Source organism: Bactrocera oleae, chromosome 4 (genome assembly GCF_042242935.1).
Source record: "Bactrocera oleae isolate idBacOlea1 chromosome 4, idBacOlea1, whole genome shotgun sequence".
Lineage (NCBI taxonomy): Eukaryota > Metazoa > Arthropoda > Insecta > Diptera > Tephritidae > Bactrocera > Bactrocera oleae.
Genome location: NC_091538.1, coordinates 39477779 through 39549867, shown reverse-complemented (window position 1 = coordinate 39549867; position 72089 = coordinate 39477779). Strand labels below are relative to the sequence as shown.

At 35.1% G+C, this 72089-nt stretch overlaps 3 protein-coding genes across 6 annotated transcripts in view; 1 reads left to right on the top strand and 2 right to left on the bottom strand.

The window, feature by feature from the left end:
- The window catches only part of Sdb (SAXO downstream of blistered), an 18499-nt gene extending 17869 nt beyond the window's left edge, over positions 1 to 630 (top strand). Inside the window, exon 5 of the mRNA XM_070108183.1 lies at positions 1 to 630. This exon is cut by the window's left edge and continues 10070 nt beyond it. Coding sequence (XP_069964284.1) covers positions 1 to 459 — 459 coding nt within the window. The 3' untranslated portion in view covers positions 460 to 630.
- Positions 631 to 13329: 12699 nt separating this feature from the next.
- Positions 13330 to 30827, bottom strand: VGAT (vesicular GABA transporter). 3 transcript variants are annotated; one of them, XM_036357170.2, is made up of 5 exons: positions 30681 to 30827; positions 29942 to 30491; positions 28417 to 28573; positions 26692 to 26989; positions 13330 to 16199 (listed from the first exon to the last, which is right to left on the bottom strand). In XM_036357170.2, the coding sequence occupies exons 2-5, from the start codon at positions 30153 to 30155 to the stop codon at positions 16122 to 16124; spliced, it is 747 nt and encodes a 248-aa protein (XP_036213063.1). In that variant the 5' UTR covers positions 30156 to 30491; positions 30681 to 30827; the 3' UTR covers positions 13330 to 16121. The 3 variants fall into 3 exon arrangements, with proteins under 3 accessions (XP_036213063.1, XP_036213056.1, XP_036213062.1); XM_036357163.2 differs by lacking the exon at positions 13330 to 16199 and having other exon boundaries at positions 25154 to 26989; XM_036357169.2 differs by lacking the exon at positions 13330 to 16199 and having other exon boundaries at positions 25154 to 26989; positions 29942 to 30079.
- A 2331-nt stretch (positions 30828 to 33158) lies between these two features.
- Sox15 (Sox box protein 15) lies at positions 33159 to 70668 on the bottom strand. Of its 2 annotated transcripts, none has more exons than XM_014235265.3 (3): positions 69835 to 70668; positions 37849 to 38474; positions 33159 to 35841 (listed from the first exon to the last, which is right to left on the bottom strand). In XM_014235265.3, the coding sequence occupies exons 1-3, from the start codon at positions 69885 to 69887 to the stop codon at positions 34202 to 34204; spliced, it is 2319 nt and encodes a 772-aa protein (XP_014090740.2). In that variant the 5' UTR covers positions 69888 to 70668; the 3' UTR covers positions 33159 to 34201. The 2 variants fall into 2 exon arrangements, with proteins under 2 accessions (XP_014090740.2, XP_069964285.1); XM_070108184.1 differs by lacking the exon at positions 69835 to 70668 and adding an exon at positions 47746 to 48331.
- Positions 70669 to 72089: the final 1421 nt, after the last annotated feature.

Below are 72089 nucleotides of genomic sequence, written 5' to 3'. Positions count from 1 at the left end.
ATTCATCGCAAGAGTATTTTGAACTTGAAAGAGGAGCCATCGAGTTCGGTTTTCCCTAGTGAACGTCAAAGTTACAGCAGTATACATAGACAAAGTAGAGAACAACAAGATAATAATAATTCATTTTTGGTGAGTGAACGACGACACTTTAACACGCTTAGCAAATCACAAAATAGGGATCAGATTTTGAAGTCATGCAGTGTTCATAAAACATCGTCTTCCAGTGGTATAGAATTTCCATCATACAGTAAACATTCCGAAAGAACTGTATCCCGTAGAAATGTCAACCAATCATCCATTTCTCTAGGTATGGATGGAGCTTCGTCTACAACCCTATACCGTAGTGAATATAAAACGGTTCCATCTACAACTTGTGCTATACACAAAATCAAAGAAGGTGCATTCCAACACACTAGAAACACGAACGAACATAAATTTTTTAAAACTGTTAAGAATTAATTAACTAATTAACCCATATACAATTTTAAAACGCATGTGTCGACATTTAATCCTTTAGCTCTAATATTATAGTATATGTAAATATTAAGCATGCAGAATTGCCACATACAAGTATACATATGTATTTAATAATAAATTTATACACATATATAAAAAATTAACATCCACATATATTTGGAGTTTAATATAAAACTGTAGAACTGTGAACGTACAGAAAGGTAACAGACTCTATTCTTGAAATGCCTATAATTATTCCTAATTGCGGCTGAGTATAAAACTGGATGGCTTAATATATCTTTTCTATTATCCAAGATACGTTTCAAAATCGGGGCATCTTTCTATGCTATAGCTAACTTGCCTATAAAGTCAATTCTTCCATTAATATTAAGGTTTAGGCTTGTATTTAGCTAAAGTAAGCATATAGTGTAAACCACTTTGGCATACAACAGCAATTTTAAGTGTTTTCTTAAATATCAGTACTAGGTTTTGGAAGGACTTCTCAGTCCCTAAGATTATACATATGTCTATTATCCGACATTGACATTGTATGATGAAAAGCTAGCAAGAAACATGTTTACTAAAATTGGCTTTAAATGTTCCATATACATATGTCTAGCCGTATATCTATCTCAATTAATTTTTGCAGTTGGAAACAACCAGCTGGCAGCATTTTCGTTCGTGCAGATTCGATTGACTATATTAATATCATTGTAATCCTGAAAGAAGTAAAAATTTCCTTTTTTCTCTATGGACAAATTCTTTTTTAATATACATAAGTACATATGTATGTACATAAATTTCACCTGAATCCTGAGCAAGCATTACTATTTTTATTATAATTTAAAATTTACATTAAGGTTCGACGTGTTTTTTTGAGCTTGACGATTTTCGTCTGTACTGTGACTATGCCCCATACTCGCCAGACATGGCTCCGTGTGATTTTTCCTATTTCCAAAAATAAAGATAACCTCAAAGGACTGTCTTTTTACAATCATAGATGACAATAAAAGCGCATCGTTGAAAGAGCTAAATGCTTTTCCAAAAATCGAGTTTGAGAATTGTTTCGACTATTGGAAGCACCGCTGGCATAAGTGCATAATTTCGATGACGACTATTTTGAAGGCGACACATTGATGTAAACAAATAAATTCGTTTTTTTTTCAAAAAACGAGACTTCCCATTTATTTTTGAGCACACCTCGTAAATCACTTGAAATAAACACACAATTCTTGTTATAACGAGGTTGCAGTGCTTTTGAAAGGAAATAGGTTACATGCATTTTTGACAGATAGTTAGTTAACCAAGCTTGATTGAAACCTCGAAGAATACTTAAACACCGAATAAAACTTACTTTATATTCGTTTATGTTAAGCATTGCCCTTTATATTCTTAAATGTTTGGTACCTGATATTTAATGAAAAAGTGGAATACACTCTACGCCTAAATTTTAAGATTCTCCTTATGTTCTTGCGTTTTCAATTAAAATCGCATTATAAATGGGCATGGATAACAGAGGGACTGACAAACATCGCGAAATCAATTATTTCATGGTTGTGGCATATATAATATGTACATCCGTTGATTGACTGAGGTAAGTTAGACGAAACCGTGAATATATTCCAATCATATTTGGCATGTTATTAACTTATATTACACCGGTCAACAGCTTTTGCGCGCGGATTATACATCCAAAATAAGAATAAGAGTAAAAAAAGTTCTGTATTTGTATTTATGTATACAAAATGGAAAAATTCAACTCAATAAAAATACACAAAAATTTTACATGTGTATAAATAATTTATTAAGAGATACCTATCATCCATTTAGGACCTTTTAAATAGACTCCAAATCTTTAAAAATGGACAGCTTTACTTTTCATATCATGTTCGGTAGAAGTTTCTCATATTAACCCCCAAATTTAGTCTCCAATACTGTATACTGGCCTTGGTAGCGTCTCTCAAATTTTATTATATTTTGATAAAAGTGTTCTCCTTGTTATTCCGGATAATCATCGTTTATTTCATCCTGTTTTCTCCTCATTGCTAACTTCAGGAAAATATGGCAATCCATATTTTTTTATTTGAGAGTTAATATCGTTTACGCGATATGAGTTATTAAAAATTCCTTTGAGCTGCAGTGAAATGTGTACTCTATATTGATATTCTTAAGACTGACTAGTTTACATAAATCTTAGTGCTATTTATACTATTGAGCTGTATCGATAGTTATCTGTTTACTAACAGATAAAACTATTAGTTTCTATTGTTATCTTTGGGTTGTTATTCATAGTGCATTTCTATTGTTATGTGTTCTTATCTTTAGTATTTATATTTAACAATGTGTGTTAGCTGATAGATATGTTTACATATGCTTATTTCGATTTTGTGTATTTATGCTAGTGATATGCTATATCACTTATATGTATGTACATATGTATATGTACGATGTGTATGTGAAGTGTAGAGATCACATATTGTATGCAGATATGTATGCGGTGTGCGGCTATGTCGTTAACTCCCCTCCCTCTTAAAACGGAGCGTCCTCGCTTGCTGTTGAAGACGGTTCATTTCGATTTCGTATAACTCGTCAATTTGCCTTTGTCTGTTAAGTACTTTTCTATTTTCGTGGTATCGGCAGAGATTTACAATACTATAAGTAATGACTACTAAAGTAAGGAATCCCATTATGATAAAGAACGTCAGCTGTACTGGGTTTTCTTCAATAGGTATCAAAAATGTTGAGAGTTTTTGGATATTACTGAATTTGTAGATTGAATTTGAGGAAAGGATACGGAGTACTTCAAAATTTTCGCTGTGTTGATTGTGTATGATTTCTCTGAGTTGTCCTTGATGATTGCAGTACGTGATATTATCGATGTTTGTGGATTCATTAAAATGTATCAATTTAGGGCCTGATATATGTATGTTGTTCCAAGTATGCTGGTAATCTGTAAGATGTGGAGTGGAGCATTGTTTTCATGGATTGTATCGCATTGGGCTGATTTGTCTTCTAATATTTTTATAGTACAATTGTCAGAGGGTTCTGATTTACAAATAAAGGTACTCATATAATTTTTACATTTAGATACTCTTTGATAATTGTTACATTTTGCGATCTTAAGGTCTAAATTAATTTTACCATGCTTATGTGCTAAAGGGTATACATTAAATAGGCTGCATTTAGTTTCGAGGATAGGATATTTGTATATGGTTATAATTGCTTCTTGTAGGTAACAGATATGAATGTCTGCATACTCTAATATATTAATTAATGGAAGATCCAACTTTTCATGCTTTATTAAATCATATACATCTTTTAAATTTAGTGTGCCAAAGTAAAAATTATTAGTTTTTGCAAAATTTATAGTGTTCGTTATTGATTGGAGTTCATTATAAACTTCTGATATAATAATTTTTTTTGAGTATTTGTCGGTTGAACTAATGTATATATTATTGTTCATAAAAAATAAATCTAAGTGTATGTATTCGCCTACTTTGTTCGGTATTGGTGCTGAACCTATTGGTTGTTTATTTGGTCGGCGTTCATACTTGTTTGTGAGACAAATTTCGCAGTCCTGTACTTCTTTTTTACAAGCGTCACGTATGTTTGGCCAGTAGTATCTGAGCGAAATTTCCTGTGCGTTATTTTTGTAGTTTCTGTGAGCACGTCTGTGTGTGTCTTGTATGATTCGTTGTTGTTGTTCGGTTTCGGTGATGTGTTCTACCAATTTTTGCGCTAGTACAATTGATACAGTCGGAAATGTGTTGATAATCTCGTTTTCTACGTAAAATAATATTTGTTCGTCTATAAGAAGTTCGTTAGTGACCTTTGGTCTACTTATAGTTTTTAGTCTGTGTAGTAATTCAGTTTTTGTGTTAAAAAAAAGCGTGTGTCGGCTGTTAGAAAATATGTTTTGTGACAATATTTCGGCGGAGTTTTGATCTGACTGATTCACAATAATTTGATTTCTAAAGGAGTTTATTGGCTTCTTTACTCGTTTGAGTTTTTGTGTTGGGGAGCTTTGTGCTGAATGTTGGGAGTCATCAGAATTTACAGTATTGTTTATTTGCTGGCGAGAAAGTGCATCAGCGATAACGTTCTGATGTCCGGGTTTGTTAACGAGTTTTGCACCATATTCTTCAATGAAATTTTTTCATCTTTTTAATTTTGTATTGGGGTTTTTTTCTGATATGGAGAAGATTAATGATTGATGGTCAGTGTAAATTGTTAAATCTGCTATACCATACAAGTAATTACGTAGCTTCTGTAGTGACCACACAATTGCTATGGTATGATATGGGTTTTTGGTTTTGAGATAATACGGCTCCTATAGCGTAATTGCTAGCATCTGTGGTTAATTCGAAGGGTTTGGTAAAATTTGGTTGGAAGAGTTCAACCTGGGCTTGTAATTCTTCTTTTATTTTGTTTAATGCTTCTAGTGCACGTTCGTCTAAGCTGATTTTTATTTTTGCACTTTGATTCTTGGATATGCCACCGTTCTCTCCTCTGAGGAACGTGGTAAGTGGCTTGACTATTCCAATGAAATGGATAATGAAATTCTGTATGAATTTTCGATAATAACTCGCAAGGCCTAGAAAGGATCTGAGTTCCTTAAGCGTTATGGGAATAGGAAAATCTTTAATGGTTTGTATTTTTGAAGGATCAACTGTAATCCTGTTATATTTAATTATATGACCTAAATATTCTACAGAGTCCTGGAAAAAAGTGAGATTTCTCGTTGGAGATCTTCATGTTGGCCTGGTGAAGCGCGTTTATTATTATGCGGATGTGCTCGATATGTTCTTCGGGAGAGGAAGAATAAATGAGAACGTCGTCTATATAAACGTATGCGAACTTGCCGATATATGGTCTCAAAATATCATCTACACATATTTGAAAAATTTATGGAGAATTTTTCAGGCCGAACGGCATACGAAGGAATTCATATTTAGCTCCATTTACGCTAAAGGCGGTTTTTTCCCTGTCAGATTCTTTAATAAGGATCTGATGGAAGCCAGACTCTAAATCTAAAGTTGTAAATACTTTTGCATTACCTAAACTCTGTATGGTCATAGCCACATCAGGTATGGGGTATCTATCTGTAATAGTTTGAGCGTTTAGCTTTTGAAAGTCTACAACCATTCTGCGCTTAGGTTTCCCTTGTTCATCGGTACCTTTTTTAGCGACTGTCCAAATGGGAGAGTTGTAGGGACTTTTACTGGGTTGAATTATTTCATTTTCTAAAAGTTTGTTAATTTCTTTGTTAATGAAATCGCTATCTGACATAGGGTACGGATATTGCTTGGTCCAAATAGGATCTTCGGAGTTCGTCCTAATGGTAGCTTGTATCGCGGTAGTATAAGGTAGCACTTCGTTTGTGATTTCATTTTTTTGCATAATTTCTTCGATTTCTGCCCTATAATTTTCACTATTAACCGTATAATTAATTTTTTGCAAAGATTCACTTTCTTTCTTGGCCCTATATTTATAACTGAGCTTGTACTCGAAAAGGTTGATCTCTGCTTTAATTTTTCTAAGTCCCTGTTCACCCAGAAGCATATCAAATTCTTCTAATGCATCTGTTTCAAAAAATGTAAGATTATGCTCTAATAATGTAATATTTTTTTTTGATTTGGTTATAGAGTAACCATGAAGGGTTTTCACTTTTACTGGCTTAATTTTAATTGGCTTACCTATATTGCACTTTGTGCTAATATAATTTTTCGTTGCTCCGGTTTGCCTGTATCCCTGCCTTGGCGTTGCAGACACGGCAAATCGTTCATGCGCCTAAAAAAGTACTGCCTGTTTCGTATTCCTCATTTTCATATTCTGGTACAAGTGATGTTAATTCTTCGTCGCGTGTTTGGTTGACACGTTGCACCTTCTGTGGTACGTTTCGAGAAGAAGAATTTTTATTGAATTTGGTGTCGTGGTTTATTAAAATATCGGCCGCTTCTCCTTGAATTTTTGAATGTACAATTGAGAGTGCCGTGTAATATGTGGGTGTAGTAACGTGATCCTTCCATCCTTGATGTTCTCCATGTGTGAGCAATAAAATTTCTCCATGACCTATAGTGGTTCGCGTCACCTGTAAATATTGGTAACGTTTTGAACACTTTTAGGTTGATTTGTGATGCGTCGGTAATGTTTGGTGTACAGCCCTGGTATTGGTTGGTGACTGTGACGTTAGGTGTTGGGTGAGTTGCGAAGGAATTCACTCTTTGTTGGGTTTCGGTGAGCGTTGTGGTTAGAGCAGCGATTTGTGCTCTCAGGATTGCGATCTCCTGTGTTGTCATATCGGAGTTTATGTCCAACGATACACGTGATGAATTGAATGCTTTTCGTTTGATTCGCGATTCCAGTACGATGTTATTCCGATTTTTCAGGAATTTTTTTGTTGAATTTTAAGCACTTTTTTCAAAAATCTAGTGCTGGAATTCCTACTTCCCGTGATATTTTAATTTTATCCTTCTTTAGGATCGCGGAGTTCCTGTCTTTTCAAGGATGTTTCCTGGCTTTTTTGATAGCAAGTAAAAATTTGCTATCCCGGTTGAGCCCCCAGTTAATATCGTTTACGCGATATGAGTTATTAAAAATACCTTTGAGCTGCAGTGAAATGTGTACTCTTTACTGATATTCTTAAGACTAACTAGTTAAATAAATCTTAGTGCTATTTATACTATTGAGCTGTATCGCTAGTTATCTGTTTACTAACAGATAAAACTATTACTTTCTATTGTTATCTTTGGGTTGTTATTCATAGTGCATTTCTATTGTTATGTGTTCTTATCTTTAGTATTTATATTTAACAATGTGTGTTAGCTGATAGATATGTTTACATATGCTTATTTCGATTTTGTGTATTTATGCTAGTGATATGCTATATCACTTATATGTATGTACATATGTACATATATGTACGATGTGTATGTGAAAAGTAGAGATCACATATTGTATGCAGATATGTATGCGGTGTGCGGCTATGTCGTTAACTCGTGCACATATTCCAGCTTTTATTTTCGCCTCTAAAAGCTTTGAAAAAAATGTTTTCAAATATTTGAAGAATTGGGCAATTCTCGGCACTGCAAATTTTATTGCTTACCTCAGTACCAGCCTACAATAAAACGTAACATATTATAACCTAATTATGTTATCAAAATAGTTAATAATTATCATAAATAAATATAGTTTAAAACAAGTAAGGAAGGGCTAAGTCGGATGTACATTTTATACTCTCGCAAAGTTAAATAGTATACTCGTTTGTGATTTCTTTATATATTAGAAATATGAACTGTTGCCTCAGTTATTTACATTCACAGTGAAATTAATTAGAGCAATTTGTAAACTAAATTTACTCAAATTATGCGAAATCGTTCTTTTGTTTTTTGTATACGCTTATAATTGAGTTTATATGGAATGCATTACAACTGTATTGAGGAATATGAAAAGTAATCGTTTTTGGACAATGAATAACATTTTTTATTTTGTATATATCGATATTATTGTACATGTTTAGTTTAAAAATAATAAATATTAATTTTAAAATTTTTAAAATTTTTATAGACATTCTTATTCATATATCCAAATTATATTTCTTTTCTCCTTATACTACAAGTATTTGTTTTACATCATATATTTACACAATAATGTCTTATATACATATAATTTAAATTTTCTTAATTAGATTATTTACATATTTTTCTTAAAATTGTCTTAAAAACTACGGTCAAAATTGCTATACCATTCTAATTCGAATATATTTAAAAAGAATTTAGAACTATTGCACTAAGTCTGAAAACTAAGAGTCTGTCTCAAAAGTAATTGCATTAACATGGGATCCATGTTTAAAAATGCCCAATCAATTTGTGTACCGGCAGGTGTAGTTGAATATTCTACACCAAGCAGGGAACTAAGTTTTTTCTTGGAGCAACAAATGTTAAAATCTCCAACAATTGATTGCATAACCCAGAAGTAAGGACTTCCTGAAGTTCTACAATTAAATGTCTGACAGAGAAAGCTGAATTTCTGTATAGAACCAGAATATTAATATTGAAACATTTAAACAAAACCGCTTCTAAAACTTTGCGGCCTAAACAAATTTTCTTTACAGCTTTTGGTACTATAGAGCTAGTAATACTTTGCTTTGCATATATTACAAGTATAATGTCCCGTTTATTTCTGTTGCTTGTTTCCGTGCTATCTATCATCAGCTCATTAATTGGAGTAAGTCCTGGTATATCAAAACTTTCGCAAGGATAACTCCAAGTTTCTACAAAAGATAAAATATCTAAAGATAGCATCAAACAGTCGCTTTTTATATCATTAATGTGAGCGTGAAGAATCTGACCATTATGGAATAAAATTGGATTTCCTGATGTTTAGGAAATCATAAAATTGAAACTTGCTGTCAAAGCTTTATTTGTGTTCAATTCCCTCAGTTCCCTAATACAGGATCCCATTCAGAAAATTTGTTAGGAGAAATAAAATTTCCTATGACGAATAGACCTTCTGCAGAAGTAGCTCAACTACAAGCGACGTATATTGAAGCTCTAGGCATTATGGGTCGTGTATGAACTACAACTTTATTATATGTGGCGCCCTATTATGAATAGTTATTCATTCAGCCGGAACAACTGGATACTGATTTCTTTCAATTGAAATTTGTTCATTTTTTTTATATTGAAAAGATTTTAGAACTTTTTCAATTGGTGTCTAAGAACTTTCTAGAGGATGAGGCTTTTTTGATCGTGTTATCAAATCAACAGAAAGTTCCAAAAATTTAATCCACAGAATTGTTGGTAAAGAATAATGGAAATCAATTTGCATAAGTTGCCCAGCTGCCCCATTAACCAAGCCATCACACGTGTTTATATTCACTGTATTCATATATTTGGCGGAGGTTTTTAGTGTTAATACATAGGGCAATCCCTGCGCTTCAGAAGTTTTCAAAAGTTTAACCATTTCGGAAATATTCTCATTTTCACTTATACCAATTCCTTTAACCCTTTTAGTCTAGTCTTTTGCAGTTGAAAGGATAGCTTCAGCTAGGATTCGACTGTGCTTAAGGGCATTGAAATTATTTGTCTTTTCATTGGACCAAAATAAATGTATTGCATCATCGGAAACTTTCTCGAAATTAACTACTCGAGTTTCAATGAGTGATATGTCCTCATTTGTCATAGTATCACATGCCATATGGTTTAATGCAATTGCAAAGGCCTGATCTTCTCGTTGCCTCATTGTTTCTGTCAATTCAAAGTATTTAAATAACTCCAGCAAAGGGGAACCAACTAAGGTGATGTATTCATCAGTGGGATTAGGAGAGAATATCCACCTATCTCCAACAGGTGAGAGTTGCAAAAAATCACCAAACACTATGATCGGTATACCACCGAAGTTTCTGTTTTGAAAATTTGTTTTAATCTCGCATCAACAGAGCTAAACATACGAGCACCTACCATCGATATCTCATCAATTATGATTAATTTTAAATCGATAAGTCTGGATTACAATTAATTAACTGTGTCATTGCCAAATGGCCTCAACTCTCTATTCAACTGATTAACAGGTAAAGAGAATATTGAATGAAGGGTCATTCCACCTATTCCGATTGCTGCTTTACCGGTAGGTGCGCAAAGAAGAACTTTTAATGAACTTGGATTGGATCCAGGTGTAGAATTGTAACGATGGTTAAGAGCTTGATATACTGCTGATATCAAACGACTCTTCCCTACACCTGCACTGCCGCCAATGAACTCATAAAATCGGCGATTTGTTTTTAGCTGGTGCATCAAATGTGTCAAATAGGTTCTTTGCTTAGTATTTAAACTTTGATCTACAGAAAATAATTCCTCAACTGGAATTAAAGGGGGTAGTTTAATACGTCTAATATTGCAATCAGATTCAGTGCCATTATCTGTTGAATCTTCACCACGCAAGTCCAGCAAATTTATATTTGGGTTTTTTTCTGGAAGTGCCAACACTCTAAACTCATTTTCCACGATAGATAGTTTATTTTAAGCACCTTCCTTTAAGTTTATTTCATTATAAAGACTTTATGGAACATTTTCAAGTTCTCTTTGCTCAAAAACATCTGATTAGATTTTTCTCAATTAGAATACGATGTGTTATGCAAGTCTGCTCATTATCGTTTTCAATGAGATCTTGTTGTTCATTCCGCCATTGATAGTAAATTATTACCATTTCGCGGAAATACTCAACTCTGGTCAATTCTGGGTTAAACATTCTATACCGAATTATACTAGGTTTGTCTTAAAAAGGCATGACAACCCCGCTTTCTTGTAAATTATCGTCTTCCCTCTCTTCTTCTTCATGATCACTGTCTTGTGCTCTTCTACAAGATTTAAAATATTTATACCTATATGCAAAATCGGCTAAACAAAGAGTTTCTAACTGATCGGATCTTTGAACATAACGGTCTAAAATACCGGCTACGAATATTTCAGTCGAGCCTGAAGGAAAGTTCTGAAGTTCCGCTCTAGGTTTTACCATTCCTCAGGTCGAGAGGTATTTATAAATATTTCTGCATTACTTGCTTCCGAAAGATGGAGCCCAATGCAGCAATATACTGCTTCTTGTGCACATATTTCTGTGTCTAATATAAATTTGTGACCTATATGGAAGGTTATAAGCGTTTATAAAACGATCCTGTAATTTTCTTTCTTGGGTTTTTTTAAACTTGATCTGAGGGCTAACAAATAGTCATAAAAAGACATATTTATTCTACTATAAGACAGGAAATGTTCAAAATTGTTTAAATTATAAATGTCTTCTTTAGTCATATTTGAATTTAAAATGTTTTGAATTTTGAAAAAGTTTTCCTTGTGTCTTTCTGAATTTTGACTTGTTTCTGTAAGAGGTAACAGTATTTGCGTTAAAGGCATTGGTGGATATGGTATACCAAAACGACAAAACTGTTGTCTTCTTATTTCCCATTATTCACCATCTGTAGAAATATAATTGTCAATAAAAATTTGTCAGGAAATGTCTGAGGAACTTGAAGGTTGATCCAGGGAGCATTATTAAGCCAATACATGCCATGTACATGCGGGGAACCTCTCTGTTGAAACTCCACTCTCCAGTAAGAATTGTCGATAGCGGTAGTTCAAATATCTAGCACAAGTAACCGCGTCTGACCGAATTAGGCGATATCTATCATGGGTTGTTAAACTGTTGGCTTCCTCTTTCGAAATATCTTTAGAATCAATGGTTTATAAGAGGACGACCAAAAGCTCAACCAACTGAAATTCCTCAGCCGATTAAGTGATAAAGAAGGTTGGAAGCCCAAATTGTAGAATCATAGCGATTGCTTTTTTCTTCTCAGCTACTCAGTGTGCAGGAGAAGATCTAACGCCTTTCAAAACCTTGTAATCATCATCGTGTTGAATCAAGTTTTGAACAAAGCTTTCGTTTAATAGATTTTGGGCCCTAAATCGGTTGCGACCTGAAAACTTCCTAAGGCAAATGGATGTACTATTCTTAATTTGTAGCAGTTCTAATTTATGTAATCATAGAACAACTTTGGAATGGTACAAAACAAACGGCGAATTTTAGAACGTATTATCTTGTTATACGTTTTAGAGCATGTACGCTTCTGCCCAACAAATGACAACTCTTCTGAATTATTATCTTGAATTATGTTTCATGTATATTCCAAGTTTTCTACAGGAATATTGTCCAAAAGAGTTTCTTGACCGCCCGGATTTAGCTCTGAAGGTAAAAGAGCCATAGCAATATTATTACCTGAGGGATTATCATGAGAAGTTTGTGCCGCATGAAAAGATTGAACTAATTGTGTATCCTCTGCAGTTGCTTCTTGGTTATTAAATTCTGAAATCCAGTTCCAATTAATATGTATTTTGTGCTCACGATACAGAAGGGTATTCACTAAGAATTGCAAAGCTTCCATAATATTTGCGGAGCGTATGGTATCGATCATGTAATCATAATTGTATTCCGAACGCCTTCTTAAGTGAATTTGTATCACATGAGCCTTATCAAAGGACCTTGGTAGAGATTTCACAATATTGTTAACAGAAATTGGTATATTAACAACAGCACCTTTGAGCAAACTCAGACCTTTTTAACAATCTAGGCATTATGAAACGTTCTTCAATTTGGGTTAAATCTTTCAAACAATCCGGTATTTCTGGAAAGTCTAGACCGTTAGCTAAACATATTTTTGGAACGTTCTTTTTAACAATCGAATTTTTGTAAGTAGCACAAAAATTGTAATATCCATCTTCTGAAGGAAATTTTTGCATTAAAAAGAAGGTGAACGCAGCATTCGGGTGACCTTGCGCAATAGTTTCGAAATTTAATTTGCGAACTTGGTGTGAAATCCATAATCAGCCACAGTAAATACATATTTAAGTTGGGCCCTTATTTATATTTTGGAAATAAATGTTTTTGAAATCTGTTAAATGGCCACTATTATCAGTTTCTATAACATTATTTTCTGGGACGTCTTGCCCTATGTTGAACAGTATTTAAATGGCTTAATATATGAAATATTTATATAATTCCTTCCGGGTGTGAAAAGTTGGATCCTAGGTGCTGCTCTTTTTCACTGTAATTGAGTCCTTGCTATGACTCCTTTCCTGTTAGGTGTATAGGTACTCTGGTATACTGGTGCACATATGTATATGTGTTTGCTCGCCACTGTATATAACAATAGTTTAAACACTATATAACTAATACACTGAAATTAGTTTGAATAGTGCCGTTTCACACAGGGATTCAAAAGAGTCTCATACCAGTTTATTGTGGGCGAGGGGACGACGAGGAAAGACGAAGGGACCGTGCCACTCGTGTTCGGGTGGCACGCTTTGTGTTCTTGTTCGTAACAGCTCGCTGCTACCCTTTTCAGCATTCCTTTTCACTTTCAAATCCTTTGAATAGTTGCAAGAGCGCTCGGTTTCAAATGAATTCGATCGCAAATTTGAGTTCTGTTATCTATTTTTGTATGTAATATGCAAATACGTATGCATAGAATAATAGAAATATTATGACAAATTGTAAATAAGGAGAAAATTAAGATATAGATTATGGAGTAAAGAAATTATGAATTTTTAATACGGAGTAAAGAAATTATGAGTTTTTAATACTTAAAGATTAGGAAATTCCTATTATAAATTTGGGCTTGAAAATATTAGTAGCGGATATTCAATACATTCTTGTGGATTAGGGAATTCCCGTCTTTATTATTTTTTTGAAACTATTTAGCGGGTAGGTACTTGTATTATGCATATTGTTCTACCATATTCATGGTAATTCATTGCAAGCAAAATGTGTGACCATCATCTCAACATACAAACGAAATACGCAGCACGCAGTGTTGCGCGGTGTTGCGCAGTCGAACCGCACAAATATTTACGAACATTTTGTGAAAAGGAATGCAGAAAAACTAGACTCGAGTTGCTGGACTCTTTTTGACCGTGTGAATGCCCAGAGCGACACCAAAAGAAAATTTGAAAAACATCAGACTCTTTTGCATCCCAATGTGAAACGGCACATACAGCACTTTGCTGGTCAAGAAATCTAGTGTAACTAAAACTACAAACACAGTGTATTGTGACTGATATTTATTATACTCTTGCAACATGTTGCTACAGGGTACAATATTTTTGTAATGGTATATTTTTGTACACACAGCTTACGTGCTTTTGTATACCTATATATATATTTTATTGTATTGAAATGAAGTGCTCGGAAAACCCCTCCGTAAATTGCTTTTGTCTAACGCTTTTTAAAACAGGGGGATCTATGGTACTTATTTTGAAAGGTCTGCCCATGAAGGCTAAAGTAACAATAACTTACATATATGTACATGTAATTAAGTATGGTATACACATATGTAGAGAAGATATGTAGATTTTCTTCCTTCTGCCTTAATATCTAAACCTTTCATAAGCTGCCAACGGCGCTGGGTAAAAATGTAATTTTCTTGAGTTTACAGTTCACCTCATGACCTTCATATTAAAATGTGTCGCAAAATTGAAATAATAGACATTAGCATTTCAACCGATGGGGTCGCAGTTTATCTATTACTACATGAAAATGGTCTTTAGCCCTTTTGATACTACACTACTAATATTTATTTCATGCGATTTTTTCTAGGAAGATACTTTTGCTCTATACAAAGTCCAGCACTCTAAGAAACTTTTTTACATTGTTGTTGGTATATTTTGTTATAAGTTCAACATGATGGCTGAGAAAATATACCTATCCATTGATTATCACCAAATATTAGAAGAAATATATGTATATAGTATTTCTATATCTATCTCGATTAGTTTTAGATGATGCAAACAACTGTTTGGTGAACAAAACTATACTCTGTTGAAACATGTTGCGAAAGTATAAAAATGTAGCGAAAAAATTTAACATTCATTATTCGATTATTATTTGGTATCTTATTAACTTATGTTATTGATCATAGATTTATTTTGTGTCAATACTATTTTTTTCTCCGAAATGTTAACTTTAATAAAAAGAAGCTATTTAACTCAAACATGGTATATGTGATATAAACTGAACCAAAGGGGTTAGATTTAATATGTGGGGTATATGAGGTTGCTGTTGTACCAGAGGAGCGGAAATCAGTATATTAGGGTTATAAGGTTTAAACAAAGGTCTAGACCAATTTCATTCATATGCAGCGATATACATTATTTTTAAGAAAAACTGTTCATTTAATTTCATTAAATTATCAAATTAACGAAAATAATTATACCATAAGTAGTATATGTGAGCTGGGGAAATTCGTGGACCGATTTCACACATTTTTGGCATTAAACTATCGTATATTTAATATTTTACGTTTATATAAAGCCAAACGGAAGTTTTAATTTTTTTCATTAAATATGTTGGAACTAGGGTCAATATATACCCGATAATGGGTACGAGGGCTGAACCGAGAATTTTATACTTCTTGACTTATAAATATTAAAGGCCATGAACTTAGTCTCAGTTTTATTGCTTGAAGTGGGATATACATAAGTATGAATGTGATATTAACTCTACCAAAGTGGCTTATAATATAGGTTATGTGGCAAACGTCAACTAGAGAATCGCAATTCATTATATGAAGGTGTGAGGTTTAGACCAAGGTATATACTAATTTTATTCTAATTCAGCGCCAAACCACATAATTTTTAAGAAATTTTATCCACCTAATTTCGTTAAAATATCACATTTTGATTAACCGGAACGGTTTAAAGTCAGTTGGAAAGTCGGAAATCATATATATATTGGGGTAAGAGAAAGATATTAATTTTGACATTGCTCAGCTATACTCGAGAACATATTTTGAAGCAATTTTATTATACACACTGACCGACATATTCGGCATAAAACTGGTTAGAATAACGAAAAGCATTATAAGTAGTATATGGAAGTTGAGGGTAGTATTAATCCGATTTAATAAATTTTTTCCAATACCACATACTACTAACACGCCACAGACTAATAAAATCCTCCGACTGTTTCATTAAGGGGTTAGGGGTAGTCAGAGGCACGAAAAAATAAGAATTTTCAGTAATTTTTTTTGCTATTAAATCATGTTATTTTACAAAAGTAGTAATATGGCATTATTATACAATGTTTTAACTTGAAATCACGAAAATTTCAAAAAAAAAAAATTAATTTCCAAAGTTATAGCTGTCTGTGTTGACCCAATTCCAAAATAGGGCCCTTGCGGTGACATCTTGGAGATTCATCTAAAATCAATCGGATAAAAAAAAATTAGTTTTATAAATAGATAATCCTGGGCCTGATCGAATCTTTTTGTTAAAAAATTAACAAAATGTCGGCCTCAGGAAATTTTTTTTAGATTTTTTGAAAAAAATAGTTATCTGGTCTTAAAAACTCGAAATTTAAAAGAAAAATCCTTCGATCAGGCCCGAGTTTGTTGTGTATTCTAAAATCTGTATAAATTGCATTAAAGTCTACTGAGCGGTTTTTGAGTTTCAGTTGTCACCAGTTCAAAAAACATAGTTTTGAGAAAAACGCATTTACAGTTTCTCACTAGAGCTCCCGAGCGCTCTTTGTTATTTGTCGAATAACTCAAAAAGTAATTATCGGATCAACCTGAAATTTTATTGATATTTGCCGAAATGTGCAGTATAAAGTCACGCAGAAGTTCAAAATTCTTTATATTAGGTATATGAGGTCTATAAGAACTATTGATCCGATTCAACCAATTTTTGACACAAAATCATACTAATATCGAGAGTTTCATTTATTTATTTTATTATATGAATTACAATTATATATCTTACACATTGACCGATATTTTTTGGAAAAAGTCAACTATAGGTACTGGGGTCCTTATATTCAGTACCTAGGGGCTTAAACAGTTTTGGTTCGACTTAGACAATTTTTGGTCATAAGGTGGCATACTTTAAACGCGTTTGTCCCGCAAAGTTTTGCCCCGTTACAATCATTGTTACTTGATTTGTATAGTGGAAAGTTAAAGAATCCGACGGAATTTAAAATTGTGTTATATGGGAAATAGGCGTGGTTGTAATCGTTTTCGCACTATAACTTACAAATATAAGAGGAATATTATGTACCGAATTTGGTTGGAATCAGTTACGTAGATGGGTTTTCACCTAAAAGTCGGCGGTGCTACGCCCACTGTCTAATTTTAAACGCGGTTCCTATAAAGTCATCTCATACCATCCCAGAGATAAAAATTAATGTCTCTGGCGTGTTTAGTGCTGATTTATCGCTAATTTTTAGTAGTTTTTAACAGTACCGTCATATGGGGAGTGGCCGGAGTTGTCACCCGATTTAACCAATTTTCACACTGTCAATAGAGATGTGTCGCAATCACAAATTTGGCATGTTTGAATTCTCTTTCATGTTCTGGAAAGATTCATGGATCACGTTTTTCGCGAATACGATTTCGCCTGGCCATATCTCGATGACATTTTGATATCGTCGAAGGATATGAACCAACATCGTCAACATCTGCAATTAGTGTTCGAAAAACTGCGCGAGTACGGTTTGGTCATCAACCATTCGAAGTGTATACTAGGCCAGCCGCAAGTGAATTTCTTAGGTTTCAAGATAAACAGCAGCGGAATCTCACCACCAGAAGAACGAGTGCATGCCATTGAAAATTTTAAACTACCTACTAGAGCATGCGACTTGCGACGTTTGCTCGGCATGGTTAACTTTTTCCGCAGATTTTTTCCTTGAGCCGCCGAAAGGAAAATGATGTTATTCAAACTCGTGAAAGGTAACAAGAAAAACGACACATCAACAGTAGAATGGACGGACGAAGCAAAAGAGGCATTCCAGCAGTGTAAAAAAGATTTATGTAAAGCAACTTTACTCGCCTATCCTAAATCCGGGGCCCAACTCAGTTTGACAGTGGATGCTTCCTTAACTGCTGTAGGTGCGGTATTATAACAACAAGACAACGACCAGTGGCAACCACTAGTTTTTTGTTCCGAATGCCTTACCGAAACACAAACGAGATACAGCACTAACGATCGTGAACTGCTAGCGGCGTACAAAGCAGTCAAATATTTTCAACATATTCTGGAAGGCAGAGAATTTATCAACCTCACTGACCACAAGCCATTGCTATACGTAGTCCAGCAAAAGCTAGCTAAAGCATCACCGCGTCAAATGCGCCATTCTGAATTTATCGCACAATTTACAACAGACATTCGATACATCTCCGGAAAAGACAACATAATAGCAGATACAATGTCACGCATTGACGCCATACGTACTCCAAACACCATCGACTTCGCCAAACTTGCAAATACTCAAAAATCTGACTCAGAGTTTAAATAATTCTAACTTCGAATTCCAGCTTACAAATTAAGCCTTTCACGGTTTCAGGCACAGACATAGAAATCTTTTGTGATGTTAGCACCAGCAAAGCCTGACCATAACAGCTTTCGACTCCATACACAACATGGCACACACCAGCTAAAATACAACGCCACAACAGAGCTACCTTGCCAGAATTTTAGGCATAAAACACTTACGTACCACCGCGTACCACCCAGCGAAATGGTTCACGGCAACACTCTTCGACTACCTGGTCAGCTATTTCCCGAAGATCACACGCACAACGACACCGAGGGTGAATTTGTCGGAAATTTACGTATATGCATGCTGGCACTGAGACCGTCACCAGCAACAAATAACTCAGCTCATGCACCATTCGTGGAAAAGAATCTGCACATAACACCATCAGTTTTCGTGCGCAATGACGCAATTCGACAGTCGCTTCAACCACTGTACGAGGGACCTTTTCCAGTAGTCGAACGAATCGAGGATAGCAAAAATCCGTCGAATCAAACAACTCAGCCAAAAAAGTACCAGACAAAATCGGGACGACGAGTACGTTTTCGCTTTCCAGCATAGGGGGGAGTGATGTGGCAATACCAAATGCAACTCTGCAAGAGTTATTTATAAAGCAGATATGGCAACATTCAACCTATACTATCTGTCATGCCGATGTACCACTTTATATAATTTTTTGAAAAGTAAATAAATCGAACATTTTTGTGGATATCCCGCAGATGCTAAAAACATTTGTTCTCAGTGAATTTTGTTATTATAACTTTAGCGGCTTAGGAGATATGCACATTAATCCTATTAGGGGGCGGGACCACGCCCACTTAAAAAAAAATTTTAACTGCAGATGCCCCCCCTAATGTGATCCTGTATACTAAATAACAGTCTTGTATCTTATTGCGGAGCTTAGTTATGGCAATTTATTTGTTTTGTTGTTAAAGGCGTTCCGTGGGCGTGGCAGTGATCCGATTATGCCCATCTGCAATACCAATCGTCTTACGGTACAAAGTTTCATAAAGCCATCTCAATTTTTACTCAAGTTACAGCTTGCACAGACGGACGGACGAACAGTCACCCGGATTTAGACTCGTCTCTTCATCCTGATAATTTATATATGTATAACCCTATATCTAACTCGATTAGGTTTAGGTAATACAAACAACCGTTAGGTGAACAAAACTTGTATACTCTGTAGCAACAGGTTGCGAGAGTATAAAAACTAAAAAACACGCTTTAAAGCACTTCAAACTAAAAAGTGAAAAATAATTCTTTATATAAACTGACAGTAATATTGACTGAAAAATACTAAAATTATTATGAGAAAAGTGTGGTATGCTCGATATACGAAAAGTATGAAGTAAACCATTCCACGTTATATTTATTTTTCAATTTTTAGTTTATTGTGCTTTAAAAGCAGGTTTTTTAAAAGCATGTACTTTAAACCATACTTATTATTTAGCTACGCGGGTGTTTCCTTTCTTTAAGTATGTGTTTCCGTAAATTTTTTAATCAAATGACATCATGGAAGTTGGTGCTTTTAGCTGCATAGTTTTAGACGATTTTTTTTGCAGGATGGATAGTTCATGCATGTCGTTGTACGATTTCGCCAATTTTCTCAGTGTATAATAGAAATGGCTGGATAGCCTCACATATCAAATTTGGTCGGAAAGTTCCTGAGATATAGAATTCCACCTAATGGTTGGTGGTGCTTCACTGATTGTTAAATTTTTACATCTTCCCCTATAAAGCCTGGTAGGGAATACCATCTTGTTTGTGAAATTTAATGCTTATGGCGTATTTATTCAGTGAGTTATCGCATTTTTAGTAGTTTTCAACATAACCGTTATATAAGGAGTGGGCGTGGTTATTATCTGATTTTACTCATCTTCACAGCGTATAGAAATGTGATAAAAATACTTCCTCCCAGCGTATTTGGTTGAGTTAGCTTGGGCGGTTTGGAAGATGTGTATATTTAACCTTTTAAGGGCGGGGATACGCCCATTTTTAAAAAATGTTGGTCAATAGGTGTCCCTTGTTAGTGCAATCCCCTGTACAAAATCACAAGTGCTTAGTTTGGCCCCTTATAGGTTTCTATTTACCTCAGGGCGGTGGTGCGGAGCTACCTCAGTAAGAGAAAATTGTCGTACCAAACTAGAGAGGGACCACGACAGATAGCGGTTACGTCAGGAGCAGCACAAGGATCCATTTTAGGCCCAGACTTATGGAACATCAGATACGACGCCATACTAAAACTCGACATGCCAGACGAATCCTACCTAATTGGGTACGCGGACGACATCGTAGCAGTAATTACAGCCCGAGACACAGAAGATGCGCGAAGGAAGCTAAACCAAGTCATGATACGGACCCAAGCATGGCTCGACTTACACGACCTACAGCTCGATACCGAAAAAACAGAGCTACTACCGTTGACAAACAAGCACATACCTCTCGAAATAAGTATGCAAACGACCACGGATATTCTAAAGACACAAAAAGTAGTAAACTACCTAGGCGTCAGACTGGACCCCAGATTAACTTTTTGGGTAAAAATCCAGCACGCCGCAAGAAAGGCAGCGAAAATCACCTCCCAACTCAGCAGACTAATGGCCAACATAGGGGAGCCCAGCCAAGAAAAGAGAAAGCTTCTAATGTCCACGACCATCAGCGTTCTATTATACGGAGCAGAGATTTGGGCAGATGTGCTAAAAAAGGAAAACCAGCGTAAGGTATTGGCCAAAGTACTCCGCACCGCAACCCTCAGAGTTGCATCAGCGTACCGAACAGTATCGGACGATGCGGTATTAGTTATCAGCGGTAATGTCCCAATTGACCTCCTGGCATACGAAAGAAAAAACCTGTGGTAGCTAAAGGAAACATCTGAGAATAATAAAAGGGCAATCGAACAAATAAATAAGGACACGATGTCAGCATGGCAACGAAGATGGGAGAATGAGAGCCGCGGCAGATGGACGGCCAGACTTATAAAAGATGTAAACCAATGGACAATCCGAAAATTTGGAGAAGTCGACGTCTACATGAGTTCAAAAAGTACCTTCACAGAATGGGAAAAGTCGTCATGCCCACACAACGACGCGAGAGAAGACGACGCTGAACACACATTCTTTAAATGTGCGCGATGGCAACGGGAACGCAGCGCCGTAGAAGACCGGGTTGGTCCAATAAACACGGACAACTTAATTAGCGTGATGCTGGAAAGCGAAATCAACCAGAATTTTCATCCAGAAATTCGCAGCAATTTTACTACGCAGCAAAAAGCGGGACCTGGACGCAGGGCCGCAGATGTAAATCTCTCAATGAGAAAAATGGAACGCCACCCTGAAGTAATGCAAACGCGGTCCCAGGGTGGGCGACGGTTCCTTAGAGGGGGGTTTTTAGTGACCTGCCAGCGGCACATACAGCTGCTGTGACAACAGGTATTTTCCACTCCCTCCCCCGCAAAAAAAAAATTGGTTTCCGTTTAATGGCGTTTTATGGACGTGGTAGTGGTCCGATTACGTTTACGTTAACGGTTGTTTGTATCACCTAAAATGAATAATAATAAAAAATCCGTGTGCAAGCTGTTACTTAGGTAAAAATTGAGATATCTTGATGAAACTTGGTACACATGTTTCTTGGTACCGTAAGACGGTTGGTATTGCAGGTAGGCGTAATCGGACCACTGCCACGCCCACAAAACGCCATTAATCAAAAACAAATAAATTGCCATAACCAAGCTCCACAATAAGATGCAAGACTGTTATTTGGTATACAGGATCACATTAAGGAGAGGCATCTGCGGTAAACTTTTTTTTTAAAGTGGGCGTGGTCCCGCCCCGTAATAGGTTTAATGTGCTAATCTCCTAAGCCGCTAAAGCTATAATAATTTACTGAGAATAAGCCTTTTTAGCACCTCTATTGATAGTGCGAAGATGGGTGAAATCGGGTGACAACCCCGCCCACTCCCCATATAACGGTACTGTTGAAAACTACTAAAAGCGCGATAAATCAAGCACTAAACAGCCAGAGACATTAAATTTTATCTCTGGGATGATATGAGATGATTTTATAGAAACCGCGATCAAAATTAGACAGAGGGCGTGGCACCGCCGACTTTTAGGTGAAAACCCATATCTTGGGAACTGCTTAACCGATTTCAACTAAATTTGCTACATAACATTTTTCTCATTTTTTTTATGTTATAGTGCGGAAATGGGCGAAATCGAAATACAACCACGCCTATTTGCCATATAACACCATTTTAAATTCCATCGGATTCTTTGACTTTCCACAATGCAAATCAAGCAACAATGATTGTATCGGGATAAAACTTTGCGTGAATAATGCGTTTAAAGTATGCCACCTTGTGACCAAAAATTGTCTAAATCGAACCAAAACTGTTCATGCCCCTGAGTACTGAATATGTGAACCCCACGGCCTATAGTTGACTCAATGTGTAAGATATATACAATAATTAAAATTCATGAATATGAATAAATAAAACTCTCGATAGTAGTATGTCTTTGTGTCAAAAATTGGTTGAATCGGATCAATACTTCCTTTAATATAACATTTTGCCAACACCTGAAGTAATTTCCCGGGTTTTGATCCTTGCAAGTTGCGAGAATATAAAACGTTCGGTTACACCCGAACTTAGAACTTCCTTACTTGTTCTCTCTCATTTTAATAAATTCGCCGCAAATATAGCAAGACAGTTTTTACTGGTTGTTACATCAGAGAAAGTAAATGGACGAGGAGGTGCAAATTGAATTTTGTATGATGCTTGATTGGACGGCTAACAGAGCTGGGAAATTCCGAGCAGGGAGTTCACCATTTTCTGTAGTACTTGCTGGTATTCAACAGAAATGAGAATTTAAAACAACGTCTTCTGGCAGAAATACATGTACATATGATATGAAAATACTGACGGCAAAGCGCAGTTCTGTACTTTTGTGACTCCATAATGGTGTCAAGTACATGAACTATTTTAAGAAATATATCAAAATAATTTTATTGTAATAACTCATAATAAAGTAAAAATTAATTAACAATAAATAATTTAAAAAAGGGAATATATTTCAAATGGCATATCAATATTCCCTGTTTGGCATACTTATCAAATTCTCTTCATATTCGCCGGTTGGGCATGGCACACCTGCTTGTGAGGTGAAATCCCCGACTAAAATTTTACAAATTCTCGCTGTCGTACCTGCACGTTCTTGTTCATTTACGTTCTCTGGTTTCATCGCCCGATAACGACTTATTGCAATTACTAAATAAAAGCGTTGAGCGGTTAACGCCGACGTGGTATCCCTAAGTAAAGCGGCAACTTTACGTAAAATTCCTACTTAAATTCTAAAATTAGTACATCATTAGCACATTAGAAATCAAATGTTAAACGAAACAATTTATTAATAATACTAACATCCATTTGTATAAGCATTAAACATCGCGCGTCAATAAATTTTTTAGAAAAGTTACAAGTTCTTCGTTTTCTGTAGCCAACTTTACTTTTTAACTAGCTGTCAAAATTGAATTTCTCCGTTTACGAATTTTTCAACGCTCAGCGTTGCCGCCGCGTTTATTTAGGTATGCGCCATACCAAATCTCTGGGCATGGGGAATATTTGACAGTTACCGTACTAAAACCTTTCACTTCAATAAATTTAAATGTTTTCTTCAAAGTGAAAATTTTTGTGCAAAAAATAAGTAAATTGGTTGCTTCATTGTTTTAAATTATCAATTCTTATTACAAATGATATAATTTTACAATTTACATATCAGTAGCAACACTGCGGCTGCCATGAAGTCGTGCAGTTGTCTAAATAAATGTGCCCATAAGAACGTGTGTATTTTAATATTTGATAGATGCTGCTTGTCGCTTGTCGTCGACTATGTATTCAGCGTTTAAACGATAGAGCGTAAGTGTAGGTGGGAAATTAGCTTGCACAATTGTGCTATGAAATGCCGACTACTGTTATAGACTGACTGTCATTACTACATTTTGTTTCGTGATATAAACTCAATGAAAAGGATAAAATTTAATAGGAATTTAATATTTATTTATGATGAAAACATCAACCAGAATAAGGTCTAAAATAATTAACTATTGACATTATTCCAGAATTCTGAAGGATACGTTTTAATGTTATTTTATGAAGATAACTCACACACTGAAGTTATATTACATATTGCTAAGATATCTTGATATATGGGGGCTACGGGTAATATAGATTTTACCCATTTTTGGCATTACCAAATCATTGCAAAAAAAGATGCTCTATGAGTTTTATTAAGTTACCTCACATTTTGACCATTATTTAGTGTATAGAGTTGATAAGATGTAGAAAATTATTGTATTAGGTATAAGGGGACTAGGAGAAGTCTTCACATGATTTTATCCAATTCAAACACAATGGTATGCTGTTATTGTAAAAATGTTATCCGAATTTCAATACTACATCTCACAGATTGACTAATATTTTCGGTAAAGAGTCAGTCATAGGAACTGGAGTTCACATATTCGGTATCTGTCGTTTAGACGTGAGATAGAATGTCTTAAAAACACTATTTGTGCTGAGTTTAACTTTGATTTGATTTGATTTTGTATTCTCTCTTTATGGCCTTCTTTATATGTATATGCATGTATATACCCTATAGTTATCTCTATTAGGTTTTAGATGATACAAACAACCGTTGGGTAAACAAAACTATTACACACTGCAACAACATTTAGCGAGAGTATAAAAATATGGAGTAGTTAAAAAAATGGAATGAAAGGAATAAAATAAAAACTTATATTATTAGGATCTTTTCCGAGGACATCATATCCCCACAAGAAAACAACGTAATTAAGGCTATATTTTTAATGTGTTTGAACATTTAAAAATTATCCATATAATTTAATACATGTACATGTATATAAGATCTATCTATAATATGTGATATAATTATCTTGGAAGACATGTTTCAACTTTAATTTTAAATTATGCACACATATATCTGCGTGCATTTAGATTATGCCTATGTAAATAAGTATTATATTATATATATTATATATTATAGTTAAATCGTTTTGGAAGACATTTTTCACTTTTCATTTTGTATGTTATCATACATTGTATAATTATATATAAGTATTTATGTTTATATATTATATTGGAAGACATCGTTTTCGTTTCATTTTGTTTAAATTGTCCACTTTGACCTATCGTTTAAGTATATACTAAGCAAATTTAATTAAATACATATATGTAATAGTATTTTTTATGTGGAATGCAGTAACAAATTTCATGTGTTCGTTCGCCATGGTAATGTACGATCTCTACTTTCTAATATTAATTATTCACTGACACATAGCGTGTATTTGTGCCCAGTTAGAATAAGATTTTTAAAATGGTAGCCCCAGTTCAAAGGCGTTAATTAATGCATTGCCAGAATCGTAAATACCTATTACGCCAAACAAGACTCCCAGAGAGATGATGAAGTAGTCCTTTGCAACTTCTTTTTGATCCAATAGATGTCCTTTGATTTTCAAATGGAAATAACAAGGCCAGATAAAGCTCAACATAGTTCCGGTGAAGCTACCAATGAAACCCATTAGAATTGAAAAATGTGGTATGAAAATAGCCATCATAATTGTTGCAACTATCACACCGACTCGAAATCCGAGACCCCAAACTTTTAGTTCCCCATCTAAATGCCATATTGTAGGAAATTTCGTTTTTGGTGGCCCTCTGAAGAAATTACGTTCCAGCAGTTCGCAGGCAGCGTAATAGGGCAAAGGATAGCTAAGTAATGCCTTTATAACTAAAAAGAAATTCACTAATCCTTTAAAACCCTGTGAGTGCAGATTGTTTGTAATTACTTGTTGAGTATCATCTTGGAAAGTAAGAAAGCAAATGTAGCCAAAACCGGCTTTGAAAATCGCTGCTGCTATATGCGACCAATCCAACATCCAGTTGAATTTAGAGCGATCGATCATACTGCCTTCTAGTGATGGCAAAAATATTTGCGATGTATATGAGAAAACAATCACGCCCAATGATATTGGAAAGTTCTCCATATCAATGCTCCACCGTACTTTGGACCAACCCCATTCCCCAATCTGTAATATGCAATAGCCCAAAATAATGGCATTAATAACAATGTGAGACATAGTGCACCAGAATGAGAGGGTCGATACCATTTTCAGAGATTTCAAAAAACCCATTGGTAACAAGAATATTCCCACGAACATCATCCAAGATCGTGAGTCAAAAGAACCTTGAGGGTAGGTGCCTGCCAATAAATCCCCACACACCACAACATATAAAATACACGTCATTAACAACTCAATCAATTGGGCAATGCTAACGGCGCGAGCACCCAATTTTGGTCCAAAACAAACCTTTGCAATCGCAACATAGCTGTCACGAACTCGTATCATTTGGCCGGTGTTAGGGTCGGGTTCATACAAGCATTGCACTAACACTTTTCCCGTATAGCAGCAAATGTATGCTATGCCGACCATTGCTATGATAGCCCAATAACCGCCGTGCAGCACAGCAAATGGCAGCGAGACGATGAACATTCCTTGAATCGCATTGGTGACATTCCAACCGGCTTGAAATTCGTCGATATTTGTGCCACCGCCACCTTCACCTTCGCACACAAATGAGCTTCCCTCAGAAGCTACACTTCCTTGTCTGAAATAAAAACAAAATAATTTTTTCTTTATATTTCAGGTTAGATAGAAATTGATTAGTCTTAGTCTATAAAATATAAAAAAAAACTAAACAATGAGTAACGGCACGAGATGTAAATCACACAATTTAGGGACATCACAAGAGAGTTAAAAATTAATGTAATTAATTTGTTTACATTGGCGTAATAGAAATTAAAAAGTTTTTGTAAGAAACGTAATACTATCTTTAAAGAAGACTAAATAGCAGCAAAATTTTTTAGAATGCAATGTGCAGTCCCAACCGACTTTTTTTCAATCAGAACTTGGAAGACTAAATTCATGTTTTTCAGTGGCATCTTGTTTCCTTTTAACACACTTACATCACAACAGGAATAGGGTATATTAAGTTTACCACGAAGTTTAAAATATCCAGAAGGAAACGTCGGAAACCCTATATAATATTTATATAAGCGATTCGCATAACGAGCTGAGCCGATGCATGTCCGTCTGTCTGTTTGTCTGTCTGTCCGTCCGTCTGAATGTTTATACGTGAACTATTCCCTCAATTTTTGAGATAATAATCTGAACTTTTGCACACGTCCTTTTATCTCCAAGAAGCTGTTCATTTGTCGGAACCGCCGATATCGAACGACGAAATCTTCACGAAATTTGGAATGAATTATTGTCTAAAGCAGCGCTACAATCTCCGAAGGAATTGTTTAGATCGGACCACTATAGCATATATCTGTCATACAAACTTAACGGTCAGAATCCAGTCCTTGTATGAGGTTTGGACAACAAGTTCTTGTGTAGGATCTTTTGTATTTGTGAATTGTATTATAGCTTCGGTGCAATCGAAGTTATTAGTTTTTTCTTGTTTTTGATTTCCTTTCGAACATAGTATAATAGTATAATTGTATTTCATATTACCTATTAAACATTAACATTATTTTAAATGTGCCAAATTGCTTGAAAATTGCGGCGGTTTATCGGCCTTTTTTCGGAAGTGGTTTGCTACATTCTGTAGAAGTACAAGCCACATGTTCACCGAAGGCAATGGATTCAGTGGACCTCCTAAAGTAACTATTATGAATAAAAACTCAAATATATATACTCAAAAGAACGTTGATAATATCGTTCATTCATATTTGAGTATGTGAAAGCTTTACGTGAAGAGGGTGCACATATTCGATCGATTGACATATCAATGAAAACTACGAAATATTATATGAATTATTCTTACAGATCTGGCTTCAGATGTCTTTTTCCAATGCTCAGACCTTAAGAAAATTGTTATTAAGAAGAAATCGAAGAGTCTGAGATCTATTTCAAAGCAAATTTTGGTTTTGTCCTTCAAAATGACATCAAAGAGTTTAACGTCCTCGTTGACTTATGACATGTCATTTCAACACTATATGACAGTAAATTTTCCTCTATTTTTATATTTACCTGAATCCACCCGTTTGTTGATATCGTCCGTCATATTCATTAGCAGTAAATGAAGTGTTCTGATATTCCTCATTCTTGTATTCTCCATTCTCGGTATCTGTCCATCCATTTGGATTGCGAAATGGATTCAACTCGGTTGGCCTTTCAGCGATTTGCGCTAGAATTCGATAACTATTATTACTATCAAAGAAGAGGAAGATGCTATTAAATAATTTTGAACTTTTTTTTGTGGTTTCAGTCCATTTATGTGCCTATTCAATAGTTTTATTGGATACTGCTACAGCATTTTTATATCCTGAATGGGGTATTAAATTTGTCACGATATTTGTAACACCCAGAAGGAAAGGTTGGAGACCCTATAGAATATATATGTGAATGATCAGCATGACGAGCTGAGTTGAGTTAGCCATGTTCATCTGTCTGTTTGTATATACAAAGTTTTAACCCTTCAAAATTCTATCACGCTCCTCCTCATTCTCTTTCCGACCTCAAATCGCCCGTAAATTATTATACCCTGAACAAGGTATATTAAGTTTGCCACGAAGTTTGTAACACCTACAAGGAAACGTCGGAGATCATATAAAATTTATATATAAATGATCAGCATGACGAGATGACTCGATTTGTACCAATGCGAACTGGTCCCTCAGTTTATTAGATATCGGTATGAAACTTTGCATACTTGGTTTTCTCCCTAAGAAGCTGTTCATTTGTCAGACCCGCCAATATCGGACCGAAAAACTTTTTTATTTGATGAGATCTCTACATGAAATTCGGCACATATTATTTTTTAAGACAACGGTAGCATCTCCGAAGATATTTTTTAGATTGGACCACTATAATACAAGTATATAACTGACATACAAACTTACCGATCGAAATTAAGTTGTTGTATGGAATATTGTGTAACCGAACTTAATGTTTTTTCTTATTTTTTCTTTAATTATTGTTACTTTATCATTTTTTTTCAATGGGTTTCAATCTACTACGAGTATGATATTTTTACAATTTTTGCCACATTCAAAGGCTTCTGCACTGGGCTATTAAAACAAATAACCTTTAGATGAGTACAATAACAAATTTTCGAATAATATTTAAATATACTATGGCCTAAATATCAGAAAACCATTGTAATGATAAATAAGTATCATTATGATTATACTAAAAGTCCGAAATAGATTAAATAGATAAAATACGATATCAGGCCATGGAAAGTAGCAGTACTTAATCCTTACTTCGAGCTCACGATTGAGTTTCTGGTTCCAAAACAAAAGGTTCTTTCTTGAGGCGTCTGAATTTGTGCGTTAATTAAACTATATGCATCAATGTATAATAACATGAGTAAAGTATTTGTTCAAAATAATCGTTCTTTACTCGCAGTCACATATACCTAAGTATTTATAAGTATGTATGCATATCGCCTTAGTAAACGTATACTATATCTTTATATATATTATATATGCATGCAGCAGGGTATACGACATAATTTACCATTTTATATTCATGCATTTAGATTTCCATTTACCTTGATATTGGCCCTCGCCAGCCCCTCCATTAAACATTCCTTGTGGATGTGAATTGAAGTTTTGTTGCGTCGTTGCCGCTCCTGTTGTGTTACTGCCTGGCTGTTCGTAGTCCTTCTTCTCGGGAATGTGCTGACGAGCTGTTTGCACGGCAACATTTATAATATTTTTAATTGGCGGCAATGGAGTGGACTTTAATTTATTAATGAATGACATTTTGGCAAATTGATGTTGTGACAATGAGTTGACGATGTCCGCTGTTGAAGATGTAGGTGACGGTGGCGATGGCGATTATGGATATGTCAAAACACAATTAGGCTATGCGAATTAATGTGCTCGACCTTATCGATTTTACGTGGCTGACAGTTAATTTTGATTTTTTTTCTTTCTGATCACTGACTTAAAAATAATTCATTTAGACTTCCGGAGGCTACTTTTTCAACAAACACCTTGGGCGTAGTGTCTCCAAGTTACCAATAGTTTTATATTATCAACTCCAATGCTCATCTCGAATCTGGACACATGGATGCACAAATGCGTTCTTTATTTCATCTTCACGTAAAAAAAAAACGAAACGATATGCGATAATTAAAGCAAATGCATATTTATGTATATGTGTGTAAGTTTCCCATGAAATAAGTAACTATGAAAACTCTATAAGCTCTAAGCTCTATGTATGTTGTGCTGTGGTATGTTGTTTTACTTGTTGTATTATAACTTGATAAATATCAGCGTATTTACTTGCAGTGTTTTATCACGTTTATGAAATTAACAGCCTTTATTGTTGAATAAAATTAAAATAAAACCACTACGAATTTATATAACAGAAATCTTATTACGGTAACTAACTGTAGTAGGACCCAAAACGAATTGATGGCTTATGCTGTGCACGGGTAGAAAAATGGGATTTGCGCATGAGTCAAAAATTGTATCTATTTGCTAGAATATGACTGCAACTCATGTGGATGCTGTCGGCTTCGTAGTAATTTGCTGTTATAAATAATTTGCTGAAGAAATTTGATGATTTTGCAAAACTTGAGTGGGACTTGAAAATCTTAAGAAATTTGAAATTGACAAGGAAAATCGGTATCCCCTACAAAAGTGAAAGGCTGTGGTATGGTGCTTACATCCACAAAAATTGCTCGAAATTGTGCTGTATGGAACAGCGTTCCTGTAGGTGGCATCATTGGCAGTATTTTAAGACCATAAAATAATTTAGATGGAATAGGATATAGATAGTTATGTATCACTCCCTCATGTTTCCTTAAAGGATGTACCAATGTGTAGTCTCTACTTACAAAAGAATATTTTCCATTTCATATGGAAGCAGGCAGTCCTTTTGCAAAGCAACGATTAAGGTCATGTAATGAAAATTATACCATTTGAAGCAATTACCATAAGCTAATTAATTTTTTTGTATATCATTTTAAAGGCCCAAAGTATAAAGTATGTTTAATAATAAGAATATAACGAGAATTATAAAATTAAAAATTTCGTGGGTTTGGAGAGTCCAATTGTCAAAATTTATTTTATTATGAACTACGATACAATATAGTGCTGTATTCATTGCGTTAACGTTAGATATGCTTTTATGAGCTTGGCGATTTTCGTTTGTTAAAAACTTACACTTCGTTGCTTGTTCGTGAGATCTTGGCCGAAAACAATACTTTAATGATGCCCCAGCCTTCATATCAAAATGAAATGAGAAATATGAAAATCGCTGAAAGAACTAAAGGTTAGCCCAAAAGTCAAGTTTGAGAAGTGTTTCGACAATTAGAAGAAGCGCTGGCATAAGTTTATAATATCGAATATAATGAAGGCGACAACATTAATGTAAACGAATTAATAAATATTTGTTTCAAAAAACGAAAATCCTGTTAAATTTTGAACACACTTCGTATTATTCCGCTCATACTTTGCCCTTTTATGTTTTAAGTGACAAAGTAAACCTTATCCTTTAAAAAAATTTTATTTTGCTTCTCAATCAAGATTTCTTCTTTGGCTATATATTTATCTTAATAATGAAATCACTACGTGATGTTTAAGGATACTTTATCTTATTCAAACAAAGTAGCTATCTTGATTATGCACTGAATCATAAAATCTATACAACTTTTTCCTTTCGCAACAAAAACTAAACCCTTAAACATTTTAATATTCCTTATATTTTTTTATTCCTGCCTGGAACATGATTTCACATTTCATTACTCAAACTAAGTTTGTAGTGGTAAATATATATATACATATATACTACAATAGCATCTTTTTTAATGCAGAGTCAAGATAAAATGGAAGCCTCATTTGCCGATATTGTTTTCTGTAGATCAACACTTTCAGAGTTTTATAAAAAAAATTTTACTTAAACTACCAAACAGATGGCAATGTTCCTCACCATATTTTCTGTTGAGAGTTAATACCACACAAAAAACAAAGTTACTTTTAAAAAATTTTAAACATCTCTTAAAACGAATAAAATAATGTTAAAAATGTTCTAATATAGTTTTCACTTAAGATAATTATTAACAGTTACGTGTATCTAATGTTATGGATGTAATAACATCAAACTGCTACATTTTATTGAAAAGCAATATTAGAGATTATAAAAAATTTCCACATTTTCTTTCAACATCGTTATAGAAGAAGGATGATTCCGGTGCACTTTGGCATCTGGCTGACGTAGCTTTTACCACGGAGGATACAAAAGTCCATCGTCTTGTATTGGCAGACCGCTGATTGAAGGTGCGCGAGGAGGATGAGAAGGTATGCATCGCAAAAGATCATGTGGGTCATATTTTGCAGGAAATATTGGGCATGAGGAAATGGTCGGCGTGGTGGGTGCCACCTGTGCTCACTCTGGACAACAATCGCAACCACTGCACAACAATATGTAACGCTGTTGAAGCGCAATCCGAAAGAGTTTCTGCCTTGCCGAAACATGGATCCACTGGTTCACACCAGAATCCAAGGTTGGAAATGGCTACCTTTTTTTTTGACCTGTCCCATATCACAATGCGAGATTTCAAATTTCTATAATTGCAGCCTGAGCAAGATCAACAAAAGCACATGACAAAGCAGTCTTCTGAAATAAGTTATTATCTCGTTAGGTTTCCCATCAATTTAGTTTGTATTACTGTTATGATAACTATATATTATATATACTTATTTCTTCAATAAAACCGCGAATTTTAAGAGATAACATATGTATATACATAAGCCATATGTACAAATATTTATTATCTTCTTACAAAGTTAACATTTTTAGACTGATTTATTACTTCCTAAGAAATTTGAATACAAGTTGTACAAGAGTGCTACGTGTTATGGAATAATAAAGTAAATGTGTAAAATTTATTCTAAAGCTTTTATAACCATTTATGAATTATTAAGCTAATAAATATTGTACGAAAGTTCTTCACTTAGAATTGATTATTGATCTCATATTTTTAAGTTTGTTACATATTATAAAGGTATAAATTTGTAATAAGATGTATTTCGATATCTTATTATGTAGGAGACCATCGACGGAAATTTCTAATATTGTGACCACAAAACCTCTGGTCAAAATTTCGTTCGAATGTTTGTTTTCACATTTTTTCTACTTATAAGATTAGTTTTAATAACTTTTTCTACTTTTAAATAATACAGTTAGTTCAAGAATATGGTTTCTACATACTTCTCAATGTCAAACCGGTATAATTTGCAAATAAAACCAAAATTAAAAGCGGAACTCTCCTTACAAAATGGGTTACATTGACTTCCTGTCCTCTATTAGCAAGAAATTTATTTACGAGTATTTACATTATGATATTTCTGCACTGCACTAAGAGATAAGAGGTGCGTACTGAAATGAGGGACAAATATATAACATAGAAAGACACACAAACAAATTAGAATATACGCCTTTTGACCATTATCCGCCATTTAACCCATATTAACTCATATTTTGGAGTATTTGGACAAAAAAATCATGCAATTATGGAAGATATAAAGTTAATATTCCGCTCTTACTTTGTCTTTTTTATGTTGGGTTAATGACAAATTCAGGTGTCGGGAGATATCTTAATAATGAAGTACCATCGTTATGAAATACGGCTAATATATCATATAATACAATATTTCAAAGGAAAATGTTAAAACTTGTGGATATGGCATAACCGCAAGGTAGGTGTCTCAACAATATTTATTCAAAATATGCATAGTTTCAACAAAGTTCTCCCACATAAAAAATATTAAAAATGCTTCGTCAGGTGTTTTGGATGCTGTCAATTACTGTAGCAAGTTTTCCTCACTCCAGCCAGTATGTTACTAATCTCGTCGTCTTTGCGTGCGTCGAATATCCTGTCGGCATTTACAATGGTCGCAGCGCTTCCACCGGAATTTCGAGTATATGGTGAAATGGGCGACTGTGTCATAGGTGTAACCATTGCGCCAATTACACTATTCTGTGCACTGATGGACATCAATGGTGTGCTCGTTGGTAGAACGGTTCCTGTACTGTTTGTGGTGGAAATAAAGTGGCTATAAGAAGGGTAGCCATTTTGTAGTTGTTGACTGTGCACTTGCTGTGGGTGGTGCGGATAATGAGAGTGGTGATGGTGGTGTTGTGGAGAATAAACAGAAGTGGTTGGCTGCTGTAGGGGTAATGTCAATTGGAGGGGGAATGGTAATGATGTCGGAGGGGTGCATGCACTTGATGCGGCCAGCGTGTAAGGCAGCTGAGTATAGTAATTGGAGGCGGCAGCAGGGATAACCAATGAATTATTGTAAGCTTCGAAATCGTCATAATTGTGATTCGTATCTGGATATTTAGTGAATTTCATTTCGCCATCAGTTTTGCCGTGATCCATTCCATTGTCACAGATTACATGAGTAAAATCATTTTCGACACCGCCGGAGTACCTAGCGAATTCATCGAGGTGCATACTGGGCGCATAGGTACTCGACAGCGTTGCAAAGCTGTCCGCTGTGTTGGCAATCGTTTGATGAAGCGTACCAGCTGTGGAGCTTGTATCATGTGAATAAATGGACTGATAGCTCGGACCACAATTGGTGCTAAGTGTACTTTCTGTGGAAGTAGTAAATGCAGTGGCAACATCACAATTGGATAATGATTGACCCGAGTTGGTATTGCGAATCGAAGGGTTGTCGGATCCGGAAACTGGTGGATAAAAGGTACCCTTTACTGAGTAACCATGATCGAGTAATCCTCGACTGTTGCACGTTACGTACATGCCACGGCTAGTAATGACGGCCTTAGGTGTGGAAGTCAGAGGGTATGAAACGAAAGAACTCTGTTGCGGCTTAGACTCCATTTTGCCATACCTGGGCACTTTCACTACATCTTTTTCGGAGTTTTGCGCAATTGTCGATTGATTTCGATTTGGTTTGGTTGATTTGTTGCCGGCCAAGTGATTGCCACTCTTGGTGTTTGATTTTTGCTGATTTGTTGCTATGGATTCGTTATTACATAAGGGCGATTGACAATTAAATGTGTCCATATGCTCAATTGTGTCGGAGTTGCTGCAGCAATCCGCTGTAGTAGATGGGGAGTAGTTGGACCGCAATTTTTGCTCGTAAATAGTTTGATTCGAGCAATTTGTCGGAAGTGCCTGGAAACGCGTGGTGGAATTCTCTTCAGAAAGTTGATTATAAGGCTGACTCATTGCTGGTGAGTTGGTTATTTTCCGAGCGCCAGCGTTGAGCTTATTGGTAGTGGCGACTTGGTTGGACGAACTATTCTGTTCTTTTGCGGATGGTTGTATAGCACGTACTTTCGATTGCTTCTTCCGCCGTGGTCGATATTTGTAGTTGGGATATTCGGTCATGTGTATCACTCGCAGACGTTCTGCTTCTTCTACGTAAGGCCGACGGTCCTGAGGAGTGAGGGAACGCCATTTTTTACCTAGAAATAAATTAGTTCCTTCGTTATAACAAATAACATATTGTTAAAAATAATAAAATAATATATGTGTATGTATATGTATATGCAATGAAGAGTAAATAAGATTGACATGACATACATAGATATATCATAGGATACTTTTCCTACTTATTTTCGACCGTGTTTGAAAAATTAAATTGAAGACTTGGATTTTCTGTTTAGCGAAGCACCTTCAGGTTTCATTGAACCGTCTTATCAACATTAAGATTAGAACTAAGGCCTGGGCCCTTTGTAAGTCCCGAATTAGCAAAATTAAGTAACGGGTGTTTTGTTTTGATGTATGGTTTTCAATGAGGCAATACTTTTTTCGGTGTTGGTATTTTTGATAACTTTTACTTGATTAATACTCAGTTTGGTTTGCCATTTGATAAAGAACAGACTTACTCCGGAACACGTTTGCAAACCGTGCAAATTTAATATCAAAATTTTGGTTCGGTTCCATTCAACATTCGGTTGACATAATCGCTCAGCAGAGTTGGTAATTCCAGCAATCATGGATCGGTTTTGCATCACGTTTTTTTTAGTGGATAATGCGCATCCTAAAAGATGCCGTACAGTGCGCACAATGCTGCTGTGGAGCAAAGTATCGATGAAGACCCAATTGAGTCCATCAGCCAACGCGCGCAGCATCCATTTTATGGGAGATTTTGCGGAGTGATCTTGGCTTGCTGGCTTACAAATCCAACTCGTGGAAGAATTGAAGCCAAACGATCCCAATTTTCACAAGAAAATTTCGTTTTGCGCTCACTTTTAGTTTAATGAGTATCTTAATGTCGCATTTGGTGTGATGATAATCCACAAGCTATTGTTGAGACGCCGCTAATATCCTCAACATGTCACTGTTTGACGTGCAGAAAAAATCATTGGTCCATATTTCTTCAAAAATGAAGCCGGCGATAATGTTACAGTCAATAAGGAAAGCTACAGAGCCATGATTAATAACTTTTTCGTGCCTGAACTGATGTGGGCGACCTTTGGTTCCAACAATTTGGCGCTATATGCTATACAGCCAACGAAACAATCAATTTATTAAAGGAAACTTTTGTTGAGCGCATTATCTCGCGTCGTAGGCTTGTGGCATGGCCTCCAAGATCGTGCTACTTAACACCGCGAGACTATTTTGGTGGTGTTATGTGAATTCGCTTGTCTACGCAGGTAAGCCCGAAACGATTGAAGGCTTGGAAAAGAATATTGATACAAAAAGTGGTTGAAAAATAGGCCTCTCGGCTGAAATTTATTCGAGTCAGCCATGGCAGCCATTTACTTGAAATCGTTTTTAAAACTTAACTCTTGTCTTTATAATAAATCTAAACTCTTGGACGTAACTATATTTTATTATTACATAGGGCAAAATTTGCCAGATGGGAAAAAGAACCCCTGTAAACTATACCTCAGTGCCTAATTGAACGACGGCTGAAAAATTTACGTATGTTTTCAAGGTTTAGTCAAGTTCATCTTATATATTTTATATAAGAATGACCAAACTCTAAATTGCAGTACTTAGTAGCTAATGATTGGGCACATTTTATACAAACTATATTTATAAAATTGACTTGAGATTTCGTACTGACAACGTGCTTTTGAATAAAATCTTAAGCCGTCTTTTGTATTTAGAAATTAATGTTTTGATCTGGCCGAGCCTGATTCTAGATCTTAGTTACAGAGATAACTTTTGGTATATTGTAAATTCCAATTATTTTGCTTAATAATGGAAAAAGTTGCACGAAATGTTTACGCAAAAAATTAAGTGAAATGTCTTTAATTTGACATAATTTTTGTAGCGAAAAAATAGAAGTTTGTAAAACATATCTTGTCAAAGTGAACGATTTTATGATATGTACAAAAATTTATTAATAAATCATGTTATTTATTTTGAAGTTTTAGAGTTTTGCTTTTGAGTTTATGTATTTAACTTAACTATACAAGTATACACACATATTTACATACAATCACAATTAAATTAGTTACCCAGCATTTTACTAAGGTCTGCATTGTGAAGGTCCGGATTTTCATCGGCTAATTTTTTTCGCTCGATTTTCGCCCACACCATAAAGGCGTTCATTGGTCGACGTATTCGGGTCTCTTTGGCACATTTTGCGGCATTGACGCCAGGGCGAAATTTCGCATCGTTCACTTTCTGTTGTCTTTCCAAGTACGAGCAATTTAAACTGCAAATATCGTCCTTGTAATCGGCATAGTTCCATACTGGGGTTTCCGCTCCCGTTGTACAGTCTTCGGTTTCGTGCACTGGTGCGTTTACGGTTACCATATTGGGATGACTAAGAAATTTGTTTAACATGACTTGATTATTTGTGAGTAGCGGTAAATTCGAATTCAACAGAGGCGATGTGTTGGCAAGAAAGGGCGAAGGATACACCGTACTCGCTTCACTTTGTGGTAAATTTCGATCAATTATTTCTGTTTCATATGTGGACTGATGTATGGCCGGTGAATGAAGACTTGGTGAAGAATGTTCGCTATCATGCCGGACACTGTACGAATCACTACTAGCAATTACCATGCTTTGTTCCTGCAGATCGTGTGCTAGACTGTATTCGGGTAAACGTGACATGAATGGCTGATACTTTTTATGGCTGAAAAGGGAAAAGGGATGATTAAAGATGTGTTTGGCATTTTGTATATAATAACTACGAAATTAGATGACATAGTTAATATATTTTATTACAGCCTATTTAGCTTTCAATTATATTCTCTTATTCTCATAACTAGCATAGTTGATATGGGTGTAAATATTTATGTATATACAAAATTATTACTAGTATATATCTTTAAAAATACTTGTACATACCTAAATTTTAAATTAATATGTTTATACTCTCGCAACATGTTGCTACATAGTTTTGTTCACCTAACGGTTGCTTGTATCACTTAAAACTAATCAGGAGTTATATATATAAATAATCAGGCTGACGAGACGAGTAGAAATCCGGGTGACTATCTGTCCGTGCAAGCTGTAACTTGAGTAAAAATTGAGATACCTTGATAAAACTGGGTCACGTATTCTTTGATACCCAAAACTGTAATTTAGTACAGGGGATCGCAGTGGGGAGGGGCACTTGAGGGCTAAATATTTTTTTAAAGGGGCGTGACCCCGCCCTCTAAATGGTTAAATGTACATATCCTCAAAACTATTGAAGCTATCTCAACCAAAGTTGCTGAGAAAAAGTCGATTTAGCATTTCTTTATACATTGTGAGAGAGTGCAGAAAATCAGATAATAACCACGACCACCACGATATAACGGTTATGTTGAAAATTACTAAAAGGGCTTTATGGAAGCCGGTGTAAAAATTGGACAATGGGTGTGGCACCGCCCGCTTAAGAACTACTTAACACCAAATTTGATTTGGAGGTTATCCTATTATTACTATTGCACACTACTTCCATCAACCGCGTCTACTTCCCATATTACAAATTTTTAAATTTCATCTGACTCTTTCACTTTACAGTATACAAATTAAAAATCAATGAAGTTATTACGTCAAAACTTTGTTTAACCTCCACAAATTGTCGTAATCGGATTATAACTTTCCAAGGACCCAGACACCAAATATGTAGACACATATTTTTGTGATAATAACATGCCCTTGTGCCAAAAATATGTAAAATTGGGTCAATACTTTCCTTACTCTCCAAATATCCATTGTAAGTATACAATACTTCCAACTTTTAATTAAAACATATACGAATATCCCGTATATCACTTTACCTTGTGAGAGTATAAAATGTTCGGTTACACCCCAACTTAACCCTTCCTTACTTGATTGCGTTTGGAGTTGTCGTAATTCTTCACCACTCACTATCCAATACAAAAAGTACATTTAAGCAGCATATTTAACATGCAAATTCAACGTCTCTTGCTTTTTCGAAGCCCATCAATTGGCTGGCAAAAGAACATGAAACTGTCTGTTCTCCAGGTTTTAATAAATACACAATAAGATGCAAGACTGTTATTTGGTAGAGAGAGCATCTGCAGTTTATACATTTTTAAAAACTGGGCATGGCCCCGCCCTTTAATAGGTTTAATGTGCATATCTCTTAAGCCGTAACAGCTATAAAAATGGTCAATCGGATGATAACCCCACCAACTTCCGATATAACGGTTCTGTTAAAAACTACTAAGAGCGCGATAAATCAATAAATAATACAGCAGAGATATTATAAATATTTTACACCCGAGATGGTACGATAGGGCTTTATAGGAACCGGGGTCAAAATTTGACGATCAGAGTGGCATCGCCCACATTTAGGTGATAACCCATTTAGGTGATAACCTATTTCTCGGGACCTACTTGACCGATTTGAACCAAACTTGCAAGGTAGCATTGTTATGACATTCCTATGATGCAATATGAAAATACCGAATATGTGGACGCCTATATATCCTATTGCGAACTTTTCATCGAAAAGATTGGTCAATCTGTGAGATATATTAAAGAAATTCGGAGAGAATCCCTTTCTGATAATATTATGTATGAGTATAGTCCCCATATACCCAATAGAGAAATTTTCGAGCTTCCGGCTGACTTTATATCGCAAATATCGGTCAATGTGTGGGTTATCTTAATGAAATTGAAATACCGTGTTTTTCTAATTACAATGTATCTTTGTACATAAAATGAATAAAATCGGGTAAAAACTTGCCCTAACTAATAGCAGGCATTTAAAACATCTCGTTGACTTTATACCGCAAATGTTGGTGATGGTATGTGAGATACCTTAATGAAACTCAGAGATCATCTTTTGCTATTAATAATGGCAAAAATAGATATAAGCGGTTCAATACTACCTCTCTCTCTCTCTCTCATATATCTAATATAAGATTTTCAAACTTCCGGTTGACCTTAAGATATGTTATCTTAGCAAAATTACTGTTAGTATAATATTGGATAAACTATGGCCTAATGCCGAAAATATGTGAATTTATTATATGAATTACCCCACTCCCATATACTACATACAATGATTTTCGTTATTCTAACAAGCCTAGTGACGAATATGGCGGTCAATGTGTAGCTATTTTTTATAAAATTGTTGGAAAATATGTTCTCGAGTATACCTGAGCAATGCCAAAGGTCTAACATACTTTATATAGTGATTTCTGCTTTCCAGCTGACTTTAAACCGTTTAGGTTGGTAAAAATGTGTGATATTTTAAGGTAATTAAACGGAAGAGTTTTCTTAAAAATTATATTAATAGTTTATAGCTGAATATAAATTGAGTTAATCTAGACCTTGGTCCAAGCCTCATATCCCTAATATAATCAATCGCAATCCTCTTGACGTTTCCCACATCAACGTAGTTATATATATTAGGTAAAGTAAAAAGTTCGTTCGGTTTTTATTGATTTTTCAAAAGATGATAACTTTGTGTACATTTGTCCGATTAAAGTCAAATATGCGCCGTTTTGTTCGAAAACTTGTTGCCAACGAGATGCCAACTTCATTATACCCCTCTCGTAGAAGACTGCGTCCCTATTGCAAAAACTCGGAAAACCAATTTTCACAGGCCTCTCTTGAGGCCAACTTCTCACCATTAAGCACGTTTGCCATGGACAGGAAAAGATGGTAATCACTTGGTGCCAGGTCCGGACTATAAGGAGCCTCCCATTCGAGCTCCAGGAGCTTCAGGCGAGTCACCAAAGACGTGTGTGGCCTGGCGTTGTCCTGATGGAACACAATTCGGCCTCTGTTGATCAAAGATGGCCTCTTCTGGATGAGTGCTGCCTTCAAGCGGTCCAGTTGTTGGCAGTAGAGGGCCGAATTGAGCGTTTGGCCATAGGGGAGCATCTCGCAGTAGATGATTCCTTACCCATCCCACCAAACACACAGCAAAACCTTCCTGGCCGTCAATCAGGTCTTGGCCACCATCTGGGCCGCTTCCCCGAGCTTTGACCACGACCGTTTGCGCTCGATGTTGTCATAAGTGACCCATTTTTCATCGCCAGTCACAATCCGCTTCAGAAACGGGTCGATTTTGTTGCGATTCTGCAGCGTTTTCCAGATGGAAATTCGGTCCATCATGTTTTTGCGTTAGTTCGTGTGACACCCAAACATCGAGCTCCTTTTTGAATCCAAGGTTATGCAAATGGTTCCAAACGGTTTTCTGGCTTATCTTTAGTTCCTCAGCAATTTAATAAGTGCTCACGTGACGGTCTGTTTCCACTATTTCCATGATTTTATCGCAATTTTCGACGACAGGCCTCCCGACGAGTGGTGCATCTTTGACACCGCTATTACCGGAACGGAACCTAGCAAATCACTTTTGTGCTACACGTCCGTTTACAGTATCGGGCCCATAAACTAAATTAATGTTTTCAGCTTTGGATGCTTTTTCGCTTTGATCGAAGAAAAATTGTAAAATATAGCGAATTTTCTCTTTGCTGGTGTACATCTTTGAAGAGCGCTCACAACGTACTGAGTCAATCAATCGAAAAACTGTCAAGGACAAACTTTTAGCGCGAATAAACACGTTTTCAGCGCCGTATAGTATGATGCGACACGTAACACTGGTACTATGGACAATAACACCATCTCTTAGATAAAAACCGAACGAACTTTTTACTTGACCTAATATTAGCCTTTTTAGCCTTTCCGGTTGTGTTTATGTCAGACTAGAAGAACTCGGCCACGCCTTGCTGTGGCTAAGGTATAATTAAATTATATTGAGTAAGTTGTTTAACTTAGTAAAATGTTATTATCAAAATTAATTGCTTCATTTTTTACTGTCTATATAGCTCGATTACCCAGCCAGTTGTGATTTAAGTAATTATTTTGTGCGTCAGGGAAAATACGGCCAATTAATTAATTTTGTCCGTGTACAATAGTGCTGAAATTGTCTGACAGTTAAGGACAGTTAGTTTAGTTTGGTTGCAGTTAGTAAATGTACAAAATTGTCATAAACATTAAAGAAAAAAATTTTAATTCTTTTTTTTGGAATACTCCTGTATATTATTAAATATTTTATTAAATCATCATTACTGTATATAGGAAGAGTTCCTCTTATCAAGTTTCAGGTGGCGAGTTACGTCAATAAGGATAGCATAAAAGCCTTCTCCGTGAAAAAATACATATACCTACATACCAATTTTCATAATAATCGGTCAATTAGTTTCTGGGTCTATCGATTTCATAATATACACATCCTTCTTATCGATATAGATATGTCTTATTATACTCTTGCAACATTTTGCTACAGAGTATAATAGTTTTATTCACCTAACACTTGTTTGATAACTTAAAATTAATCGAGATAAATATAGAGTTATTGCATATATACAGATATAACGGATTAGGAAGACGAGACGTGTTGAAATCCGGATGTCTGTCTGTAAGTCCGTCTGTCGGTGCAAACTGTAACTTGAGTAAAAATTGAGATATCCTAATGAAACTTCGTACACGTATTCCTTGGCAAAAAAGTGAAGACAAGTTCGTAGATGGGCGTAATGCGACCACTGCCTCTCCCACAAAACGCAATTAAACGAAAAGCTATAAAGTGCTTTCTAAATTAAGATATACGACTGTAATTGGGCACAAGGGATCACAGTAACAAGAGGCACTTGTGGGCTAAAAATTAAATGAAAACTGGGCGTGGTCTTGTTTTATTAGAGGTTTAATGTTTAACTTAGTCCTGAGGTATAAAGTCAGCCTAACATTCGAAAATCTTTCTATTAGGTATGTGGGGACTAAGGAAAATATTGACCAGATTCGCTCATTTTTTACAAACACCTAAATGTGGGCGGTGCCCACATCCATCATCCAATTTTGAACCCGGCTCCTATAAAGCCCTCTTCTATCATTCTGGGTACAAAATTTAAAGTCTCTGGCGCATTTTGTTATTGATTTATCGTGCTTTTACTAGTTTTTTCACAAAATCATTATATGGGAAGAGGGCGGTATTTTAATTTAATTCATCGTTCTGATCATTTATATATATAACTCTATGTCCTACACGATTATTTTTAGCTGATACAAACAACTGTTAGGTGAACAAGACTACTATACTCGTACTCTGTAGCAACATGTTCCAGTTCCCATAAACCCCATTTTTATTATCCAACAGACTTTGTGCCAAATGTGCGTTATCTTCACAAAATTGCTTTTAAACGTGTCTTTGAGCATACTTGAGTAATGTTAAAAGTTAACATAATGCAATCAGTTAAGACCTTCTTCTAGACCCGATATTCGCAATAAAGTGATTTTTGACTTTCCACCTGACGTTAAACCGTTTATATTGGTCAAAATGTATTTTATGTTAATGAATCGATCCTCTGGTTGACATTTTCCTCATATACGTAGTATATTAAATTTAGCCGCTTTAGTTGTGAATCTATAAGCTATAATATAAGTTAATAAGATACCAAATATGATTGTTATCCATTCAGGGTTTCGTCAAATAATGAATTAAATGTTGGGTCATACTCGAACTTAGCTCTGTATTACTTGTTTGTCAACTTACAACAACAACACCAGTTGAATGAATCTGGTCATCTTATACCTTCATTAACACTTCCAGAAAATAGATAAGTTCTAAAAAATGTTGTCTAAAAGCAGTTTTTTAACGGGTTACAATAGACGTAATATATAACGTTTACGATTTTCGTATCATTAGGATAAAGACAACATAAGACGCATCTAACTGGTGTCCAATTTTTCTTTAGTTTTATTGCAATAAGCAATAGAGATGACAAATAGAGAATGGGTGTTGATTCATTTAAACAGAAAGCAGTATCCTTCACCTCTGTGGTTTTACAAAAAATCTGGGAGTACATACTTTATTTAATGTGTTTCGTATACATGGAGGGCCCACTGTGTTGTTGGTTTGCTGGACGAATTTTAAGCCACGGTCACCATTGAATAAAAATGTCCCCATAAAATGGACACTAGTAGCCCAGCAACAATCGTGGGTATCGGTAAAGCATTCAGCGTTCAGCTAGCAACGAGCGACCATTGATTTATAAGTCGGCGAAATATATTTAAAACAGATATATTGACAGTATCCTTTAAATCTTACAAAGGGTAGAAAGAAAGAAACAAAAACGCTACTCGCAAAACTGCTACCACACCATGGCGGCACTGTCGTTTTGCCTTCTATCATGCTTGCCGCTGCTACGATCATATTACCCCACAAACTTCATGCATAAGAGAAGACGAGGCTGGTTTGTTCGAAGCCTTGGAGCGGTATCAGTGTCGGTAGGGGTGACGGTGACGGTAGCGGCAACAACGGTAGTGTGGCATTTGCCGTGTGGATATGAATGTGGATGTGCCCCATGAATTTCATTCTTCGGTAGACATAAATGTAAATTGGGCGCGTGCAGCTATTGTATTATCAAAGAAGGCCGCGTCGCTGCCCCACTGCATGCCAACGACCGTCAGACGAGCAGACAAGGAGGCCAATAGCCAGACAAGCAACAGACCGACGGACGGACGTATATGAAGTTGGAACAACAAGCGTGGATCCGAAAGCTCCGAACTGTGAACTACGATATCATAAGCGGCTGAATAGCGAAGTCTTTTAGAAGACGCGACACATCGACGCATTTCGAAGTAATTCGCCTTCCGAGAATTTGGCAAATAAAATATATTCCACTCCAGTTTGGCAGTTCGGCAGCAGCTCGACAGCTCGCAGTAGCCACTTGAATGTGAAACAGTGGAACAACAACTGAAATTGCGAATGTGAATGCAGCTTCCTTTAAATATCACTCACCTTCGCCCTTACCCCCTTAAGGCGGCGAGCCAGATGTCAGTGGGGAAAATGTTCTGCTCCATTTATCGTTGTTTGATTTTCCCTTTTCTTCCAAAAATAAGTACACAGCAACAAAAGCAGTGACATGTATATGAGCGCAACCTAAATGTGGAATATGTGTGCTTGTGGGCATGTGTGTGTCGTATTTTTGCCTTCGTATATGCACAATGCATAAGCTTAGCCATCAATTAGCCTAATTGAATATTTCACAGCAGCACCGCATTTTGGCCTTCTACGTTGAGTAACTTAAAATAAATCGTTATAAACAAAGCGGTTAGCCATTCTGTGTTTGTATGGGCAAACTGTCGTGTAGCGCTCAAGAGACGCGGCATGCGAGTTATTCGCGACACTCGCCGTTCGGTGTACGGAGACAATTGAGACAGGATAATTTATTGGTTCGACTAGCTAAGACAACTGGTATATTTTGTGATAGCAGCATAGAAATCTCTACCGCTTCTGCCAGTCTCAGTAGGATCCTTTATCGGGAAAAGTTACATATTATATACACACGTACAAACATACGCGTAACGCATTTACAGTTGAAACTCTATATAACGAAAATCAAGAGACAGTATACTTTTTTACGTTATTAAGAGTTTTCGGTGAACCGAGAGAAGACGTATAACGACCAATATTCGAGGAATAAGTACTGTAACTCTAAATTATTTCACAAAAGCTCCTGTATTTTATACTCTCGCAACATGTTACTACAGAGTATAGTAGTTTTGTTTACCTAACGGTTGTTTTTTTAGATATAGGGTTAATATATAAATAATCAGGATGACAAGACGAGTTGGAATCCAGATGTCTGTCTATCCGTCTCTCTGTGCAAGTTGTAAACTAAGTAAAAAATTAGATGTCGTAACTTGGTATACGTGTCTTTTGGCAAAAAAAGAGAACGAGTTTTATGATGGGAGTAATCATTTAAATTAAAGAAAATATATAAAGTGCCATAACTAAGTACTAAATAAAGATATAAAACTATAGTTTGGCAAAGAGGATCGCAGTGGCAAGGGCCACCTATGGCCATCGAAATTAAAAAAAGGGCGTTGCCCCACCCTCTAAAAGGTTTAAGGTATATATCTTCTAAACCACTTAAGATACAACAACAAAAAATTCGCTCAGGAAAAATCCCTTGAGCACCCTTTCCAACACTGTATGGATGAAACCTATGATCCGATTCACTCCCCATATAACGATAAAAACTACTAAACGCGCGATAAATCAACTAGTAAATATGCCACATACATAAAATTTTATACCCGATAGTATGAATGGGCTTTACAGGAGCCGGGGTCAAAATAAAACGATGAGGGTGTCAGCGCCTACATTTAGGTGAAAACCCATATCTCAGGGCCTACCTTGACATTTCTGTGTTCCAGTACGAAAACGGGCGAAATCGGACTACAATCACGCCTATGTGGACCCCAGTTCTTCCAGCGAACATTTTATCGACAACATCTAATATAAAGATTTTCTAACTTCCGTTTTACCTTATACCGCATATATTGACCAATATATGGGTCATCTTAGTAACTCTTGTTTTTTTAATAACAATGTATCTTCGTGCCTAAAATGGATAAAATCTGGTGAAAATTTGTCCAAGCCATAATATATAACTAATATTATGAGCTTCGATCATCCGGCTGACTTTACTCCATATACATAATGTGATGGTATGTGTACCTTAATGAAACTCAGGGAATATATTATTAGTATGTGGCATATTAATAGTTTGTGGTATTGATAAAAATAGATAAAAATCGGGTCAATACATCCTTTAGACCCCATATACCTAATATACAATTTTCAAACATTTGGTTGGCCTTAGTTTCCTTGAAAATTATATGGTTTACCACTGAATATTAATGGAATTGATCTATGTGGCCTCTTCGGTTGAGCTTACATACGTATATAAACTTTATCTCATTTGAAGATGATTTTAATATAATTTCGCTTACGGGAACTAAAATATAGCATTAAAACTAAGTCTGTCTATTACCTATAATATAACTTAATAAAATACCAAATTTGATTGTAATACATTCACGATTTCGTCAAATAATTAATGTTGGATTCTTCCGCAAAAATTATAAATTACCTATCAGTGTTTCGCCGGCTTTGATCCTTGCAAGTTGCAACAGTATAAAATGTCCAGTGCCCTCTAATGTTTTATTTTAAAAAATCGAAATCAGTTATACTATTACCTTTTGTTATTTGCTCATATATTAACTGCATTTTAATTATACCTTGCGATATTACCGAATCATCTTCATTGAATAAAAAAAATCGAATAACTTGGAATTGTTTCGTCAATACTCGACGGTGGCTCAACCAGAGAACTTAGAAGAACTTCTAAGCTGGCTCGACGTTAGCTGGTTCTTTTTCTCCTTCGATACCATGTTCCTCTTCTCTTGCTCTTATAGAACCAACAACCAATCACTATCAACACTGCGTGCCCAACGCATACGCAAAATGGTATTGTTGACGTTGGGCGTACCTGGCCATTTGCTTTGGTATTTACTGCAACTTACTTAGTTAATAATATTTTCCAGAAATTGCATAGTTTTGAGTCGATTACTTCAATTAAATTTAAGCGGATTATTTGGTTAAAAATCGTTTCGTTTGTGACGCTATATAGAGTGTTTAGGCATAGAAATAATATGTTATCCAGGTAAACCAAACAAACTTTGGTATTTTCTATGTTCTATCGTGTTTTTCGTTAAACAGAGATTCCTTATATAGAATTTCCACTGTATTTTTGAACGCGTCCATATGCATATGTATGTAAGTCGGATCGTGGTTATAGCTCCACGCAAAGTTCTTTGACGTTCTCATTTCATTCTCATGATTCAACATTGCATTGATGTCGTGCTTTCTTGAGCTATGATAATGTTTTCTGGGTACGCTGATATCTGAACAAAAATTTGGTCAAATTTTCAAGTCTCTATGAAGGTTTTATGATAAAACTAAGAGGATAAATTGGATTAGCAAAAAACGTGCTTGTAGGCAACATTCCGAGAAAAAAACTAGCAACTTTTAAGCTCGGGCATAGGGCAGAATAAATTCAATATTTCTGTGAAAAAATAAAACGCTATTAGAGAACGTATTTTCCTCGTAATATTGTGTCCTGGTGCTGAAAATAGGTAAACTTAAGGCATTGCTTCCCATAGCCACTATACACATAATACAAGTATATAAATATTTTTGAACTTCCGGTTTACATTATTCCACATTTATCGTTAAATATGTAAGTTATTTTAATGAAATTCAGAGCAAATCTCTTTCCAATAACATTTGTTTTTGTGCCTAAAATAGATGAAATCGGTTCAAAATTTCCCATATAACTAATATCTTATTTTTCAAACATCCGCCTGAATAATGATGTGAATATTGGTTAATATGTGGAGATATCTTAATAAAACTCAGAGAGCATATTTTTCTAGTAATCGCATGTCGTAATGCCCAAATTGGATAAAATCGGGTCAAAACTATCATATACCTAATATTCATAAATTTTCGGTTGGCTTTAAACCGTATATGTACATATGTATATCGGTCAATATGGTATATTAGGAAAATTGAATGAAGATATAACACTGAATTACTACAATTTAATGCTGAAAATGGGTGAAATCGGTCCACGAACCTATAACGATTTTCGTTATTCAAGCAAATTTTGTGCCCAATATGTCGGTCAGTGTGTGAATTATCTTCACAAAGTTTTATAAAGACATGTTCTTGAGTATCTTTTAGTAATGTGAAATGTGAAGGCAATCAGTTTAGCCCCAATATACACGATATAGCTATTTCCATCTGACTTTAAACCATTTATGTTGGTTAAAATGTGTGATATTTTAATGAAATTAAGTTCACAAGTTTTTTTTAAATTATGTGGGTCAGCGCTAAATTTGTATGGAATTTGTCTAGACCTTGGTTCCAATTCTCTGGTTGCTGTTTTCCTCAGATTATATAATACACATATATCTCATTTGCCTAGGTCGATTTTAATATAAATACCTACATTTATCTTTCGCATTTGATCTTTGTGAGAGTTTAAAATGTTCGATTACAGCCGAACTTATCCTTTCCTTACTTGTTTTGATCATTTTCTATCGACTCTCAACAGATTTCAATAGCAATTGAGTTTAAATTAAAATGTTATGCCTGAACAAACGGCATTATCATTTGAATGGATAGTGTTTAGCCGAATGGATAGCACGATTGGAGCCCGATTTAGTAAATACCTGAGCCAAAATGGGGTCCTAATATATACATACCTCGTATAAGAAGAGAGCATTCTCTTAATTGTAAAGTCCTAAAACAGATTTCAGACGAGATAAAAATTGCAAAATATTTTTCGCGAACTAATCTCGATTCAACACCAGATATAGCCCATGTAGACCAACTTTTGCTTTTTATTAGATACGTTTTGGAGTCAGGTGAACCATGTAAGACTTTCTGCTATTACTTCAGTTCTTGAAACACTAGTCATAAATATTAAAGACTGTCGTGATCATATGATAATGTCGTGTCTGTTCTATAACTTACACGTACAATGGCTTGCAAGCAAACATTTGAGAGCACCCCCTTTCGTCTTTTACGTGCCTTGTTCTGTTAATTCTTTGATTTTAGTGGTCACGGCGGCTGCTGTATCGGCTAAGCTTTATACAATATGTAAGTATTGTATGGTTTTAGGCATTTTTTGATTAAGATAATGTTTTTTGAAATATCTTTGCCATGAAAATAATCATGGATTTGACATGTTACCTCGGTTCTTAGTAATACTAAACATACGAGAAAGGTTGATGCAACGAGTATGATGGAGCACAAATTACAAATTTTAGTGATAGAAATTGTAATTTACATGATGATGTACTAAAGCATCAAAATTTAGATGGGGTAAGAGTTGATTAACCTCATTAATCATATAAATGCAATCAGTTTAGATCTACCTCTAACCCCAATATACCAAGTCTAGTGACTTTCGATTTTCCGGTTGACTTTATACCGTATACCAGTCAATATGTGTAATATTTTAATAAAATATAGTGAACATGTTTTTTTTTACCACACTATGGTATTGAATATGCCTAGACCTCGGCCTGATCGCATATGCTTAATATACTGATTTCCGACCATACGGTTGATTTTTCTGTCATAGATTTACATATGTATATTGAATTTCGTGCCTCTTGGTTCTGAAGATAAAACGATCAACTCTTCCCTTAGCTCCCATTTAATAAATATACTAAGATACATTACTTCACTTGTCTTTAATGCAGATTAAAAATTTGGAAAACTTGTTACTCAGAGCAGAAGTTAACTAGGTCGATTTTTGGGTTAATAACCAATACTAATATCAATATTTTCATAGAGATTATCTAATGTTCGCTAATACATGAAATAAATTATAACATTCCATTTGAAAAACTTCTGCACGTACTATACTACAAGTAAGTTACATTTATAATTTATTTACTTTAAAATCATCCCACTGCGTGACACTTGAAGGCATTATTAAATTGCTTGTTCCATATTTTATTTTTTCTAGATTATTATTTAAGCCCATTCGTTAGGTAATAAGGAGTCATAGGCATAAATGGACTGCAGTTTCTTTACCAAATATTATATAATAACAGAGGATTGGGTTTAATCGAGAATATCTAGAATTTTATTTACTAAGCAGGAAATCGAACTAAATTATCTAAAATAATTCAAGCATATTATTAAATTTTAAGGTAAAACAATACAGTACTTTTTCTGGGCAGAGAACTTTTACATTTTGTCAATGGATGGTATAGTAATGGATGGTATATTAAGTTTACCACGAAGTTTGTAACACCCATAAGGAAACGTCGGAGACCCTGTAAACTATACATATATATACTCGTAAATGATCAGCATGATGAGACGAATCGATTTGGCCCTGTCCGTCTTTCCGTCTGTCTCTTCCGTCGAACTAGTCCTTCAGTTTTTGAGATATCGATCTGAAACGTCATTTTCTCCCTAAAAAACTACTCATTTGTCGGCCGATATAGGACCACTACAGCATATAGCTGTTATACAAACTTAATGATCAGAATTAGGTACTTGCATGGAAAACTTTTTCACTTGACGAGATATCTTCACGAAATTTTGCATAGATCATTATCTAAGAGAATAATGCAATTATGCAGATCCGATCACTATAGCAAATAGCTGCTATACAAACGATCGGAATAAAGTTCTTTTAAGAAACCTTTTGTATTTGTGAAGGGCATTATAGCTTCGGTGCAAACGAAGTTAACGCTTTTTTTTTTTTCTTACACGGTTTGCAGTGAGCATGTGAAGTAGGCGATGGATCATCTGCAATCAAATAAAACAACAGTTTTCTTTAGTTTAGTAAACATATTTACACAAATAGTGATGATTTTACGAAAAAGTGCGAAAATATTCATATGAAAATTTCTTCATTCATGTAAAAAAATTAGATCGACAGGTCACATGGTCCTTGGGAAACCGCAACGGGACTTTTTAAAAAATATAATTTTCAGACCATCTTTTCGGGGTATTTTAAAAATCCCACATACCATGCAGTTAATAATTATAAGTTCGTGTCTGCGCTGCATGATTAAACCAACCTTTATTATAGTATTTCATACATATTCTGCAAGTTTCTATAAAGGTGTATCTAAATAAATTCCGATTCCATTAAGCAAAATTTAGCATCATTAAAAAGGTATAAAGCATCAAAGGTAAGCAGAGGCTCTCATAAAGTGCTAGGCTTTGCGTCCGACTGACGTACTGCTGCGCTCAAACTTATTTAGTTTTAATCCAAATACTGGGTTCTCTTAATTTAGCCTGGCTAATGAATGGAACAATCACTGTATCCAGAATGAAAGAAATAAAGAAATGAAAAATAATGAAATTCACATATAATTAAAAAATGGTAAAACATTTGCAATATTTTGTACCGAAAGTTGCTTTTGGGATACATTTAATAGCCAAATGTGATTGCAACCATCTTTTCTTTATGACGCCTTCTCCTTGCTGACTTTTATTATTAGTAATAGGGATAACCTCTTCAAAAACTTTGTTATTGCAATCGTAGACAATTTTTTTGTTAACATCTGTATAATCAGTAGAAGGTTTCCTTCAGACCTCAATGAAGGTATTCAGTAGTATTAAAATTTCGATTGTTTTCACTAGTATACATAATTTATTTATACATACAGTGTTCACTGGTAACCTTCTTATTATGAATTTAACTGACTTCTTGAGTAATAATAACTCAGAATTTATGTAATTTTTGGAGAGGTGGAGTTTTCCTTAAGATTTGAGATCAGATAGGTATGTATATAATACCCCCAAGTGAACATAATTTTTTTTTTTCGGAAAATTATACTCAAGAAAAGTTTACTCTATAAGTATATTGAATTAGAGGGAGAATAATAAATTGTGTTCAAATTATCCAATAGCATATTATTCGAATTATTATAAAGAGTAAATAAACACAAAGTGTTATTCCAAACGTATGAAAATAATTATAGAAACAAGCCCACTACATTGAGACAAAACCACTACCATGGTTAATTTTAAGCGATTTACTGTTATAATTTTGTGAATATACATATTTATGTATGCAAATACATATATTCAAAGTCAATACAGACTTCGAAATTTTAATGTCATTCAAAAATATGAGTAATTAAAATGAAATGGTTTATACAACGTTATAAATTATACCTATAATTAAATATCCAACAAATATATGTACGTATATGAATATATATCACAGAATTAAGATAAATGAGAACCATAGAGTTTGTGACTACTTAGTTAATTTTAATATTCGAAACGGCAATCAATAAACACTGTATAAATGGCTAAAATGCCATTTACATACTAAATAGTTGAGCTATTTTAAGACATGCGGTGGGTGTGTCCAGCGTGGATTAAGCAAAGTAATGCCTCAGCACAGCATCCAACAATAGTTGCAGTTCATTGGCTGCATCTGCTTAATGGTAAACTGCGCTCTCGGAGCGGAGGCTCGTTCGCTCGTTGGCTCATTTGTTCGTTGGCTGACGTGTGCTAAGGTGCGCGCATGACCGTTTCACAAGAAACCAGTCTGGCGTTAATATACAGCACTGTGTATGCACATACCATATACTAGTGCGCGCTGTGCGGCCGCCATAGCTTACTGTTGTTACTGTTTTAACATGCGATTTGCGGCTTAGAGATGAGTGGTAAATAACAAAGAAACCAACAACAAAACCACTCGACATTCAAGCAACCAGGTGTGATATGCTTAAATAACTTGACGCCGTCTTATCGGCAAATGACCAATAAGCATAGCCGTCTTTGGTATTCAGAGTAGATTCCTGCATTTTCACTGACGCTTAGTGTTTGGATGTGTGCGTACTGCGAATATATATAAAGATGTGCATATAGAGGTATGCATGGTAATGTGAGCGAGTGATACACTTTTTTACTTGAGGTCAACGATGAACGGCAATCGAAGCTGCGATACCACTTTCAATGATGATGTTCTTATGAAATACGACTGTTGCTGGCTTAAGATGTGCACGTGTGTGTATGTATGCCAATGACGCCTTAATAAGGGTGTTCATATATACATATGTACATAGCTAAACTATTCACATACACATAAATAAGTTGTGCGTTCGTATATTCTACCCAGTTTATATATAATTGTGTGTATGTGTGTTTTCTTAAGTATAATTAATTTATTTTGGTCTATCTTCTTTCATTGTCTGTCGGAATTTGTTAGCCTTGCTGTTTCGACCTAATTCTCACAGCTTGCGTGGTAGCGTGGCCCAACGCTAATGCCTCCAACTTACCAACCTGAATTGCAGTCTCTCCAATTGAAAATACAGCTACATAAATACATAGGTATACACAATAAATATGGAATGTTCAACGTTATACTATATATGTGTACTTATGTATGTGCTGTGTTCTTAAAATTATGTATATTCCCCGTGTAATAATATATACCAATGTTAATACATGTCCTCTTTGTACATATGTTGAATGTATAAGAAATTAATATATAGAACAAAATGGAGCAGATTTAAGTCCGAAACGTATATGTAAGTAAACACCTTATTCCGTGTATAATTCATATATATTGTTTAAAGTCAGGACAAATATAATAAATAATTAATTTGCAAAAAATATTACAATGGTTGTGTGTACGTTGCATCTAAATTCAATACTCGTATTATGTCAAACGTCGAACCGTTTATCGTTTATGACACTTTCTCCCTTTTATTAATATATCAATGTGATATAGTTGTCTGATTTTCTTTCATTTTCGGTTGTATGGGAAAGATGTGATATAGTTGTCCGATCTGGCCGATTCCGCCAAATGATCAATAGAATTTCAAAACGCACCTATGTATTAAATTTCATTCGAATATCTCAAAAACGACGAATAAATTTTATAATCCCGCCCAAAAAAAAACTTCACTTAAAAAATCGCTGTCTCGAAACGGATTTTAGACCCATATTCTCTTAGGCAAATATATTCAGAATGATCCATATGATCATGATCCATGAATCACATTTTTTAGAAAAAATCGACACGCTCTGATGTTCATACATAAACATATGTCAATAGAGCATGAATAAAAATTATTACGTTGGATATATATATATAGGATCTCGGAGGATAGATTTTGATCATTTTTGGCACTGTGTGTGATCAAAGAAAGACACCTAAGACAAAGGCATCTGAAATTTTACAAAATTGGGCGTGGCATACTAAAGATATACCAACCATTATATTTATCAAGTAAGGAAGGGCTAAGTTCGGGTGTAACCGAATATTTTATACACTTGCAACTTGCGATGAGCAATGCAAGGGAAATACCTTCTCGTGTTATTACAATCTATATTAAAAATAATTGCGAATGAATTCATCTTTCATTATTCGATGAAATCGTAAATGAACTACAATCAAATTTGGTATTTTATTATGTTATATTATGGGTCATAGACTCAATTACTTATTAACTTAACCGGAGAGGCTAAATTTAATATTTGATGTGCAAAACGTCAATCAGAAGATCGGAATTGATGATATAATGGATATGAGACTAAGGCCAAGGTCGAGACCAACTTCATTCATTTTCAGCGCTAAACCATTAATATAATAAAATTTGTTGGAATAACGGATATTATTATGTGTAATATAATATAATTTCCATATTTTCGGCATTAAACTAAAGTATATCCAATATTATACGTTCAGTTAATTTTGCTAGGATATCTTACATATTGACCGATATATACGACATAAGAGATTGCATACAGTTATAATTTTCAAACAATCGATTTTTATTTTCTTAATGTACATATATTTAAAAATACACACAGAAAATTTCATATCGTTCCGGTGAATATTTTCGAATTTGAAATGGCGTTTTAGAGTGCTTGGAAGTACAAGGCCTGAGCGGCAGCGCTTATTTCTCAGAAAGGTGTTTTCAAAGTCGGTAACGAAGATTACTCGAAAACGGCTAAACCGATTAGTCTCAAATTTTAACACGATTAATAAACGACCGACATTTTGGCACAAAAATTTATTTTGCTTATTCCCTTACTTTGCTTATTTATTTTTACTAAAAATTAACTTTTTTTCGGCTTTCTAACTGTATATATCCTGTACTCAAGGCCAACAGAAAATTTGAAAATCTTTTATTAAGTCTATGGAATATAGGTGACAAAAACAGATGCTGAGTTTCATTAAGGTATCTCACATACCATTACAAATATATGCGGGATAAAGTCAACCAGATGTTTCAAACCCTGATATTAGTTATATGGGTGCTATGGCAGGTTTTCACCCGATTTGATACTATTACCAGAAAAGGATTCTCTCCGAATTTTTATAATATATCTCAGAGATTGAGCGATATTTTTGATAAAAACGTTCGCAACAGGGACTGGGATCCAGTTATTCTGTACCCATAAGCTTGAATATTTTTACACTATTCGTGCAAAGTTTTGTCCTGATATATTATTTGGTTCTTGATTTGTATATTCGGATGTAAAATTTAATGTCTTGGCGCATTTAGTAGTTTAGTAGTTTTTTAACCAAACCAATATAGGAGTGTTCGGGGTTAACATCCATTTTCACTCTGTCGAGGGAAGAGTCCAAACTATTAATTCTGTGCAAATTTTGCTCATATAGCTCGAATGCTTTAGGAGATCTATGCATTAAACTTATTAGGGAGCCTGGCCACGCCCACTTTTAAGACATTTTTTTCAACCATAGATACCCCTTCCCTCTGTACCAAATTATTTATTTATTTATTTTTTATTTTTTTTATTTTAGGTTTATATCTTAATTTAGTGCTCAGTTATGACACATATTTATACAACATATTTGTCTATTAACGGCGTTTATGGTGCCAAGAAACATGTGTACCTAATTTCATTAAGATATCTTAATTTTGATGCAAGTTACAGCTTGCACGGACGGACAGGCAGCCACCCGATTTCCACTCGTCATTTATTAATGTATATATAACCCCATATCTATCTTGATTAGTTTTAGGTGATACATACAACCGTTAGATGAACAAAACTATTATACTCTGTAGCAACATGTTGCAAGAGTATAATAATTTGCCTAAGAATTCGACATTCCTTTGATTATGATTTGAGTATAATAATAATATGTTATTAACTTATAATGTATGTATGTTATATGATCACTTAGCTTCTTTACTACCTTTTGCTCGCATCCTAAATATTTTTTATATATTAAAATGAACCTAACTAACTCCCACAGGTAAGAACGGACTAACGACTGTAGGCGAACTTTTATAGTGTCACAATTTTCAGAGACTAAAGACGGGAAATATTTTCAAAATACCTTTATATTAAAAAATAGAGGAAGCACTATATTCCATTTATATTTTGATACTAGGGAGAGGCAGGGCCGCTGAGAGAAAAACCGGGCCTAAGGGTAAAAAGGTGGGAGCCCCTTCCTACAGAAACGTTTCTAATACTTTATAAAATTTTTTAGCTATCTTCCCACTTACAACTTTAATCTTTCAAAAAAATAAATCGAATACGACGTAGTGTTTTATGTTCTTATCACATTATGATGTACTTGTATTAAATTAGCTTTCTTTGAAAATCAATAATGTATAAATCAGTTCATATATAGACTTTTAGTCAACAATAAGTTTTCGGGTTATACCGGAATATAGGGATAGCAGGACTTCACAATTAATAAGAAGACTGAAGCATCTCACACAAACATTTATTTATGGACATAATTTGTGAAAAAACAGTTATTTTGAAATCTTCTGACTATCGTCATTAAGTTTTTAAACATGCTGTTTAAAACCCTCCAATCTTTAATTATTTGGAAGTTAGAAGTGAGCTTTGGCGGCAGCGAATGCGTCGATAATAGTATGGAAATCCAACTTCTTGGCTAATTCTGCCTCTAGGCCCAGTGAAACCCTGCCCCGTGATGACCATGATCTTGAACATTTTTTACCTTTCTAAAGCACTAAACGTACGTTCACAACTTGAAACAGAAACGGGTAAAGTGCAAAATATTCTCAAAGCGATAGAAATATTTGGGAAAAGCCTTCCTAATTTTCGAGCATTAATAGCATTCAATAAGTTATATAAAGTGAGACGTGTTTCAAAAATTGCATCGTAAATGCGTCCCAGGTGAATAGTTTCATTGGACAACTTATCGGATACATCGACGGAATACCATTTAGCAACATTTTTTGCAGCTGCGTTGAGTCCATCTTCTTTCATATCATGAAACTGCCATAGAAATGAGAACGATTTCTTTTAATTGAAATTTCCTCTTTACTGCAATTTTCATCCACTTCTTCATGTTGGTCGTTTTCGTGTTTTTTTTTTCTTGCCCATGTTAAAATCGTCTCGACATACTCTAAATTATCTGCAACAAATTTGTATTCATTATAATTCTTTCCACTGCGTCTTTGTTTCAATGATTAAACCATATGGAGGCGTCAAAACGCATTCAAATATACTCATATATAGCTAAGGTCTGACTCTTTATCTGGATGTTCGTTGCTCCTCAATAACACAACATTCAGATGGGGAGTTTGACTATGGTTGGGGGTACAAAAAGGTCTGGATTAAAGTGTCATGCTCCCCGTGACAAGGACCAACCTAGCTGGAAACCCTTAATTAGCCCAATCTCGAACGGAGCTTACGGCGAATATTCTTTCCCTTACACTCGTGGGTCCAAAACATGAACAAAATCAACAAAAACAAAACTGAATTAAAGAAGTCCGGACCTTCCTTAAAAATGTCGGAAGGAACTAGCTCCGAAAAGATGGCAGTGTTTGCTCAAAAACAGCCAGCACAAAGACAGGAGCGAAGCTTGGTCTAGGTGTAAGAGCTGGCGCTAGTAAGGGAATTGAAGCTAACCCTAGCTTCCGGAACCGGCAACAACACCAGCGGCAGCCGGAATCAAATCCGATAGCTCAAATATGACTGCTAAGCAGGGAGGGGATGGAAATACCAAAGGTATCACTGCTAGTAGTGCGTCTGCCGGAGAATAGCAGTGCAAATGCAACTGCCAATCAATGAGGAGCTTACGATGGAGCTCTAAGAATCCATTAATTGCGCGAAAACAGTCCTTCCTAATTTTAAGCTGGAACCGCCATCATTGGCAGCAAAGCGACAGAGTTCAGCTTAAGAGGCTAAGCCGTCAGCGAAAACACCAAAGACAAAGGGAGTAAATGCCGCAAAATCATTTGCTGATGTGACACGAAACCGTATTATCATTGGTGTGCTGAATGAGGGGGATCCTAAAGGAAAAATCCCCAGAGTTCAATGGAAATGGCTGCCAGCTGCGCTGACAAACGTGTCGTTGGAGATGCTACCAGCATTTACCATCGGAAAACGAAATGGGTAAAATCAAGGAAGATCCTTTGGAATCCTCGAGTGATGTTGAAAGTATACAGTACCCCGCCAACCCATTAGAAAATTTACGAATAACGTACTGGGGAAGGTTGCTAGGCGAATAATTTGAATTTTTTCCACTGCTGAAGCATTAAGTAGGTTGTGCACTATATATTACTCCGTGCCAAATATAAACAAAATATGCCGTTGCAATTAGCGATACTTGAATCCGAAATCACATTGAAATGTTTACTTCACTTGGAGTTTAGCATTTGTGATTTCTCGTTCATCAGAGATAAATTGTGTGGCGCAACGGAAGAAATCGAATTTTTTCATAAGTGTTTAATTATTATTTCGTAGATTCCAGAGTATTATCCGGAAATTTTCTGAAGCTGAAGCTGAAGTCAAATGGTATACTCGTTTTAGATTTCTTTGTGGATCTTGCCGCCCTGTTCTATGTTGACCGACATTTTCAGTAAAAAGTCAGCTATAGGCACTGGGGTCCACATATTCATTACCTAGGGGCTTGAACAGTTTTGACTCGATTTAGACAATTTTTGGTCACAAGGTGGCATACTTCAAACGCATTATTCACGCAAAGTTTTACCCCGATACAATCATTTTAAAAAAATTGAATGTCTCTGGCGTGTTTAGTGCTTGATTTATCGCGCTTTTAGTAGTTTTTAACAGTACCGTTATATGGGGAGTGGGCGGAGTTGCCGATTTCACCCATTTTCACACTGTAGGTAGAGGTTCTAAAAACATTTGCTTTCAGTGAATTTTGTTATTATAGCATTAGCGGTTTAGGAGTATGCACATTAAACCTATTAGGGGCGGGACCACGCCCACTTTAAAAAACAAATTTTAACTGCAGATGCCCCTCCCTATTGTGATCCTGTGTACCAAATAAAATTTGTTTTTGAATAATGGCGTTTTGTGGGCGTGGCAGTGGTCCGATTACACTTATCAGCAATACCAACCGTCTTACGGTACCAAGAAACATGTCTACCAAGTTTCATAAAGATATCTCAATTTTTACTCAAGTTAGAGCTTGCACGGACGGACGGACGGACGGACAGATAGTCTCCTGGATTTCAACTCGTCTCTTCATCCTGATCATTTATATATTATATATATAACCCTATATCTAACTCGATTAGTTTTAGGTGATACAAACAACCGTTAGGTGAACAAAACTATTATACTCTGTAGCAACAGGTTGCGAGAGTATAAAAAGTGCATCCTACAGAGAAATAAAAAAAAAAAATTGTAGTGAGTGCAGCTACTGTTACTCGAGTAGCGAAAATTGTGCACACTTTCAAAAATGAAGCCGTTACTTGCACAAGTAAACGCCAAAATGCTGCCTAAAATAGGAAAATTTCTGCGCGCATTTGACGTAAAGTAGTGAGGCTTGCTCTATAAATTCGTACCAAATCAGCCAGAGAAATTACAAAAGAGCTAAATGATGCCCATGTCAAAATATCGCAAAGAACAGTTGAACGCATCTTTTCATAAAATAACCTTAAATGCCACCGTCCAGCCATGAAACCAAAATTGACCAATCGAATAAAAACTCAACGGGTAATATGGGCCAGGCTCCATCAGAACTACACACAGGTAGATTGGAACAAGGTTAACATAAAAAGTTATAAACGACCCCCGAAAGTCCCCCGTTCAAAGCTACCCTATTATTTAACATGATTTTCTTCTTAACAAAGATTATCTTTAGCGACGAGTGCCGGCTAGAAGCAGTGACAGAAGCCATTCAATTTGTGCGACATAGACCGTGTGAATGTTATGCGGAGAACTGCATTCAAAAAACGGTGTAACATCCCCCCAGTGTAATAATTTGGAGCTGCATATCCTTGGAAGGTACTGGACCAATTTATTTTGTTGAGGCAACTATGAATAGCGAGCGGTATATGAATGTACTTCAACGTGTTTTGTACCATATTTGGCAACATTGAACTCTCCAGCAGCCCAATACACATTTATGCACGATGGGGCGCCATGTCACACCTCCCGACGTACGACTGATATCCTTCACAACTTGGATATCGATGGCAATTCACCCGACCTAAACCCTATCGAAAAATATTGAGCGTTCCTTAAATCGAAGGTGTATTCACGAAGAAATCCCACAGTAGACGCACTCAAAGATAACACACAGGATAGCCACACAATAATTTCATTCACATATCGTAATAATTTTTGGTTTATTTGGCTCTGAACGCAAAATTATATATATCATTTTCCCTGTTTCTAATGGGTTGGCGGGGTACTGTAGAGCAAGGTGAGTGTTCTTCGGGGTCTGAGCTTGCAGACAGACTCTCAAAACTTTACACTGAGGGAGTGCTCTTGAGCGTCTCTCAGGAAGATGCAGACAAAAAATTGTTAATACGTCTTCTACAAATTAATCTCCATCACAGCAAACTAGCTTCAGTAGCCTTAATTAACCGTGTGGCAATAGAACAGCCTGATTGTGTCGTCACTCAAGAGCCATGGGTTAATGGGTGGCGAATTCGCGGACTGAGGACATCGAAATACAAGATATATATGGCTAATCGCGAAGATAAGGTTAGAACATGTATAATGGCAAAGAAAAACCTTAACGTTTTTATGTTACATCGTTATAGCAACCACTTACTTTACTAGGTACTAAGCCTCTTTTGTGTAACAGAGGTAGTATGCCAACGTTTATCACAAAAAACCGACAAGAAGTATTAGACATCACACTTGTGTTGGAAGAACTATTAAATAAGGTAACCCAATGAAAAGTTCTTGAAGAGCACTCCTTTTCAGAACACCGATACATTGAATGTATAATTCAAGAAAGTGTGAACACACTGCAACAATGTCGTAATAATAGGAAAACGAACTGGCTGGTTCACATGCAAGAGCTGAAAAAACCTTTTCCTATGATTCCACCATTTCAGCCCAAGAACAAGGAGGACCTAGACATCCCTCCATGGTGGTTTCCCGAACTTAAAAATATACAGAAAGTTTAGCTAAAATATCCCAAGGCGAGAAAGATTGGGATAGATATTACAACCTCCTAAGGTCATACAAAAAAAAGGTTAAGAAAGCAAAAAAAAGTATTGCAAATATTTTTGCAATGATATCGAGATGGCAATCGGTGCACAGTTCGACGGTATCGAGTAAAGAGTCTTTAGGCCCACTAATGAATACCCACTACCCAGGTACATCTGGAAACCATACAGTGGAGTATACACAAGGCAGTGTAGTGGAGATAGATTCCACTCCTATAATTATAGTGTCAGAAAGCAATGTATATAACACGATAAACAGTTTCAAGCTCCTCAAATCGTCGGGACCAGAGGGTTTATTCCCGGCTCAATTACAGTACTCCTAGAACTACGTAATAGGCTGGTTATGGAGGAAAGTCAAAGTAATATATACATATACACACCAAAGGCGGGAAAAAGCTTACATACAAGTTCAAAGGATTTTAGACCAATTAGTCTTTCCTTATTCCTCTCAAAAACGTTGGAAAGACTAATAGAAATACACAACAGAAACAAATTAAACCCAGAAAAAAAGCTGTTTCGCAGGACGCGTATTCGCGTTGCCTTCTTGAGCGCGCTTAAATATTTGGACATCACCAAACCCCTCACAAAATAAATTGAACAGATGCTCACGAGAAGGGAGGCGTGTTATCCCCACTTCTCTGGATCTTAACAATCAATAAATTACTGTTATATCTAGAAAAGAAGGGGTTACATGTTTCGGTTAGAAGTAAATTTCCGAATACCCTCGCTAACCTTATGAACATAATATTATATGGCATAAATTGACTAAACTTATATGCTAGCAAGACGTTGCTGGTATTGTTCATTAGAAAACATTCAGTTTACCAGACAACTGCAGTGCCTTCCCAGCGGAGCTCACAGTAATCAAAGAAAGCCTTGTTGTTCTGACAAGAAGTGTACAAGTACAAGGAGTATATTTATATAGCTAAGCGGCTTTGAAATCCCTGAAGTATCCTAGGGTTTCGCCAAAGGTAGTGAAAGGATGCCTTGATCTGTTGATGCAACTAACATCCTATTTCACGATAAACCTTCAATGGGTTCCAGCGCATAGTGATATTCCTGGTAACTGTAGAGCAGATTCAGAAAAATAGGGAATTTATATGACTATTTAATCGACGAACATGTTATAAATTTATCTGAGTCTCAGTGGTGTCAATCCTGACTTGTTTAATAAACAGGCAAATGTACATATACTATATGGCGAACTTATCAGAATGGCAAGTAGGCGTTGTTGTAGGTCGATTTCGCCCATATTCGCACTGAAACATAAATAATGAAATTGATCGATACCTTCCATAAATATACAAAATCACATAAAAAGTGTATATTTTTCACATGCACCGTGCTATCTTAACCGCAAAATTTAACGCTTCTGAAGTTTTTCTTCAGTGATGTAACGCACTTTTATAATATTTCCGCGTAACCTTTGGATGGGGGGGGGTGTCGTGGTCAATATCCTATTTCACCCATTCTCATACTTTATAAGAAGGTACTACAAAGTATATATCAGGCATTGAGGAGTACAAATACGCAAAAAATGTAAGAAATCACATGTTCACCATTTGGAGGTGGGGTTTATACCCAATGTAATGATTTTCGTCCTTCTGGTTGACAGTAAACGATTCGTAATTCACTTCACTTTTCAACTGAACCCAGCCCTTCAAATTGCTTATAATATTCTACTTAGTAATTATAAATTGTCCAATTTTTATATTCTCGCAACCTGTTGCTACAGAGTATAATAGTTTTGTAACGGTTTTTTGTATCACCTAAAACTATTCGAGTTAGATATAGTGTTATATATATAAATGATCAGGATGAAGAGACGAATTGAAATCCGGGTGACTGTCTGTCCGTCCGTCCGTCTGTGCAAGCTGTAACTTGAGTAAAAATTGAGATATCTTGGTGCACATGTTTCTTGGTACCGTAAAACGGTTGGTATTGCAGATGGACGTAATTTGACCACTGCCACGCCCACAAAACACCATTGATCAAAAACAAATAAATTGCTATAACTAAGCTCCACAATAAGATACAAGACTGTTATTTGGCATACAGGATCACATTAGGAAGAGGCATCTGCAGTTTAAAATTTTTTTAAAACTGAGCGTGGTCTCGCCTCCTAATAGGTTTAATGTGCATATCTCCTAAACCGCTAAAGCTATAATAACAACTGAGAATAATTATTTTTAGCACTTCTATCGAGAGTGTGAAAATGGATGAAATCTGGTGACAAGCCCGCCCACTCCCCATATAACGGTACTGTTAAAAACTACTAAAAGTGCGATAAATCAAGCACTAAACAGCCAAAGACATTAAATTTTATCTCTGGGATGGTATGAGATGACTTTATAGGAACCGCGTTCAAAATTAGACAGCGCCGACTTTAAGGCGAAAACCCATATCTTGGGAACTGCTTAACCGATTTCAACGAAATTTAGTACATTCTTCTCATATTTGTATGTTATAGTGCGAAAATGGGCGAAATCGGATTACAACCACGCCTATTTCCCATATAACACCATTTTAAATTCCATCTGATTCTTTCCCATTCCACTATGCAAATCAAGCAAAATATATAAAGAAATCTCAAACGAGTATACCTTTTGACTTTGCGAGGTATAAAATGTTCAGATACATCCGAAGTTAGCCCTTCCTTATTTGTTTTGGATTCACTTAACTAATAAAATTACTCTATTAGCCAGTAATCTCAATTGAAACGGTGATTTTATACAGTGAATGCCTCGAAATCGATTTTTAATAAATAGCAACTGAAAATATGCTAAAAGCAATTTGTCTATAAAAACAAGAAAAAAAAACGTTAACTTTGGCTGCACAGAAGCTATAAAATACTTCACAGGTGCATTTTTTATTGCTTTAGTAGTTCGTCCTAAACAATTTCTCCAGTGCGATACCTTGTTAAACATAAAACCTTTTCATACAAAGACTTGAGTCTGATCGGTCAGCTTGGGAGAAATGATCGTGTGTACAATTTCAGACCGGTATCTCAAAAACTTAGGGACTAGTTCGTGTCGTATTTACAGACGAACGTGGCTAAATCGGCTCAGCTTATCACATTGATCATTTATATACCTATATAATATGTACATACGAGTATACTCTATAGGGCCTCCGATATTGCTTTCTGGGTGTTACAAACTTTTTGACAAACTGAATTTACCCTGTTCATGGTATAAAATTATATTTATACCATATACAACCTAGACCACAGTTTAAGAATAATTAGCGGTTTCTACCAATTTTTCATGTGTTAAACATTAGACATTTAATGGAGGTGAGGTTTAAACTGATTCGACCCTTAGTTTGATTTGCTATTCCGTCATTAATATTAATATGAAAACAAAGAAGAAAACGTGAACGGGATAAAAATTAGTTTATAATACAAAGTTAAAGATATATATGTATAATACATATTTACCCCAATTTTGTGAAATACTTGTAATTATAATATATAATATTTCGACGCGAAGCGTGTCGAAATTTTTTCGAAAAATCTTACTAATATTATAATTGTGAATGTAAGGTTGTTTGTTATGCTTTCACGAAGACCCCTTAACTGATTATTCTCAAACTATTAGATTAGTATTAGAAAAGACATAGAATATTAAAAAATATATATTTTTTAAGGACTTTGAAAAAAATTATTTTGACAGATATGAAAACAACTTCGTTATATTTGCAATAATCAGACAAAATTGGAGTTTTCTAATTATCTCCAACATCACTATAGTTTTCGTGTACATACTTTGTATTTAGATATTTGTTTTGGTTAATGACCTTTGATGTTTATTTAAAGGATTCGATGCAAGCCACCATAACATAAAAAGTTTAAAGTTTGTATAATATGACATATATGTAAATATTGATACACTATTATTTTGACATATTACAATGTAAGACAGTTTAAAAGCATATATTTGACTAGAAGCGTAATAATTTTCTGATAAGGTTTAAACCCCATCTTAGAACAGAATATATAACAAGGAAGCAAGGGCTAAGGTACGAGTTAACGATACATTTTATATCCTGGCAATTTGAAAGAATCAAACCGGAGGAAATACTTTCATATTTTGTATCTTATTAAATATTTGTATGTATCATAGGCTCACTTAGTTTCATTACTTCATTTTGCTTCGTGCCCATGGGATCAACATGTTCTGTATCTGAGGGCTTGAAATATTATGGTCTGATTTTGATAGACGTGAGATGGCACTATTTGTGCAAAGGTGCTTTGTGTCATATGTTTTGTATATTGAGCATATAACACTTTTCTCACAATAATGCAATTATTATTCGGTCAATACTACTGTTAGTTTATTTTAAAAATGATTTTTATACAACCTGTTGCAAGAGAGTATAATAGTTTTGTTCACCTAACGGTTGTTTGTATCACCTAAAACTAATCGAGTTAGATATAGGGTTATATATATATAAATGATCAGGATGAAGAGACGAGTTGAAATCCGGGTGACTGTCTGTCCGTCCGTCTGTGCCAGCTGTAACTTGATTAAAAATTGAGATATCTTTATAAAACTTGGTACACATGTTTCTTGGTACCGTAAAACGGTTGGTATTGCAGATGGACGTAATTTGACCACTGCCACGCCCACAAAACACCATTGATCAAAAACAAATAAATTGCTATAACTAAGCTCCACAATAAGATACAAGACTGTTATTTGGTATTCAGGATCACACTAGAGGGATTTAATGTGCATATCTCCTAAACCGCTAAAGCTATAATAACAAAATTCACTGAGAACAAACACCGAAACATCGGTTCGGTTACTTCCTTACTTGTTAAATTTTAGTTTGAAGTGCTTTAAAATCGTGTTTTTTATTGTATTATATTTATTAATATTTTAATTCTACTTTTAATATGAAACCTGAAAAATGTAAAATTTTCGCAAAACTTTTTCATTCAGACGTGTTCGAGAGAAGTCCCCATAATAATCCAAATGTGTTTGCATATATGTTTGTGGTATGTATATATAGTAATTAATATTAAGTTAAAACTTAGTTAGTTTAAGTTAAGTTAAGGTGATAAGCTAATGGGCCACGTATACTCGTAGAGCGGTCGTGATCATTTGAGAAACCAGATGAAATGCCGTTACGTACTCCATGAGGAGTATTCATCCTTTTGGATACCTGCACTTGAGATGCATCCATTGTTTCTCTGGTGCCTTGATCTTAACTTTTCTTGCAGCCTTCTCAAACTTAGTTAATTTTATTTAAAACAAGTAAGGAAGGTCTAAGTTCGCGTCTTACCGAACATTTAATACTCTTGCAACTTGCAAGGATCAAAGCCGGATCAGGTGTTGACAAAACTTTATATTAAGAAATGTAGTAAAAAGGTTCAACTTCATTGTTGGACGAAATGGTGAATGGATTACAATCAAATTTGGCATCATATTAACTTAGTTTGAAGGTCATAGACTCAGTCAGTTTTATTACTATATTTTACTTTCCGTCAGCAAAAAATATATAATACTAAAATCATTAAGGCATAGAAATGGAAGGGCTGATTTTGATAATTTTTGGCATTGCTCAATTATACTTAAGAACTTAATTTCGGACGTTTCAAAATCGAGAACATGAGTTATATGAGGACTAAGGCATGTTTTCGCGATCTTTTATCCATTTTAGACACAGAGATACACTGTTATACAATATATGGTATAAAGTTTCAACTGGCAGTTCGAAAATCTTTATATTATGAATATGGGGGCTAAGGAAAGTATTGAACCGATTCAAACTGTTTTTGACGCCCATTATCCAATTTTGACATCAGCTCCTTTAAAACCCTTTTGTGTCATCTCGGATGTATAATTAAATGTCTCAGACGCATTCCTTTATTGATTTATCACAGTTTTAGTAGTTTTTAACAAAACCGTTATATGGGGAGTGGGCGTCCGATTTCACCTATTTTCATGCTGTTGCAATAGGTGTCGAAATGATATGTCCTGTGCAAATTTGGGGTGGGGTCACGCCCATAGTTTTCGACTAATACCGTCCTAACTCTTTTTCCAAGGAACACGTGTACCAAGTTTCATTAAAATTTCTAAATTTTTACTAAAGTTATCGCTTGCACGAATAGACAGACGGACGAACAGACGAACAGATGGACAGACGATTATTTTTAGGCGATACAAACAACATATAAAAAAATATAAAATGTTCGGTTACACCCGATCTCAGAACTTCCCTACTTGTTAAATTTTGTTATGTAAATTAAAATTTGAAAGTCGTTTTTTCTAATATTTTTAACGTTCGCATTAATTTAGTTACCAAGAACTATTTTAAATATAAATTAAGCAGGAATTTCTTATGGAATTATGAGTATCAGTTCAATTTATATAATGCTTAACAAACGGTAATTCATTCTCCTCAAGGTCTTACTGTGAAAGAGTTAATATAAATTTGTGCTAATCTCAATAGGAACAAACAGCAGCTCTGCCGTACAATTTCGCTCAGATTTGCTCATGCGTAGTTCTCTTCAAGAAGCCACTAGCTAGCCGATTAGTTTTTACGTTTAGCATAGAAAATCAAGCACAAACAAATGAGTATCATAGTATATATGAAGATGTATATGTAAATATAGAACTACTGCTGTCTCATGCATATATATCTACATAATTGTAACTTATATATACATATCTGTACTAAGTGGAAGTGTAAAAATGTAGAACAGTAGGCAAATTTTGATACATACATTTGTACATATAAACAAGTGTATGTACTTATTTCGACGGTTAACAACTTTTTTGTATTTTTATTTACGTAAATATATGGCATTTGTTATATACTTATACGAAGGTACATACACAAAAACAAAAACAAAACATATACGTATGTGTAAATGCATATGCATATGTATGTGTATGTAGGTATATGAAATTCCTAATGCAAATGCCAATTTAAGATAGTATGAATACATGCCCGTATTATATATATACATGCTTACATATATAGGTACACCATAAATCTGAGATTGTATACACAGGTTTCCAAATACACATATTTGCGAGTGAACCTTTTACTATATACAACATACACATACCATACATACCAAATATATCCATACGTACGATTTTCACAACTACATTTTCATTCATTACAGCTATTATCTCAAAGATATGTATCTACTACTACTTTTCAGTTGGGTGTAATTAAACAAAAAAATGCCATGGGAAAAATGTAAATATTACTTGTAATTTGTTAGCAGATGATGTGGTTGTTCGTGATCATATGAGGGTTCCATTTTACTACTACGTCTTGAACGCTTTTGAAGGGACGGCACTAGCAGTGTTTGTGTTGTTGATGACGGCGACGGTGGCGGTGGCGGTGCTGGTGCTGGCGCGGACGTTGTTGGCCGTGTTGCTGGAAGCGCAAGCGTCAATTTTGACTTTAGCAACGGCTTTAGACGGGACGCAGAGGGTGTTTATTGCTGACGGTCTAGTAAGTGTGTTCGTTCCTGTGAAGGTGGCAATCGCGACAGCGGCAACTTGTGGTATTTGAGTTGGTATTTGTTTGCCTTTGTGTGTAGGTGATTGGGCCAGAAACATTTTGTTTAATGCTGCATTATTCCGTTAGGTTTCCCTTACTATTCACTGTCTATCTGACTCTGCCTGTGATGCTACTTTTTGTTGTTCTTGTTGCTACTACCACTGTTGTAGTTTAATAACGTTCGCTGTTGTGGTTCTCTTACAATCACTTGTATATATATGTATATCTTCAAACACATAAACACATACACACATACAGGTAGCGTTAGATTATTTGCAAGGCAGTACCCTAAAGAAGCAACGTGCTCTAGTTTGACTGCAATTTCGTTCCATTTATTACCCTCGGCATATCCAAAAGGCTAAAATACGGGAACGCTCATGCATTCACATATGTATATATTTACATATATACAAACGTTTCTAAGCTTAATTTATATTGTAAATATTTCTGCGCGCACTCGTTATATGTGTTCAACTAAATGTGAACCGCGTTCACTTAAAAATGTACACAAAGAGTTTGGTTTACTTTAGTCTAATAATTTACTAATTATACGCTAATATATAGTTATGATTAAATCCAAATGCACTTCTCGAAAATAAACGAAGAATTATGATGGCTTTTCACACACATACTATACATATAAGTATGTACATACATTTCTTGATTTAATACATTCTCTCACTTGTGCTAACTGATATCTATATCTGATTATTGTCATTGAATATTATTTTCTGCTATCATACTTTTACATATACATAAATAAATATGCATATGTATACACATATAACATACATATATGTGTATACTTATGTACTTGCATTATAGAATATAGGAATTATAAATTTAAATTTTAATCACAAAATCTAAACTTTAAGCCGAAATGTTTGGGAATAAATATTGAACAATTAAATTTAAAACTAAATTTTTAATTTTTAGTTTGGCTTTTGGATTTATAATTTTAAAATTTTGCTCATTTTACGAAGGCTGTCTTTTATATTTCGGAATTAGAGAACAAAAACGAATATTAATCGTCGAAAATCACTTTATTGTTTTTCAAAATATTCTACATTAACATCTATCAATTTTTGCATAAGTTTGAACTAATTTTCGAAGCAATTTTGCCACTCAGAATTAGATATCTCCTAAACATGCATTTTAATCGCATCAACCACCTCTTCAGGTGTCTAAAAACGTTGACCTCTTGGTTTATATTTACGTACGGAAATTAAAAGAAGTCATTCGAAAAGAAGTAGATGGGCTCGCATCGTCGTGGTGAAGAGTGCTCCGTCTTCGGCGTTTGGTTTTCCAGATTTCTTGAAAGATAACTGGCAAACAAATGGTTATGTACCACTCTTAATTTACTGTTCTGTACTGTTCTAGTGATATGATTGCGACATGTCTAGTTTTTTTTTAATAACTTTGACTTATTGAGGGCTTTGTGGTTCTTATACCTTAATAATTGCTCATGGATTATGTTCGTCAGGATTGCTATTCCATTTTTATGGGCGGGATGAATATTTTAAGTTACTGCAAACAACATAAATAGCGCTCGTATGTCAAAATATTCTGAGTATGTATAAAATCAAAAATGTCAAACTTTACGATAAAGTTGTGAGTTGCAAAATGCAACAGTAGAGTTTTAAATTCCGAAATATAAAAGGCAACCTACGTAATCCCAAACATCTTGCCCTAAAAATTAAATTTTCTATTGGAATAGGAATCAAAAATTGAGAAAATATGGGAATAAAAATTTAAAATTTAATTTAGATTACCTCAAAATTGGAAGTAAAATTTTAAAATCTAATTTTTAAACCAAAAATGTTTAATGAAAAAATTGGTTACCCTACCCAGGGTGAATCTAGTACCACTCGAAGCGCAGTTGAAATACTGGCTTCTGGTCTGGTCTGCATTCTAAAACTACGCAATCTAACAATGGCTATTTTATTTAAAATATACA

Bases quoted from the DNA above. Each gene is read 5' to 3' on its own strand.
- Sox15 (XM_014235265.3), bottom strand. From the start codon at position 69,887: ATGGAACCCTCATATGATCACGAACAACCACATCATCTGCTAACAAAT. The intron at 38,475-69,834 runs GTAATATTTACA...TTCCCTTTTCAG, and splicing joins CATCTGCTAACAAATTACAA to CCATAAAAAGTATCAGCCAT. The intron at 35,842-37,848 runs GTAACTAATTTA...ATTTATTTCTAG, and splicing joins AGACCTTAGTAAAATGCTGG to GTAAAAAATGGCGTTCCCTC.
- VGAT (XM_036357163.2), bottom strand. From the start codon at position 30,155: ATGTCATTCATTAATAAATTAAAGTCCACTCCATTGCCGCCAATTAAA. The intron at 28,574-29,941 runs GTAAATGGAAAT...ATCGAATTCTAG, and splicing joins TGGCGAGGGCCAATATCAAG to CGCAAATCGCTGAAAGGCCA. The intron at 26,990-28,416 runs GTAAATATAAAA...TTTTTATTTCAG, and splicing joins CAACAAACGGGTGGATTCAG to ACAAGGAAGTGTAGCTTCTG.